The sequence below is a fragment of the Chelon labrosus genome, assembly GCF_963514085.1.
Source record: "Chelon labrosus genome assembly, chromosome: 14".
Lineage (NCBI taxonomy): Eukaryota > Metazoa > Chordata > Actinopteri > Mugiliformes > Mugilidae > Chelon > Chelon labrosus.
This window is the reverse complement of record NC_140347.1, coordinates 27,648,599-27,720,687: the sequence shown is the minus strand read 5'-3', so window position 1 is coordinate 27,720,687 and position 72,089 is coordinate 27,648,599. Positions and strand designations below refer to the sequence as shown.

At 42.0% G+C, this 72,089-nt stretch overlaps 2 protein-coding genes across 6 annotated transcripts in view; both read right to left on the bottom strand.

Annotated features, from left to right (window-relative positions):
• slc2a12 (solute carrier family 2 member 12) overlaps nucleotides 1-9,730 on the bottom strand; it is an 11,292-nt gene extending 1,562 nt beyond the window's left edge. Inside the window, exons 1-4 of one of the 2 annotated variants that reach the window (XM_084560844.1) lie at nucleotides 9,618-9,730; nucleotides 8,370-8,484; nucleotides 3,273-4,562; nucleotides 1,011-1,133 (exon numbers count right to left, since the gene is read on the bottom strand). In XM_084560844.1, the coding sequence (XP_084416970.1) occupies nucleotides 1,011-1,133; nucleotides 3,273-4,562; nucleotides 8,370-8,466 (1,510 nt within the window). In that variant the 5' untranslated portion in view covers nucleotides 8,467-8,484; nucleotides 9,618-9,730. Of the gene's footprint in view, nucleotides 1-1,010; nucleotides 1,134-2,843; nucleotides 4,563-8,369; nucleotides 8,485-9,617 lie in introns of those variants that run through there. The other variant, XM_084560843.1, reaches the window with a different exon arrangement.
• Nucleotides 9,731-18,257: 8,527 nt separating this feature from the next.
• Nucleotides 18,258-53,168, bottom strand: sgk1 (serum/glucocorticoid regulated kinase 1; the record flags this gene model as incomplete). 4 transcript variants are annotated; one of them, XM_084560295.1, is made up of 13 exons in its annotated part: nucleotides 18,258-19,747; nucleotides 19,945-20,034; nucleotides 20,139-20,294; nucleotides 20,399-20,494; nucleotides 20,596-20,832; nucleotides 21,595-21,726; nucleotides 21,836-22,024; nucleotides 22,185-22,260; nucleotides 22,433-22,508; nucleotides 31,262-31,325; nucleotides 34,947-35,162; nucleotides 47,165-47,401; nucleotides 53,040-53,168. In XM_084560295.1, the coding sequence occupies 13 exons, from the start codon at nucleotides 53,166-53,168 to the stop codon at nucleotides 19,580-19,582; spliced, it is 1,866 nt and encodes a 621-aa protein (XP_084416421.1). In that variant the 3' UTR covers nucleotides 18,258-19,579. The 4 variants fall into 4 exon arrangements, with proteins under 4 accessions (XP_084416421.1, XP_084416419.1, XP_084416420.1 ...); XM_084560293.1 differs by lacking the exons at nucleotides 31,262-31,325; nucleotides 34,947-35,162; nucleotides 47,165-47,401; nucleotides 53,040-53,168 and adding an exon at nucleotides 24,381-24,539; XM_084560294.1 differs by lacking the exons at nucleotides 31,262-31,325; nucleotides 34,947-35,162; nucleotides 47,165-47,401; nucleotides 53,040-53,168 and adding an exon at nucleotides 24,000-24,070.
• Nucleotides 53,169-72,089: the final 18,921 nt, after the last annotated feature.

The following is a 72,089-nucleotide window of genomic DNA, read 5'->3' as shown; positions in this document are numbered from 1 at the left end:
TTTTCTAGGAAGAAAGTGTGTTTGGCTTAATATTTGATTGTGAAAAGATCAAGTCACAAATGTTACATCTCCTTGAACCGTCACCTTACTGTGGTGGAGGAGTTTGAGTGCCCTAAGGATCCTAGGGGCTATGCTGTCCAGGGCGTTTTGCCCCTGGTAGGGGCAGATTGAAGGGCCAGACAAAGACCAGAAGACCCTCAATGCAGAACGACAGCAAATGTCCATGTACCCAGCCCAGAGGGTTACCGGGGCCCCACCCTGGAGCCAGGCCTGGGGCTGGGGCCCGTGGACGAGGGCCTGGTAGTCGGGCCTTCGCCCATGGGGTACGACTGGGCCCGGCCTGAACTGGAGACATGGGCGCACCTCCCTGTGGGCCCACCACCACCAGGAGGAGCATGAAGGATCCGGTGCAGTGTGGATTGGACAGCATGGGACATGGAATGTCACCTCTCTTGACAGGGAAGGAGCCAGGACCTGTGGAAGAGGTTGAGCGCTATCGACTAGATATAGTCGGCCTCACCTCGATACATAACATCGGCTTCTTGCTTGCTTGGGTAGGCTTCTGGCTTGCCCCTATGGAAGAAGACTATCGACTGGCTCCGAAGAGGTTCTGGCAGACCATCCGGCGACTCAGAAGGCCTGGGCAGCAACTCGCCCACTCTGGTTTCGGTGTTCCCAGTGAGGGTTGGACTCCACCAGGGCTGCCCTCTGGCTCTTGCTGGGGCGGTCTGCAGCCAAGTGTGAAGTGGCTGGGATGAAGATCAGCACCTCCAAGTCTGAGGCCATAGTCCTCAGTCGGAAAAGGGCGGATTGCCCACTCCGGCTCGGGGATATGGTCCTGCTTCAAGTGGAGGAGTTCAAGTATTTCGGGATCTCGCGGAGCGGAGCGGAGCAGCGTCTGCGGGCGCTTAACTGGTCCGTCGTGGTAAAGAGAGGGCTAAGCCGAAAGGCGAAGCTCTCAATTTACTGGTCGATCTATGTTAGTAAATTACAACCAATGACATACACACCTGTAATGGTGAGGAAGGTCATGGAGATGAGAAGGTTCGTGGCCCAGTTTACAGCCGACACCACGGACACGGCCCTCCCTCTAACTCCCATCGGAAAGATCTCGCTGAGAACCACATACACCACTAGTGAGGAAAGAAAACAAAGACACACATACAGGGACATCATTAATATAGTCTAAAAAAGGGGATGCAGAATGGTTTGTGCCATTGTGATAGTTCTGTGTGACAGGTTATAGGCAAAGTTTTAAATGTTTTAACTGTGGGTCCACACTGCTTAAACTGGGGAGCTGAAATGTTTCAATCTACACATTACCTACGCCTAGAAAGTGTGCGATAGAAGCTGTTGTACTTTGTACATTATAAGACAATGTGTTCCTAGCTGTACCCATTAGGAGCCAGTACATGAGAAAACTTATCTGGCTTTGAGTACATATGGATCATATATGGCCTGGTGTTGGATGGAAAGAAAAAATGTATCCTTTCCCTCCCTCTTGGTCAATAGCCCGAAATCCAAGTTTGTCAAACTTGCCAAAATGCCAAAGTGCGTGGTCAAATGTGGAAACACTGAAATGTAGATATGCAAGACCTGAATGGTCCGAGTGTGTCCAGAAAATGTAAATGTATGCGTTTAGCCTTTGTCATGGATGTTTTCAGTCCAACACAATTTTCAGTCCTACAAAATTCCTAGTGAAATGTTCATTCAATTTTAGATAAGATTAGATTCAACTTTATTGTCATTACACATGTACAGGTACAGAGCAACGAAATGCAGTTTAGCATCTAACCAGAAGTGCAATAGGCAGTACACAAGCTACACAAGCAAAATGGCTAACTGTTGGCCAGTAACTAGTTTTACACTGTCATAATTTATCCAGTTTTCACAGCTAACTTTAGATGTCTAAACAACAGCACGTTGATAAATCAAATTGGTTAAATTGGGTACTAGCTAACACTAAGGTGAGTCATTCCCACATTTCCAGTGTCCCCAGATCTACAGATGGGCTCGCACAGGTTACCACATTCAATGGAGATTGATTTTGTTGAAGCCCTTTTCCAATAAATAAATGGATAATATGTACGAAGTAGTTCAACATTAAAAGTGTCCAATGTGACTCGAAACACATTAGGACAGTTAATGTTTCAGGACTGAATATTGACCATGCAACCCTAGGAAGCTAAGAACCTGGAACTGACAGTAGGACCCTAAAAACATGCTCTTCTACATTTCACCTTTTGTTTGGATCATGTGTTTCTATGGATAAGACTGACACGTTTGTTAGCTTATTTTACTTGCAAATGTTTCAGGTTTGTAATGTGAATTGTGTGTGTGCGCAAGGTGTTTAATGAATGTGAACTGTGTTTAAGCAGTAGTCTTTATAGTATTGTGGTTTAATACCTGAAAATGCAATTGAACTACATTCACAACATTGCGTTAGCATAAGTATTGCCTTGTTATACTATTAGCCCGTTTACTGATCTACTGATTGTGTAAAGGCTGTTAAACTTTAGACTGCTTCAAAATCAAGTTTACAAAACATTTAGTTCATTCATGAAAGCAAAGAAGTTACAAAAACTATAAAAGTACTTTTTACCGCCTATATTTATACATTTTTTTTATACCTGCTATTTTGTATAATACATGGAAAGCTAATTTTTATTCTATATTCTATATTTATACTTTTGTTTTTTTTGTTTCTTTACTTATGGCTTGATTCGGGACCAGAGTAACCAATTTCGTTCCTTCCCATGTACCAACATGTGTCGTAATGACAATAAAGAATCCTTGAATCCTTGAATAAAATAAACTTACTTGAACTATTCTGATAATCAAGTAACTGGGTAAATTTCTCTTTATTTTGGCATTTGGTGTCTGTTGCGACATCCTGCAATGCAATTAGTAAAGTATTGCTTTGCCAGAGCTGAAAAATAAAGTCACAGCAGGGATGGATGCAAAATAAATTCTGCATTCAGAGGAAGTGTCTGGCAAGGACAAACACAGATACCTCTGGTGTTGCTTTTCCTTTCTGGAAATTGCTGAAATGAAAAGAAGGGACTGAGGGTGTGGACTGTGGTCATATGTCATCCAAATGCGTGTTTGTGTAATGACTCTCACCGTCACATGGGGAAACAAAAGTGTAGTGCAACTATAGCTTTGCTGCAGTGACAGAAAAAGCCTAAAGAAGTTTAAATCAGTCCTGTAATGAGCACTTGCGTGTATGTGTGTGCAAAAGTTGCTGTTAAAAAGAATGAACAGGTGCTTACTTGGTCCGAGGCTAATGGAGAAGGCTGCCACATACACCAACAGGCTGATCAGTGATGCCCACTTCAATGAGGAAGACACTTCTACATGAGTCCTTTCTCCTATTGATCCCCAGTCCTCCTCTGTTTTAGTCCCCTGTCCCTCCTCACTGTTCCACTGACTGGGGAGGTCAGTAGAGAAAATGTCACTGTCGTCCAAGTCTATGGAGGTGCTGTTTAAGTCCCACGGTGTATATGTGTGGTTTAGTATAGTATGGCTTTTACAAAGGCTTGTGAGGTGAGTTTGGCTTTGCAGTGTCAGTGCACCGAGTGTACCTAGCGACAATCCCATTGCAACAGCACCCACACACAAAAAGCTCTTAGGTCCCATGCGGTCGACCAGCAACACGGCAGGGATGGTGCCGACCACTTTGACCACTCCGAATCCCGTGGAGGCCAATGTCGCTGCAGCGTCGCTGTTGAAGCCTACACTGCGGAGAAGTGGTGAAGCATAGGAAAGGATGTTGGGCTGTCCAGTAGCCTGCTGGAGGAAGACTAAGGCCACACCTGTTAGCAGCCGTGCGCGCAGGTTAGACTTGTCACTGAAAAGTTCCAGGAAACTATGCTCAGATTCCTCTTTCAGTCCAGCCTGGATGTCCCTTAGCTCTAGATCCACATGCTCCCCAACCCCACCTCTCATTTTGGCCAGCACTAACCTTGCCTGCTCCACTTTGCCCTGAGCAACAAGAAAGCGTGGACTATGCGGAAGGAACACAAGTGCAACTATTTGCAACAGTGCTGGGGGAATTACTAGTCCAAACGTATATGCCCAACCATGAGGCAAAGTAGCAAAGGCGTAACTACAGCCGAATCCCAGCATTACACCCACAACCAACATCAGTTCGTACAGCGTCACCAGCAGACCCCTCCTCTCTCTTGGTGAGATCTCTGCTATGTACAGACATGCCGCTGTCCCTGACAGAGATGTTCCCATGCCGACTATCAGACGGCCCAGCGTGAGTGCAACGAGTGAGGTCACGGCAACAAGCACGACGGTTCCTCCGATCACCAGGCCAGCACTCAAGAGCAGTGAGCAGCGGCGACCGTAGCGATCTAGAACAGGACCTCCAGCCAGGCAGATGAGGAGTGCACCAAGCAGGTGGGAGCTGACCAGCAGTTCCTGTTCCCTGCAGGAGAGGGAGAGGAGGCCCCGCAGCTGCAGCAGGACCCCAGAGGTCAGGCCCATTTCATAGCCCAGCATCAGGCCACTCAGAGAGGCAACTACAGCCGCAACAACCACCAGCCGGACACAGCCTGGAATAGAGAGAGCAGAAATACAGAGAGAATGTCAGAGAATAACCCTTTAAGATATCCACAGAAAAGTCATGGTGCCAGTGTCCATTCTCCAGCCTTCAAATATTTTGTCACAATTTACAATAAGAGCAATAGAGAACAACTTGGCAGGTTCACACTGAAACCAGTTTTACGCCACTCGAATTCACAGACCAAGAGGAAATGCTCAGGTTTATCAATGAAGCATGTATTCCACTTAGGGGAGAACCAGCTCTTGTAAACGACAGTTCTCTGGTATGTCTTAGTAGGACACTAAAAGGAATTCACTTGTTCATTTCCTGCTTTGGCAATTCAAAATGTCCGCGGTAGAAAATACCTATTGGGTCACCATACATCTATACTCAGGTTTATGCTGATCATGTCAGTGCGCTTGTAAGGGTTCAGGGTAGACACTTGTATAAGTCAAAGACAGACACTTCTACTCAACACTCCACAGAATAAAAGGATTCAACTTTTGGTTTTCGCTTTACAATTTCAACTGAGGTAAAACGGGGTGATCAGGTTGACGCATGTCACCTCAGTGAGCGTGATTTTTTTAACCTTGTTCATTTTTGTCTGTTTTAACAGTGTTTTGTTACATCTGTAAATGCCTTGGCATTTAATTGGAACTGTGTAAAAAGCAGACACTTAACATTTTTCCTTAGACTATGCTATGACCTAGTGAGACTAGGAACAACCAGTCAACTATTTGTTCATTCTGGCAATCAAACCACCACTGTGTACTTGTTTTCAACTTTTTTAAGATGTAAGGCAGCAAGTTGCTCAGGTGAAGACACTGTAATGAGGTTAAATGTATAAAATACATAAGAGAAGAGCCAGTGGCAAATGATAATGAAAATGTATGTTGCCCATTTATTGTCCACAGCAAAAACAAGTAAAATGTATGATATTTCGTCTTCACAGAACTCTGTACCATAACTTTGGGCAGAGCTATAGCTTTTCTCCGTTTTGCCCCCAACCACAAAGTCATCTTAATAGTGCTGACTGTGTGGAATTAGAGGTCGGAAGTTCACAGGAAGAATGCTGAAGCAGTCATGTAAGTCATTGTGTATGTGTATCTGTGTGCATGTGAGTAGGGTTAAGGCGTACATGTTTCTCTGTGACTAATAGGTGATTGTTCAAATAGTGAAGCAACAAATAGAAAACTGATGAGGTTAGCATGTAGACACAGATATGCTATCTGTGTCTACATGCTAACCTTATCCATTATGACTCCATTATTACTGTAATATTCACAATTTTACTGATTCTTTCGATTCTTTGCTATACTGCTTTAACTGTCATAGCTGAACACGTGCAGTTTTTTCTTCAGCTGCTTGAATAAAGGTCACTGCATTTTATTTTCTATCATTTAAACCTGCAGAGAGAGTTTATCCTGCAAATACTCTCTCAGTGTTTGACTGTAAAGATTTTACTTGTGAATTATTTTGATCAGTTTTAGTTATCATGGCACAGCATTCAAGAAGAACAGACACAAGTGCAAACTGCAGGATCTTAGTTATGTTCTTTTCCAAATATTGTCTTTAATGAGTTGTAATTAGTCGCTCAGTTACTATAGAATTAAGTTATATTTCTTTGTTGCATTGAAAATGTGATTTTAATAAATATATTCAGATATAATGTAATATTTTTTATAACATGATCTGGGTGAGTACTCATTTCTGATTGGTAAAGGGTGACCATTCATTTCTGATATTGGACACCTATTAAATAGTTTCAATGAAACTGTCTGTCTGTTAAAAAACAGTAACCAGAACTGTACAGTGTGATTAGCACTGAATCTTGCTAGCATAACATTAGCTTGCCGGCGCATGCAGTAACTAAGCCAAGACCGTGAAGAATTCATAGTTCATTTTATTTACAGGAGTAGTGCTTTGCATTCAAACTTAGTAGGATGACCTTCTGTCTTGTGCATTACTTTATGGCCCCATCGTTGGGCAATATCAGAATCAGAATCAGAATCAGAATCAGAAAAGACTTTATTGCCAAGCATGATCGTACATACAAGGAATTTGCTTTGGTGTTGTTACGCCTAAAATAAAATAAAATAAAATATAGAAACTATATTATAGAATAAATATAGAAACTTCCTCTATCCATTTCGTAATACTACTTGTTCACTTTGAACTCCTATTAGTATATACACCGATCGGGCATAATATTGTCTGATATTGTGCAGGTCTCCCTTGTGCTTCCAAAGCAGTTGTGACTCATCAGAGAATGGACATGGGCCTTCTGAGGGTGTCCTGTGGTGTCTGGCAACACATTGTTGTTATTGGGGGCCTTTGAGGGGAGGGGTCTCTGTGGATCATCCCACAGATACTTGATCAGTTTGGGATCTAGTGAATTTGGAGGCCAGGTCAACACCTTGTGCTGTTCTTCATGTTTTTTGAGTTGTTCCTAAAGTGTTTTTGTGTGTGTGTCTGTGTCAGGCTGCATCCTGCTGGGGATGGCTGCTGCCATCAAGGTGTGTCATTGCTATGGGGTGGGGGTGCCTGGTCTGGTCTAGGTGGGTGCTACATGTCTAAGTAACATCCACATGAATGCCAGGTCCAAACATTTCCCAACAGAACATTGTATTGTCACAAGATAGTCACAGTGTTATTTACTTCATGGTGAATGTCACAGTGACAGGAACAATAGCATAAAAACAGCCATGAACAACTTTTGGCTTCATCATCAATCAGTGATAAAGAAACCATCAATGCGAAGAATTTGCACATGCAGCACACCACCTTCCTGCTTCGTTTGAATGGTCACCGTTTTCTTGCTCTAGGAATTCATACACCACTTCCAAGGAGCATGTTTTCTGAGTTGCGTGACTGATTAGTTCCACATTTACAGGGGGTGATATTTGAAAAGTCATCAAGAATCTAGATCACTTGCTTCTTTGAACAGGTCCCTATATTTATATTTATCAAATACTGATTTTCAGAATAATTTTTATTTCAGACTCAATCTCAGTGATGGAAGTTTTTTGGTTTGTATCTGATTTACCCAAGAGGTAAACCCTTCCTGACATCTAATTTGAATATTATATAGGCTCCAAAATGTCTGTGAAGGTTCTCAGTCATCCAGGTCACGATATATCCAAAAACGGTTTAAAAAAGGCAAGTGAACTTGTAGAGTTTTTTTGACAAAACGTTTCAAACCATCGGCCTTCTCTGGCTAGGACCGCTGAATCATTTCCTGATGAGCTGGCTCTCCTGTGTTGGTACATGCGTTTGTGGATGGGTTGTTTGGTTTCCCCAATGTATAAGTCTGTATACTCCTGTTCAGTGTAGTGAGGAGTGAGGAAATGATTCAGCGGTCCACCTACATCTGAGGGACAAAGGACACTCCTTTGAAGATAACAACGTCCCGATCTAGGCCAGAGAAGGCCGATGGTTTAAAAGAGGAGTAAAGGAAGCCATCTATGTCAGACTGGAAAAACCTTCTCTGAACAGAGGAGGTGGATTGAGATTTAATCTGCCATCTATTTACAAGACCCCCACCCACTTAACAACAGGTAAGTACCCAACCATTAATGGAAATTAGCTGCACCGGTTTCTGGTTGTTTACACAACGAGTAGGTTTCAGTAGGAGTTCCTATTTAAACCTCAAACTTCCCACCAGTCCCCTAGAACTGAAGAAGGTACTCGGATGAGTGGTGAAATGTGTTCCCTTTTTTAAACCTTTTTTGGGTATATCGACTCCAAACTAAATACTGACACACCTTTAGACCTGTGACAACATGCTGTTTTAAGGGTGTCATTGGTCTGAGTGTACCTGGTCCTCTTGGTGGAGTAAGTCTCTGGGTCTCACAGGTAGCGTTCCCTGGGAGGTAGGAGGTCGTCATCTTGGTCTCACTATTGGGGTCCATCATCAACCACTAACAGTAGGCCTAGGAAAAACAGACACAAACCAACACATTCAAGAGAGCAAACATAATTCATTTTGCAAAATAAACATAAAAGAACAAAACATTCCGAATGCAGAGAAGAACGATTCCCTCTGAACAAAAAGTTCAGCTCTCCTTGAAACGCTGCCACACCACTCCTGAGCTTTGTGTCGACCGGTGAGTCTGAATATTGATAGTACCTTTTCTGTTCTTGTACCAGAGCGGCACATCAGCTTTCTCACACTTTGGCCAGGCATACTTTGGGAAATGCATTCCTGTTATGTATCCATTTCATTTAATGAAAAGAACTTCTCAATTATCTTAACTTAAAATAGCCTAAACCTTAAACCACCTCACTGATAAAAACAAGTAAACAAGATTACATATCTGACCAAACATTTGATTTTATGTCGGACACTCAATATGAGACCATGTACATTCGATACCCAGCCCGACTCATGGATCATAAAATAGAAGGAGCCGTCTGTGTATTGCATATCCAAGACCCTAGGAAGATCTTGAGAACATTGTGCTCAATAAACCAGAAAATTAGATCTTGCATAGCTAAGCTAAGCACTTCAAACTAAGTTGCACGCCTTTTACTTCCACTAAAACTCAGTATGAACTAATTCTGACACATAGAAAATACTAGCATGTTTGCAGATAAAGGCCCTGGGTATGAAGCTTCTGTGCTCTGTGAAGCTCCCAATGATCTGCAGCTGATACTGTTAGTTGCTGAGTGTATTTGGACGTATTTTCTAAGACTGTAGCTGTTGCATGCGTTTGACACCTATGGAAATGCTTCTGGAGACCCCAGCTGTCATTCCAGGTGCATTTACCTACACCTGATACAGCATAGGAAATGATCTATAGGACACAAACTGCAGACAACTTACTTTATCGAGTCTGTTCCTTCTCTTGCAAATCCAACGCTTGAGCTAAAAAGCTGCAAGGTCATTTAGCAGAGGCCAGGAAACAGCTGACTAGCAGGACACATAAGATTTTGGAGCAAAAGCCAGGACTCTAATCAAGTATGGGCTTGTCCATTACATTTGCGTGCAAACTCGGAGTTGTAAGTCTCACTAAACCCCTGCTGAAGTTGTAATGAGAGCAGTATGTGGTGCCAGTGTTCCTACCTGGGGCCCCGGCTGCGATCCTGCTGTCGGCTTAGACTCGTGTTTGTCGGTCCATTCGCTTTCTTTTCCTCACTTTCTCCCTGGTCTGACTTTTCCTCAGCTTTCCTCTCCCGTGTCAGTGCACGCAACTCGGCTTGTTTTGGTAAGGGGACTTGCTTAGCTCCGCCCCTATCGGTACACACAACCAATCAGAAACGCAGATTTGGCTCAGAACTCCTGACGTGGATTCCTATTGGTCCAAAAGTGTATGTTTGTTATTGCCCATGCAATACTGTCATTTTAACAAATCACTGGAAGCACGTGTCGTTATAGTCCACCAAAAGAGTATCTGTAGAGAGGTCTTTGTGCTTTTTGAAAATCCTTAAACTTTTGTATTTTTTCTTTTTATTATTATTATTATTTTTCTTTATTTATTTTGCTGACACCTTCATTATAAAGCAACCAGCAAAAAAAACCAAAAACACACCTGTATAAATAACTCCCTTTCACTCACGCTGTTAGTTAAAACAAACAGATGAGTCACCTGCTGCTTCGAGAGGTTCACACACTGGTTCACATGCCGCTCTTCTGCGAATGCTGCAGGACCAAGCTGTCACACCTGCCCCCGCCGCTTCACAGATGACAGAATGTAGCCTGGAGTGACTGCAAAGCTGGGCTTGAGCTCGGCCTTCTTTCCCAGAGATGTATTTAGGGGTTCCGACCTGCAGGATCCAGAATTTGACCTGTTTTCAACCACTGTCATTTGACCCTCACTTAAGTTCTCCGAAAGGGTGTGTGCTCTGATCTGTGCTTGTGTGTTTGTGTTATGTAATGTCTCGGTAACTAAGATAACCATGGGTGACCTGCTTGTTGCGGACTGGCCTTCACTTTGTCAGCAAATTGTCACCTTGCCAAATCCCACCTGGAAATATAACACTGATTTCTTATCAAAGTTTAACCCTGTGACTTAAATAATAAATCGAATGCAGTGTCACAACTGTATCCACCAATTATTTGCTTGGCGGTATCCTATTTTGACAAACCCATGTGAAAAGGCACTGTTTTATTTATTTACTGTATTCAAATAATGAAGCAGAGAAACAGAGACGTTATAATCGCTATTACCCAGCAAGTAAACATTAACTACATAAGCAATAGACACACCTATTGGTAGTCTAACCTGCACACGGTGCCAGTGCTAGTGAAATGAATGCATTCTAATATAACAGTCCTGCACTAAATCTTGGTTTCATGAATGTTATGACATTCAGCATTTGCTTAAAATACCTGAGTTGTAGTACTATTGAATCTGTCCCAAAGCTTCGAAGAGCTGTCGCCCTTTCTCCTTAGCATAGATCTTAGGACAGACATCAGCAACTGGTCTGAGGAGCTCAGACAGGAATTGGGGCAACAGAACATCTAAAGTTTACAAACTCATAAAAGTACTTTAAGACTTAACAATGTACTTGACTGATAACCAGCGCAGGGACACCACTAGAGGTGTGAAGCTCTCTGTCTTCCTGGTTCTAGTCAAAAGTTTAGCAGCTGCAGGTATCAAAGGTTCACACTGAGTAGTAGAATGACCTTTGTGTACTTGTGCGTGAATGCAAAAGTTGCGTCAATGCTGTCGGTTAAGACAAAGTTAATGCTGACCATAGTGCTTGAGTTTAATCAGTAGCTATGCATCATCTTTAGGAAATGTTTTTCACCCTACCATGTCCTGTCAGCTGTCCTAAACTGAGCACCAAGCATAGCGTTTCAGAACGTTCTTGTGTTTTACAGTATCCGAGTCAAGAGCATGTCTGGCAGTATCACACTTCGGCATCGGTGCTACTGTCCAGGTTTTGCAACTGCTGATTGATAAAAAACGTGCAGAAAGTTTCAGATGCAAGTCGGAGCACAGTTATCAATACCGTGACAATCAGCAGCCAATTAGTCTCAGTTCTGTTGTCAGCAAGAAGAAACTGCAATCTGACTAATAAGTGTACTATTTGTACCATTTAGTTAATGAATAAAAAGATGATTATATAAATGTATTTAGTGTTTAAAATATTACAGATAGAGGTCACATTTTTGGTACTTTGTCACTAAGGTCAAAGTGACTAGAATAAAAGAATAAATAGTGTCATAAACAACTTTTGGCTAGTCATCAATTAATGATTGAGAAACTGTCAATGATCACCGTTTTCATGCTCTTAGAATTCATACAACACTTCCAAGAGGTGAGATGTCTGGTTAACTTTTCTGAGGAGCCTGCTACATCGATTTAAGTTCCACATTTGTGGGTGGCGTTACTTGAACGGCTATCTCAATCACACAGTTTAGCTGCTTCTTTGAATAGGCTCCAGACACACTGATTACTCACTGCTTTTAACTCTCATAGCATTATATCAGCAGACGCCTGATTGTAGCTGATTTAATCAACAGGTACACCTAAACAGATTACATGACACGTAAGCTCCGAACAAAACACGTGAAACAACAAAAATGTCGAGGAGCGTATGTGCTAAATGTGTGGCATGTTTAAATGTTGTACTCATAACTCATTATGCAATCTGGAAAAAGAGTAATAAATATGACGCAACCCGATATTCACCGTGACAGATAATATTAGGTATAAGTGGAATTATTCCAGGATAAACATTTCCTGGAACTTCTGGGGGCAGGGCTGTGTTGAACCTTGAAGATTGTTACATCAGTAAGGGTAAAGGTAAAACTTATATATACTGATATTTTGACTTTTGTAAACTTGTCAGTTACTGGTTAGCAAATGGTTGGCAAATTAACCAAAGCAGAGACATAGTCTGATAAGAAAAACAGGACGGAGAGGCTTCTGCTAAACTAAAATTTAACATGGCATAGAAATCGTCCAATTCACAGAAATGTACAGATAAAACAAAATTACTTACGGTGGCAACCAGCACCCCTACTTCTAGTGAATCCTGCAACTGATGCTGATGAGGAGTGTGCAGGTGTACAATGGTAACACAGATGGCGAGAGTCTCCAGGTGGTTTCAAAAAAGTACTAGTACTAGTCTAAGTACTAGATGAACATCTATTTAATTACAGCCCCTTTTAAATCAAAGTAGGGATCCTTTAATCTTGAACATTGGTGCATGGAGTGGGCAGCAGTCCAATCAGTTATGGTGGCCGGCAGTATGAGAGACAGACTCGGGCAGCGAACTGATCAGGAGCACAAACACACTTAACAAAGTCCAAAAGTGATAATACCCACTTTTCAACTGTTCAGCTGGACATTTCATAAATGAAATATCAATTAGTCACATGACAGGGGGTGCAGCTCTGATACTGACAAATGTTTATCACACTTTCTGCCTAAAAGAGTGATAAATACCACCACTGTCAGCCAAGCCTTCAGTGCTGAACACTAACATGAGCCAGGTATACTTTAATAGAAGGAACATAGTGACACCTAGTGGAATTTCTGTGGCTTTGCAGAGGCGTTCAGGAACCCAACGTAACCCTTAAAATTAGTTCCAAAAATATTTCATCAACATTCAGGAGGACCAACCTTGTGCATAGTTTTTATACTTTATTTATTCAAAGGTAATGTTTATGCAAATAGCAACCGATGATCGTTGAATGTTGTCTTCAGGTTCCGCTGTAAAGACAGAGTCAACCTCAGAGTCAGACAACATTTAGGAGCTTTTCTTCACACGCTTATATTGGAATTTCTTATGCTGATTTATTTAACAGGTTTGTAAAGGTTGATGTACAACTACAAGCTCCACAAGCTCAAAACAATATTGACCCCAGTTTGAGGCCTGCATCTGCTAATCCACCCCAGGGTCCCTGGTAAACTTTTCTTTATCCTAATAGTAGTTTTGAAAGTCAGATCATTTTTAAAGTAATATTTTCTTATCAAGTATCTGATTTTAGATAACTTTGATGCATGTTCTTCACTGCTTTTCACCTGCTTTTATACCATAAACTTCAGAATTAATTTACAAGTATTAGCGATTTGGCATCAGCCAATCTGACTCTTTTGTTGCAGAATGTAAAATGTTTCGTAACTGCATGCCTGCTCATGAGAAAGGCCACATTTTAGACTTTGTAGTAACCCACGGTCTGCCCACTGATATGTCTTTACAGTCAATGGTTGATAGGATGTTCCAGAACAAAGGAAACGTGTTCTTACTGCTGAAGTGGCGAATGTAGTCAATCATGAGACCCGACACACTATAGTCATGCAAACATACTGCCTCTATTTTGTGATTTTATTGTGGAAAGTTTTAACAGTAAATTAATGTCAACTCTTGACACAGTGACTTCACTAAAACTGAAAAGGATTATGCCAACACTCACATGGAGAAACACCTAAAGAGAATAGAAAAGGAATAATTGAACTGTTGTTATTTTTCTGTGGACAGCTGAGTATTTACTATAAGGCAATTTAACACAAGAGAAATAAACAACTTTACTCAACTATAGTCTACAAATGTGTCTATTAACTCCAAATGTGAAGATTTGAAGATGTAAAATGAACCACTTGATTAAATTAGACACAGTGCCATCTTAGTACGTAAATGTCTTAATTTTTTTATTAAAAATACCATGAACCTATACCATAAACTGAAGCTACAGTCCTCACAGCAGTGGTGTGGGTTTTTCCGGCCTGTGCACTCTGCTTCATGCCGCTTCTCCTCTCTCACCCCATTACTTCCCATTTCTCTCCACTACTGTCACCACTACAAACCAGACAAGTTTACGTTAACATTGAATTTGTTCTCTGCTTTCAATCCATTCATATGTACACACCGAGTAGCGAGCATAAAAGGCGCCAGAGGTCAGTTTTAGTAAACAAAAAAAAAAAGTGTGAAATAACTCTAAATATGATTCATATTTTAGATTCTTCAAAATGGCCACTCTTTGCTTTGATTACTGCTTTGCACACTCTTGGCATTCTCTTGATGAGCTTCATGAGGTAGTCACCTGACATGGTTTTCCAACCGTCTTGAAGGGGTTCTCAGAGAGGCTGAGCACTTGCTAGCCCTTTTACCTTCACTCTGTGGTACATCTCATCCCAAACCATCTCGACTGGGTTTAGGTCAAGTGACTGTGGAGGCCAGGTCATCTGGTGCAGCACTCCATCACTCTCCTTCTTGGTCAAATAGCCCTTACACAGCCTGGAGGTGTATTTGGGATCTGTTGAAAAGTAAATGATGGTCCAACTAAACGCACGGTTGGAACCATGCATGTGGAGACCATCCGTTCACCTTTTCTGCGTCGCACAAAGACACGGTGTTGGAACCAAAGATCTCAAATTTGGATTCATCAGACCAAGGTACAGATTTCCATTGGTCTAATGTCCATTCCTTGTGTTTCTTGATCCAAACAAATCTCTTCTGCTTGTTTTTCCTTAGTAGTGGTTTTCTAGCAGCTATTTGACCATAAAGGCCTGATTGGTGCAGTCTCCTCTGAACAGCTGATGTAGAGATGTGTCTGCTACTAGAACTCTGTGAGGCATTGATCTGGGCTCTAATCTGAGGTGCTGTTAACTTGTGATTTCTGATGCTGGTGACTCGGATGAACTTATCCTCAGCAGCAGAGGTGACTCTTGGTCTTCCTTTCCTGGGGTGGTCCTCATGTGAGCCAGTTTATTCATGGTGCTTGATGGTTTTTGCAACTGCACTTGGGGACACATTCAAAGTTTTTGCAGTTTTCCAGACTGACTGACCTTCAGTTCTTAAAGTAATGATGGACTGTCGTTGCTCTTTACTTAGCTGATTGGTTCTTGCCATAATATGAACTTTGAGGACTCTAAAATATGATTCATATTTGGAGTTATTTCACACGTTTTGTTTACTTACATAATTGATTCATTTTTCACCAAGATCTTGTATTGATGATGGGAGACTCTGACCTCTGTACAAAGCCTTCTCCAGCACATACCAAAGATTCTCAATGGGGTTAAGGTCTGGACTCTGTGGTGGCCAATCCATGTGAAAATAATGTCTCATGCTCCCTGAACCACACTTTCACAATTTGAGCCCAATGAATCCTGAAATAACCCGGGGCCTCCTGTTCAAAGACTTGCGTGGATTTCCTACCGAAACGTGGCCGATCCAGAAGCACATTTCTTTTGTACATCCCAATCAACGTGGAATTGAGCGCACACGTTGTACCCGACCCCTCCCTATCAACGCCCCTTTTTAAATATGCAAATAAAAACATAAGAATGGGTAAAAACGGGAAAAAAGAAGAACTTCACAGAAAGTGAATTGGAGACGCTACTCACTAGAGTGGAAGCACGCAAAAATGTACTCTTTGGCACACTGTCCTCCAGCATAAACAATAAAGCAAGAGGAATGAGTGGGAGAGTGTGTGTGTGGGGCGACGCTACCTCGCCACAATGTTGGTTAATTGCATTTGCGTATCACATATGATCTGTACACGAAAATGTTTCCTGTTGACATTTACAAATTCATCATGTGATAGCGCTTTCATAGCAATGTGTGTGCAGTCGATCGCTCCATTCATAACCCCGTCCCTCGCTGCAAACTGCTCTTTAATGTTGACCTGTTCAGATGCATTATATGGGAATTTGATATAGGCTACCTGACTGACATGCGGATAATTCTGTCCCACAAGGCTGGCATGGCTCTGCTCAGTGTCGACCAGCACAGTCCCGATCGGTCGGACTAATTGTTTTCACATTTATTTAATATAACAGTTTCCCAGCATCACCACTAAATGTCGCCAAAGGATCAACAGCTGTTGAAGACAGCGTAGGCCAGCCATGGGGTTGGCGTGAGGCTCGTACATGTTCACGATCATTTCACTCTTGATACATCTGAACATTTTTGTGGGCACGCATCCTTCATACATGAGGCCCCAGGTCATTCAGTATATTCAGGTAGTCAGCTGACCTCATTCTTTGGACACATGTTGCTGAACCTAGACCTGAGCAACTGCAGCAACCCCAGATCATAGCACTGCCCCCACAGGCTTGTACAGCAGACACTAGGCATGATGGGTGCATCACTTCATCTGCCTCTCTTCTTACCCTGATGCCCCCATCACTCTGGGACAGGGTAAATCTGGACTCATCAGACCACATGACCTTCTTCCATTGCTCCAGAGTCCAATTTTTATGCTCCCTAGCAAATTGAAGCCTTTTTTCCAGTTAGCCTCACTGATTAGTGGTTTTCTTAAGGCTACACAGCTGTTCAGTCCCAATCCCTTGAGTTCCCTTCACATTGTACGTGTGGAAATGCTCTTACTTTCACTATTAAACAGGAGTTCTACTGCTGTTTTTCTTCCATTTGATTTCACCAAATGTTTAAGTGATCACCGATCACAATCAATCAGTATTTTTTTCCGACCACATTTCTTCCTTGAAGACAATGGTTCCCCACTATCTTTGCAGTTTTTAATAATGTGTTGGACAGTTCTTAACCAAATTTTAGTAGTTTCTGCTTGATACATGCCAATGATGTGACTTCTCAAACAGACTAACATCTTTTCCATGACCACAGGATGTGTCTTTTGACATGGTGTGTTTAAGAAATGAGAAACTACTCATTACATCAGTTGGGGTTAAATAACTTGTTGCCAGCTGAAAGATAATCACTCATGTCATGCAGTAATTATCCAACAGGAGGCTCATACCTATTTGTTTAGTTAAATCCAGGTGGTGACTTTTTTTTGGCCAGGCAGTGTATATATATAATGAAGTCTACCTGATTAACTCAGCCAACAGATGTCAGTGCAGGACTATGGCTGCCTAGGAGATGCAGAAATATTGTATTACATCTTAAGCTGAACACAGTTTTGAAGCCAGATGTGACAGAGACTAGTAGAAGGTAGAAAATCAGTCATACTGTCTAGTGGTAGTCTCCCAAAATACTCCACATAATGTTGTAACAATGTTTGGTGGCATGGTATGGTCTGTGTTTAGCAGAGCATATTATGGAAGAAGCACCAGCACAACATGTTATCAGGATTTTGTAGTTTAGCACAAACAACTGACGTTCTGAATTATTTATTTAACTCACCATTACATTCATAAACCCTTTTGTTCAGTGTTGGACACTGTTGGCCAAACAACTGCTCAAAAATGTTTATGGGTCCCCACCAGGACTCATTCTTCACACCCCTCTTATTGTATAAATCTCTGTGGGCGAACCATTTTCTCACTTTCTGCTCCTCTAGGAGGTTAGAGGTCACTACCTTGAACTCCAGCAGAAGGACATTCTAGTGGATCACCACACCAACCTAACGCTGAAGATAGGAGGTATTATTTACATTAATCCTCCCCATGCGACTGTATCCATGTTACTCTAGTTTAAAGTAAAGCTCCTGGGTGCATTGCGATCATTTGACCTGGACTAGCCTTATCGGTCAATTATTTGACCGGCCACACACACACATTCAACACACTTGGACGTCACAATCACTGTTATGTAAGGCTGCTGACGCATGAAGGGGGGTAAAGTCTACACCAATGTGGGACATTAGTCAGTAACTCAACTCCCTTTCAACCAGGAGTTGTAAATGTTTACCATCTGATCCCCATTCTTCACATTTTTTAGCTTAATCTCTAAAGAAACCTCTTATCTTAAACAAATTCCCTGTGAGATTCAATAAAAAGTAAATAGTGTCTGCATTTTTCAGACGGAAAGAAACTCGAGAAGACAGTTTAAGGTGTAATAAAGTTAAACTTTTATTTTCAAACCAAACATGGTCACATAAATCTTAAACAATTTTACAATTTACAGTACATTTAACATGAATTGTTACATATACATATTTAAGCATACCTTAAGTCATTGTTTGTTCAATATACATTAAAACTAGTACACGTAACTCCAAATATACAAACAAACTTAAATACCGTCAAACTGCATTACAGCAATATTAAAATGGAATGTTCAGTTTCAATGCTGGGCAGCCTGTCTGCCAGCCGCCGTTACATTACCGTGAGGCAAATGGAAGACTATATGAGGGGGACGCTGTTGGCAAGCGGAACTACGGAAACACTCCTCAACACATCCCCTCCCCACTTTCTCACCTAGCAGCAGTGCTCTCTCTTTTTCCACCTCCCTATCAGAAGTATTGTTTTATGTGCAAATGAAGATATGAAACATCATTTGAGTTCCTCACGTGTTAAAGTCAGAACAAGTGTACTAATGTAGTGCTACATCGTCCCTCTCTAAAAGGAAAGTCCTGCCACCCGCAGTCAAGTGCTGAGTGGATGAAACTTTGCGACACTAACAAAACTCAAATGATGCGTGAGTTCTGATGGAGAGAAAAAAATAAAGGCACCGTTGAGAGAAATAAAACGCCCCTTTGTAACATTCGGCTTCAGATAGGTCCTTTGTCAAACACACAAACAGTAAATGAGAAGAAACTAAAGCACCAAAAATGAATGTCAGCTCCAAGCTATTCATTCAGACTCAACAGGTAGGTCCCCACGGGTGGTAGAAGGAATCTCATGTGGGAAGATGTTTCGCTACGTGGATGAAAATGGAAATCCTTTTCAGGGCTGGTACAGTACAGTCCAGCCTTCCTCGTTTGAGGAATGGTGGAAGTTGTATGTGTGTGTGCTTGTCAGTTGTGGCTTCAGGATCGAAGGGAGCTTTTAAGCTGCCTGAGCTATGTGCAAAAGACCTCCACTGTCGGGTGAAAGATGGACAATCGAAAGTCTAAAAAGGGATCTAGGCTGTGGACGTGGACTCGGGGTAAGATGGAGGATAACAACCAAAACGAGTCATTTAACAATGGCAGACAATCTCTCGTAGCAAGTATTTTAAATGCATTCAAGAGTTGGAGAGATTGCAGCCAAGTACAAATGCTTAAATTCTTTGTGGATGCAGAGTTGTTGCAGGGTTTGGTTTAGAAACGTCCATCTCTCCGATGGGCAACGTTGGGTGGGGTCAAGATGCAATCCAAGGACATGGATGTGTTCCATGTCCAGTAAGTCTAAACATTTGTCCGTATTGAGTGCCTGCGTTGAAATCCTATAGGTAGGAGTCCATAGACGGGGCGTAAGAGAAGCCCACGAAGGCCTCGGCTGCCTCTTTGATGCTGGCTGTGATGAGTGCACTGTCTGGGGAACAGCCGATGGAGCTGGGTACTGGCTCATCTGTGAACTCTGGATCAAAGTGCCGCAGGTCGTTGGGTCCCGTCTGCAGGAGGGAAGAAGAGGGGCGACAAGGAGGGATTAGTCAAGCTTTGCCATAATTGGAAATGTTTTAATTCACGGTGACGATGTTCCCTGCTCTTGATAGTTATGTAAATGCAAATACTTAGACAAGTACATGGGATCGTGAAGTATACAAAATCATAAATCTGCCTTTAATGGAGTATTGAAAAGGGAACCTACCACGTTGGGGTTGAAGGGAGGGGTGATCTTCTTGGCATTGAGGTCATCCCAGTTGATGGGGGAGAAGAATATGTGGTTCTTAATTTCAATCTGGAAAAGGCACAAAGGACAAATGATTAAATGAAGCCCTTCAACGTGCATAGTAGAGTAAATAAGCACACTGACATACAGTCGCATCAATAGACACTACTTACAAAGTCTTCTGTGCAACCAAGTCTCTTGGTGCGGTCTTTCTGCAGCAGACCCTCCAGCAGGTGTCTGGCTGCGTTGGAAATGTTGGGCTTCAGCTGCAGCGGCTTGTTCAGGATGTTGTCGTACATCTCTGCTGTGTTGCGGCTGTAGAACGGAGGCTGGGGAGGAACAAAAAGAAGCATGAAACAAAGGAAGGAGGTGTGACGATAAAAACTTTAGCTAACTCTAAACTCATGGAAATGTTAATGCGAATTTTACACACCAGGCCATACAGCATCTCATAGAGAACAGCTCCTAAGCACCACCAGTCTACCGTCCTGTCATATGGCTGCTTGTGTAACACCTCAGGAGCCAAATACTGCAGAGGGGAAAAGACAGAGAGAAGGGGTAAGTTGCGCCGCTGATATTACATAGTGGTATTACAAAGCACATATGAACCACCGGATATTTTCTGCTTACCTCTGGCGTACCGCAGAAAGTCGATGTGGTCCCGTTAGGTTCAATGTTCTCCTTGCAGAGACCGAAATCTGTGAGAATGATGTGTCCCTGGGAGTCCAGCAGGATGTTCTCTGGCTTCAGGTCTCTGTAGACAATGTTGAGTGAGTGGAGGTATCCCAGGGCACTGGCGATCTCTGCTGCGTAGAACCGGGCTCTGGGCTCGAGGAAGCAGCGCTCTCTCTGCAGGTGGTAGAACAACTGCAATAAAAGGACAAAAAAGGGGGAGCATGTTACTAAAGCAAAGTCCAGCTTTGTGGGTAGTAACAAAAATAAATTGCATAGTCTGTCCTGAAATAACAATGCATTAAAGACACGAGCAGAGTTTGCAGAAAGAAAGCCCAGCAGTAAAAAGACAGATACAGAGACAGAAAGGAAACCGGATGGGAGGAAATAAAACGACAGGAAGGCGACTGCTTAAAACGTTTGACAAGGGAAGACGGATGAAACCAGGGCCAAAGGTGGAGTGAGAGACCAGCAGGATGGAGGGGAAGAAAAGAGAAAGGAGAGAAAGAGAGTACAAGCCTCCTGCTTCCTGATGAGGAACATATTTAATCAGCACTGTCTTTGCTCGTCCAACAATCACAGGAAATTAGCTCGATTAGACACACACAGGGTTTGAATGGCGCTGCTAATTTTGGCCCAGAGTTTCTCCCCTCTGTCCCAGCCTGCCCCATGATTTCCTGAGAGGTGTTTCCTTTAGTAAAACTTTAAAAAACTAAATAAATAAAAAAGACAGAGCTTCTATTCTGCGTCTCATGACAGGATATCCCCTCTGTCTGTCTCTGTCTCATCTTTGTGTCTGATTCTGGGGCAATATTTCTGCTCTGAAAACTTTGCCTTCCACCTCAAACTTTGAGATGACACATTAATTCAGCTTTAGCTCCTTCTTTAAATAGCTCTCTGATCTCCCCTATCATCTCTCTTCTTACTTTTCTGGCAGCGGTTCAGCAAGTAACTCACCTCTCCACCATTGATGTAGTCCAAGATGAAATAGAGTTTGTCCGCTGTTTGGAACGAGTAGTGCAGGCCCACCAAGAACGGGTGCTTGACATTCTTTAGCAGCACATTCCTCTCTGACATGATGTGTTTCTCCTGAGGAAAACAAAGAGCAGGGGGTTAGACAGGCTGACAAAGACACACCTTGTGCTGTAATGTGTATTTAAGTATTTCAAGTCGAAGGCAGGTCTGCATGTGCACATACCTCCTTCTTCTTGAGAATGGCCTTTTTCTGTAAGACTTTGACTGCGTAAAACTGGTCATCTGCGCGGTGGCGTGCAAGCAGCACCTTCCCGAAGCTGCCCTTGCCGATCACCTTGAGGAAGTGAAAATCGCTGGGTTTGGCTGAAGGATTAGATGATGGGCCGAGGTTGATCTGTTGGGATGGACTGGGCTGTGAGAGGAGGAGGAGGATGAGGAGGAGGAGAAGTGAAGGACAAACAGATAAAAGTTAGAGCCATAACATGAACGACAGCATGTTTGGTAAACACATAAACAGAAGATGTGCCCGTGGAAGAGGCTCACAATTCACTGTTCAGTCCAAATATACTCACAGGGGGAGAGGGGTTTGCGTTCATGAGCTCGGCATCCTGAGGAGGACTCAGGTTTAGAATAGACTGCACCTCTGGGCTGAAAAGACAAAGAGTTCAAACTTAGTTCGTCTGCTAACAAAGGATCAAAGCATCATTTTGAATGTGAACCGGCTAATCCGGGAGTTAAAAGAAGACAGATATTTGGCATTTCTGGAGGCAATGTTTTGTTCTCGAATGCAGAACAATAAAATGAGTCAGATGGTACTCACTGCTTGCAGGCGTAGGAGTTTGTGGCGAGCCGCTGAATGAAGTCGTTCAGGCCCATCTTCCTTTGTTTCATGAAAGCTGCACGGAAAAAGAGAAAAACAGAAAGAATGTTTAGACATTTCCATTAAAATACAAAAAGACGGCTGGAAGAATGTTTGTAAAAATATCCAGTTGTGGTCCATACCAGTGACTAATGCCACTAGTCCTCTAGATTTTGAATAAGTCAGGACTGGCTTCTCTGTTTCTGTTTTGATTGTCATGATGAGTATCGCAGCAGCTCCGCGCTCATCAACTATCCAAGGCCAAAATATAACCCAACTAGTTCTGGCTCCTGTTTTATAAGAGGCCAAGAGGTGGGAGGAGCTGCTGCGCACTCCCACACTCCCTGTTGGGCGTCATCCTCTCCAAACATTAAAGTGATCGATCCCCTGCTACTCCAATCAGCGCCCGTTGCGCTTCCAACGCGTCATAGCCGCACCTCAAGTGTGATTGCGTCAAAAAACATAGGAAAAAAGGGAAAAAAAACTTCACCACTCACTGAAGTGAAACATCTGTACTATTTGCACATATGTTTGTGCAATACCGTGCCAACTTTGCCTAACACCCCATGTGTCACACGGCCTGAAACTCTCACCAATATAAAGTGCATTTTTAGTCTACACGAAGCTGCAAACGCAAACCCTATAGCAAATGAAATCCAGATGTTTCCGCTAAGTGGCATATGGTGTCTGTTACTGTTCGGAATAGAACTGAAATGAGTGCACATGAAGGGACACTGAAGATGGTTCTTTAGGTTTGCGATTATTGTCGAAAGTTCTGATTATTTTTGGCGCACGGCGCCCATGCTCTAACCACACTGAGTTGCAAATAGGTCCCGTACAAATAATTTGATAGCCTCCTGGTGAGACCTATCAGCTTCACCCGTTTGGCTGCTTGTCAACTTGAACGGCCGGGAGTGACTCAGGCCCCCCCGGTAGACAAAGAGAGAGAGGGAGAGTCTTTGCCGAGGGAGGCCACATGCCAAGAAAAGCCGCTGGTAGCGGAAAAGTACAGAGTGCAGAGACTCCTGAACGCACCAAGTTCAAAAATAAAAAAAGACAAGAGGAATCAGATCCGCGATCTGTTGTTACCTACATTAAACCCATCAAAAGCAGCCGAAGCACGGGTGCTGTGATAATCAATTTGCGGGCAAAATAACACTCTTGCGTTGAGTTTCATGCAGTGTACACCAGACAGACTCTGTTATACACGGTTACGTAAAGCACCTGGTTCAGGTTTTACCTTCACCCCCCAACAGAATGAGAGAAACCACTGTAATGCAAGACGATCTCACCTGTAAATGCCAAATTCATTTACTGATCATCGTGCGTAAAAAGCAAGTACATTTATCGTGCCTTTGCAAAGGCGCTGCGTAATTCTCCAAACACTTACAATAGAAAAGGACACAATTTGAACAAGAAAACATATGTACGGTACGCTAGCGTGTGCGTAAAGTGTTGCACAACAAAAACGGGCAGTTTACATAAATATATGAAATACCATCTCCAATAGTTTCCACACAAAACCAACCTTTCAGCTCGGAAGGGGTTCTCATTTCGGACCGCCCGCAGCTCCAAAGTTCAACAAGTTGCCAAGAGAGCTGCCCAGCTTTTTGTGGCACTTTTAACAGACACCCCCCAGCCCCCCTCCTCTATCAGCGAGGCATTTCCATAGATAAGTGCATCATAAATCCAGGTCATGGGGTGAACGGAGCGCCCCACAAGTATGTGTGCCAACGCTTTCTGTCTTCCACCAGACACCCCAGGCACCAAAAGTGGGTTAACAGCTATTGCTTCATCTTCACCAGAGAAACTATTAAAAAATCACAGCAGGCCCCAGAAACACGGCTTCCTTTTCTTAACTGGACTAATCCTTAGCCGCAGTTCTCCAAAGAAAATGCGCTCTACTTACATGTCAGCGATGTCGTTTTGTCTTTCATAAGGATGGTTTAATTCCTGGATCACAAGGAGAGACGGTTTAAGCTCCTCGGCAGAGAAGTAATCAAACTACACTGCATTCTTCGTCTTGGAGAGTTTCATCAAGTGCATTTTTTTTCCTTCTTTTCGGGGCGGAGACGTCCCGCCTCTATTTCCTTCCACTCCACAGTTTTGTGTTTCATGCATGCTTGCAAGACTTTTCCGAAGGGCGGGGTTTATGCTGCTCAAAGGCTTACAGAGTTCAAGTTCAGTCATTGACACAACTGCTCTTAAACTGACCAAAATATTAAATGTGTGAAGCTTTCCCCTGACAAGGATTCTACAAAGGTAGAAGGAAAATGTAAAAGCCACATATGTGTGTGAACTAAAAGAACTAGTACTTCAAGCCGAGTCAGTGTGTGATGCTGTTTGTTCACACAAATAATCTTAGTTCAACCTCTTTCTCATCCATCTGTATTTCACTTGGATCTTGAACATGATATTTCAGCATCACACAAACTATTGATAAAAAAAAAAGTCTAGACACAAAAACTTGGATACAGAAAGTTTCATTCGCTGTGCCGTTTTTTTCCACTCCAGCCAGCTGAGGTCATTCACACACTCCGCTTGGAATTAAAAAGTAACCCAGATTTGGCAACTCGCTGTGTTCACATTAATTCAAAGTTCAGCTGCCAAGAAGTTGAAGCCATACTAATTAACTCTGTCTCTGGATGAATTGCTTTCCCACTATTTTGAGCGCTTGTATTCAACCAGGAATTTTGATGTTTTGCATATTTGTTTGAGAGAAAAGAGGGAACAAAGAGAATGCACTGATGAATGAATCAGTGACAATGTGACGGGCAGGTAAAACTTTACCGCAGCGATGCGTGAACTTGACAAACAGAACATAGAAAGCAAGAATGGGAAGATATGGGTCATGATGTGGACGTATTGTTGGCCTCTTTAAACACACCTGACAACAGCCAGACAGGGCGACCTGACCTCCTCCAGTTTTATAGTTTTATGTTGTTTTAATCTAGATTTATGTTGCAGATATTTATCTGTGTATTGGTTACCAGTGTTGTGACGATGGGAGCACTGTCCTCGTCATAGATTAATAAAGTGAACCTTGGGCTCATGTTGTATACAGCTGCCTATAACAAAATACAACATTTTCAACTGCAGGGAGACTCTTTACCTTTAAAACTCTCCTTTTTTTAGTCATGCATACATGTTGACACATTTTCAGTTGCCCACCATTACAAACTCAGTCTGACATGTTAGCCAATGAGTAGATGGAGTATTAAGAGCCTCTGCTCATGTGCGCTTCAGATAATGATTAAAGAGCAACTTTTTTACTTTCTCCATCCAATTTATAGTGTCAGTCCTGAGATGAAAGCAGCAACTTTTCTTTTCACAAATTGAAAGATGAGCATGGGGCTAGCGTGTGCAAATGAATGCTTTTGTTACTCAGCAGCATCCAATGCAATTGTTATTAGGCTGTGGAAACGCACAGCCGAAGGCAAGCAGCAATTATGGACCACCCACAGGGTGTGCATGTGTGACTCTGCAGTTTTTAAACAGAGCCTCAACTTTTCTGTCGCTGTCTCTGTTTCTCCCTTAACTCGGGTCAAATCTATTATTAATCCGTCCACTGCAGCCACCTGATGCGCGCTCACACATACGCCAGAGCCGGAGGGCAAAACAAACCTGCAGGGAGACTTTCAAAACACACACACTTGCTAAAACAGAAGCGAGGGAGAGCGAACGAGAGAGAGAAAGGGCACGTCAGGTTCTCCTTAAATTCCCCTGAGGTGTCCAACATGCCCCGTCCTCACTGCACCACCAGGAGCTCAGTGCAGCCTGTTAGGAAAAGACAGTTCTCCTTGAGACAGGACAGGCTGCAGCAGCATCCTTCAACTGGCATTTCATCTACAATATCTCATCTACACTAGCGTAGCAGAAGAATACAAACTGACGTCTCTTATCAGCATCTGAAGGCATCACGTGCCAAACAGGTGACACCTCAGAGGAAAGCATATACCAGCAGGATTGAACAACTTTAATAACAGTTATTTCGAAGGAAATGCTCCAAATGTAGTCATGAAGAAGAAAAGATGATGAAGAAGAAGACACTACGTTACCTCGGCTGGCGTGTAAGCACTGCTCTTGTGTCTGCATCTGTTGCTCATAGTCAAGAGTTGAATGAAACGGGAGAGAGGTGCTGAGAGAAGATCAGGAGAGAGGAAGAACTCGAGAGAGGGAGCTTTACTAACAAAAGGTCCACTCAGTGTTTTTCCTATCTGGCCCTCGTTCGTCTCTGGATTTACAGGCTGCTCGAGGCTCAGGGCCCCGAACAAAAGGAGGCACCACAGCACACAAGCTCCATTTGTGTGTGTGTGTGTGTTGCCTTTCTATATGTGTGTAAGGCACAAGTATGTTACGCAACCTACGAGTGGCACTGTCATCGACGCCAAAGAAAGCATTGACTCACGCGCACTGTCTCTGTGGGCCATTTCGTGGAAGGGGTTGACTTGGTGCAGGATATTAGAGTGCAAACACAAACACGCTCCCTCATCCCACACCCACCCACGGTGCACCCACACATACACAAAGACCAGCATATGCCCATATTCACGCTGTCTCCGGCAGATGACATCCATTAAATCTGCTCGTCTCTTTTCAGCGTCCCGTCCCTCTGTGCTGTGATGTCCACTCCTTGCGTCGTCCGGAGATGATGAGGGTGTTTGAGGCTACGCTTGATCCGGCGATGAATATGAATGAGCCTCGGTGGTGAGGAACCAAATGACACTGTTACATAAAGGCCTCAGCTATTCACTGAGGACAGTCAGGCTTTTATTTTGTCACTGGACACGGTGGACTGCCAGTGTGTGTGTATGTATGTGACCTGGTTGGCTAGCTGGGTTCCCCAAAACCTCACTGTTACATCAGCTACTTCTACATATGGTCATGTGACTATCTTCGTAGCAGTGTTTTCCTTCCTGGTTTGATTTTGGATATTGTTATGTTATGGAGAGTTTTAACATCATAGAAACTGGGAGGACTCAGACAAAGACACCAGACCAACTTAACAAGAATCTGTTATAGGACTGTAAGAAGGGGGCCCCTAGGGAGTATATTGATGATGCACTGTAGGTGTCCATACAACTAAGGGGGTTTATGGTTTTCCTTGCAAAATAGTCTGAAAGGTAGCCATCTGGGGCCTCCTTTCTCATTTTATTCATGGGATCCCAAACAATTACTTGGTTCCTTCCCTGATGGTGGGCCCCTGTGTTTTATGGTGTGCCCTTAATTCTATAGATCCCAGTCTTCACTGCATTTTCAAAAGAATGAATTCCATTTGACCGCCAGACTGCCTTTAACATGCAGTCTATCTGTGCACGTTCTCAGTCATCCAGAACATCTTCATTAGTGGCGAAACGTCTTCAAGAAAACCCAACAAGATGGCCAGCAGCTGCGTCCTGCTAGGGATGGCTGCTGCCATCAAGGAGTGTCATTGCTATGAGGTGGGGGTGCCTGGTCTGGTCTAGGTGGGTGCTACATGTCTAAGTAACATCCACATGAATTCCAGGTCCAAAAGTTTCCCAGCAGAACATTGAAATGTCACAAGATGGTCACAAGGAAATGTGACAGTTGAAGTGAATAAACTTCAACTGTCAGGGGTTTTAATGTTGTGGCAGATCAGTGTGCGTTTGTGTAGCATTTGTGAGTATGCACATGTTGTGTGTTTAGGTGTGATTGTTTGCCCATTCCACTGCAGGTTGACACAGGTGAGCTGTGCGTCATGAACGGTGGGAGAAAAGACTATATGACAACTTCAGAAAAGACCTGTTGATATTAATCACGTCACACAGGACAAAAGAGTAATGCCTGAGAACAAAGACACACACACACACACACACAAATCCAGGATTAGTAATTGCACGTTATATAAACCTGTTGCCATCTGGTAAAGAAGAGAACCATAAATCAGTGTGTAAACGCTGCTTTGCTGCACTGCTGCAGGTTGATGAACACACTAATGTTTTTAATAAGGGTTTCTTTAACAGATGCTCTTTGTTACATAAGAACGTTCTGTACTTTATTTGAGAGGAGTGAAAATACAGACCCAGTTTGCTGTGTGAAATTAGCCGGTCAGGATTCTCCGCCCTGTAATTATTATTACTGCTTCTATCTCTTGCTCTTCGCTGCTCTTCGGTCGCACACATCGCCGCTTCACTGTAAATGACTCGTAAATGACACTCTTCAATGTATAAGTGCTCCTGGAGCCACTAATTGCTGAACCTGCATTGACAGGGTGTAGCAGTGTGACAGCGGAGGCCACAGGAACAGCTTGTCACCAGCTCAGCTAATTGCTCGGATTTCTCTCCATACGCCGAGAAGTCCCATTTACTAAGAGGCTACAGACTACAGCCAGTGAAAAAACATTCTCATCAGAGCGTGGTTCTTGACACATTTTCTTTCCTGGAGATGTGCCAGCAGCCAGCAGGTAATGTTGGATCTGCTGCAAAGTTACTGCATTGCATCCACAGTAATAACACAGTGTGCTCAGTACTGTACTTAAGCAAATGCACAAAGTGTATATTTACTCAGTACTGTACTTACTGTACTGATTAGATGTACTGTAACACAAACAGACGCTCCTTTGAGTATTTTCAATTTTCTTGTAACAGCTTTAAGTAGAGCTACATTACAGGCAAGAGATTTTACATAAAAAAGAAAATGTGTACAGTAGGGTATAAAGTAGTTTAGGTGAGCTTAATCTCAATCCAGGCCTGAAGGCTCTGCTGCAACAGCCAGTGGTAAATAGAAACCAGAAAGGTTCCAGTACCCAGTTGGAGCCTTCAAATGGAACTTGTGATTACAACATGGAAAGTCATGTATGCAAAATCCTTGGCACGCTCAGGAACAGGAACACGGACCGGACGTGGTGAGAACACCATTGCTACGCGACTGTCACCGTCTACAAGCCACACAGGGTGACAATTTAAGAGCAAGCTAACAAATGTAATGTTCAAAATGAAAAGGTCTGATGAAAAGTTGAAGCAGATATATTATAATATTGTGAACATATCACAAATGGCTAATCTTTAGTAAGTTCATTGTAATTAACTTAGCATTCACTGAAAAATGAACTTCCTTGGCCTGCACCTCACAACTCGAGAACTCATTTCCACTTTCAAGATCATCAATAACAAAAAGCATGTAAGTAACAAGACCTCATGTCAAGCTATTTATTTCCTATGTTCACCTATAAAGGTGTGCCCAACCCATGTTTCTCAGTTTGTCCTAGTTTTCAACCACCATTCTCGCCATCTCTCTGTTTTCTTCACATCCTCTTCCCTTTTCATTACAGGAACCAGGGGGACAAGGAGCCAAAGCTTCTTGAGATGTGCCTACACCCTGACTCTCAGTCCCTGCTTTTCTCCACATCTGGAGACCATCTTCCATCTCAACATGTGAGCCTTCTCGTCCCTTTCATCCATCTCCTAAAAATCCTCTCATCCCTCCACCTATTTCACTCAGGTCCTGTCAACCAACACATTTACTCACATAAGTTAAGGTGTGGTATTTGCTAGTGAAACAGCTGTAAATGCTACAAATACATTACTGCCTCAATAATGTAACACTCATGGAGTGGGAGGATTCTTTGTAGAAAGGGCAAGAAAGCAGAGATGGGCATTTTCTGTCTTTGACCACACAAGATGAATGCAGTTTAATCCTTCTGAGTACAACAACAACACAACCATGCTAGCTTAGCAAACCTTAACAGGGTCATATCCCATCAACACAGACAGACAGAACACATAACAGTATTTAGAGCATACACCAAACCAAACCAAACCAAACCACCACTTACGATGAATCATGTCCCAAGGATACATTGCAGCCTTTACTTTTGACACTTTAAGTGCATTTTACCAATGACACTTACCTACTAGCATTACTTTTACTCAAGTAAACTAATCTGAATACTTCCTCCACTGTCCATCAGAAATTCGCATGCTAGAAGTTATCTATCCTCTGCTAATTATGACACTTAAAAATACACAGAATTCAGTAATTGAAAATAAAATGAAAGCTGTGCGGTGTGTTCACAGACTATACTGTGCACACAGATGAACACACGTGTACAGGAGAGTCCAGGTCTCTTGTAACTTGCGAGACTGACACGAACAATAAAAAGGTAGATTGTCTTCTGTGCCAGAAACGTGACACTCACACGCAGCTTGCGTACGTTGGACTGGACTCTGATTTCTAGCACAGATCTGGGGCATGATAGAAAATTTAAAGTAGGCCTACGGTCACTTACAGTAAAATTGCCTATAAACTCATCTGGACTTTCACCCACTGGCACACAACCAACGTACAGTCAAGTTTTAGAGAAGGTCACTGTGTCATGTGCATGAGGCGATCGGCCTGTAACTACTGTTTTGCCAGTTTCTACAAAACAAATAGCAGTCTCGGTTTGTGGAGAACAGTTATTATCCTAGGATTTTAGAGGTTGGATCAGAGGACCAAGGGTTGTGGTAAGGCAAAGTTACAAAATATTTGTGGAGGGGTGAATCACTTTACTCCCACAACCATCAGGTTCAGACAGAAACGGCAACAACATGCAAGAGTGAACGGTAGAGGAGCTTCTTGAAAATAAAAACATTAAGTGGCGATAATAAAGTACTAGTAAACTATTTAAGACAGACAGAGAGGGAAGTTGGACATGAATAGCAGAGGAATAAAAGTGTTGTTCTTTGGAGTCACGAAGTCCCAGCGTGACACGACATGGAAAGAAGAAGGAAGGAGGGAGGGAGAAAGAGGAAGAATACAAAACAACAGGCTTAGTTGCCGGTTACTTACTGTTGTCGCCAGGGCAACAGTAGTTGTCTGGGTCTGACTCATTGTGGTAGTACAGATCCATCGCCTGCGGAAGAAATATGGCATCACTTAGTAAATCCAAACCAAATAGTCCAATAAAAGTATAAAAGAGCAAAAGTAAAAAGAGTTTATAGTATACATCATAAATACCATACATGAATCTCATAGTGATGCATTCACGGTGAGATTACAGAAAACTCCATAGCGCTAGAGAACTAAGTCCTATAAGCATTGCATGCAGATTGAAAACCAGACTGACTTGTTGTTGTTTGGCAGTTTCCTTGTTTGAATTCAGTTGAAAGATTATTTAACATTCTGTAGAGACTGTGCAGCCTCAGCCAATAAGATTTTTTTTTGTCTACAAGCAGAGGTTCACAAACTGAGGGTCGGTATCCATACTAAAGGGCCCAGGATTAATCTGAAAGGTCGCTAGATGATTCGTGAAAAGGTCAGGAAATAATTTTAAAAAACACAGTTTTTCTGCAACTGATTTCTCAGTATTCACTAGATCAATTTACCTCTAATGTTTATATAGTATTCAAAAGGTTTGGGCGCCACTCTTTTGTTTTGTTTTTCTTAGCTCTTTCTTCAAGAGTTTTAGGGACTGGTGGCGATAAAAGATGTGACGTCATTGAACGGTAGCATTTCTAAAACCCTTGGCCCTGGCCCAGACTGGTTCATGTGGTCCATGCCCCAGTTCCAGCAGTTTCCCTGTGACATGTTTTACTGAGGTTTGGTTTCCAGGGCAATAGGGCAGTGAATCACTCGGTTTCCTGAGCCGAAAGTGGTGAGAAACCTCTGCTCTAACAACAAGTATTATAGTGCTTCAGCTAGAGAGAAAGCCAAAAGTGAAACTGATCTCACTCACTTGTGCCAAAGCATTAACAGAACATCTGCTCCAGGAACATTACAGTATGACTATTCAGCTCCTGATTTACGCATGGACGTGTAATCAAAAAAGCTATCCCAAACAAAATACCGGCTTAAGTAAAAGTACAAAAGTAGTATCCACTAAATATACTTATGGTAGCTAATTCTGCAGGAAAACAACACCTCAATTTGTCCTCACCAAAATACTGTTAACACTAATCCATCAGTGTAAAAGTAGCATTCTGTTGGGTGAGGTAATTTCATTCACTAGTTGCCAAACTAAAGGTCACAAGATCATTCAGATTTGTCAAGAGAAAATAAATGACACAAGAATAAAGATATTGCAAGTTCTGCTACACCGACCCTTGCTCTAAATATTTGTTTCCATCAAAACCCTCTGAGAAGTGTAACTGAGAAAGCAACAAGCCAGAAATGCTGGTTTTGATTTTTAATAGCCTATTTTACTGTAAAATCTTAACTTCAGAAGTCACTGCAGCTGTATCTTCCTGTGGCATGTAGTAGCGTGATATTAGTAGTAATTGATCAAATATACTGTAAACACTATATTAAAGTACCTCAAAACCTTTTGATTAATACAAGTAAGCAAGCCAAGTGGCTCATCTCAAATTTAGATGTAAACACCCATGCACAAATGTCTCAATAGTAGCTACTCAAGCATGCCCCACTTTCTCTTTTCATAAGGAAACAGCTTAATTGGCAGCTGTCATGCGACCGGCAGCATTTGCATCTCAGGAGGTTCCCATGAAAGCGTGCTGCCATGTCAGATATTAGTTTTCCGTAATGTCGCTGTCAGTCATCGACCTTTCAAAGTGGCTCGTGTCTCTGTCAGATACAGTCTTAGCCTAGTTTGCTATTCAGTGCTGCAGCTCTGAAAACTTATCTCTGTATTCTCCCATGGGTGTTTTCCAAGAATGAGACAAGCTGAGCCATGCGTGCGCGTGAGTGAGTCGTTTCCATCTCGTCTTGCTTGTTCACTCGTTCAGAGAGCGATGCTTTCAACAGTCTTCCTCTCACACCAGTCATTTCATCTCCATCCCAAGTCCTCATGTCTGACAGTAGCCCCGTCTATCCGCCTCCATATTCATAAAGACTTATGGCCTCACATTCCCTTTTACTGTCAGCATCTCGTTGCAGTCAATAATCACTTTAGCATTCATGCCTTTATTCTTTCTGCTTGAATTTGCCTCAGTCGTAACTGTCATCCTGCTCTCTGCTCCCGTTTTCTCTTATGCCCTTTCTCCGAGTTGTTTATTGATTCAGCAGAAGTCCGATGGAGTAGTATCCATAGTGATGGTGTATTCTATTCATTAATATTTCATGGCAGATTTATTTTCCCCAAAAGAAGACAGAATGTTTGGCGTGTTGGAGCAGCACCCGTGAGACAGAGTGTATATAAGGGTCAAGGAGAGGTAGAGGTCTTCATAACTAGGCTGTGAGTCAGAAGATGAAGCACATTCAACAGTAAAAAGGATAAAGAAATATTCACAGGCTTACTGTGAAATGACTAAATGGGTTTGGTACTTTTTCCTGGATTTTATATATACAAACCCATACTTTACTTAAGCCTAAGTAGTTAGTAGTTGCCTAATAATTTGACCTATTTTAGGAGGTTATAAAATACAAATGAAAACTGTTAATGATTTGTTAAGCTGTGTCATAAATACTCAAAGGAGACAGATAATTATTAAACATTAGCTTGTTTGTTAATTTGCCTCAGTGGAAACTTTCCTGACAGTTAATCATCTGTTAAAGGCAACATGGACAATATTGCACTGTCTGCACTTTACCTATGCACTTCCCTGAAAGTTGATAACGTATGTTGTATGGCATTTTGTGATCTTAGTTTATTTAGTTTTATTTCTATGTTGTTTTGCTTTTTAATATTCTAGATTTTTAACTTAATCTGTTGACTACCACTGTCTGTCACTTATGAGAAACAGTATTTCGTTCTTCTCTGGGTGCACAGGTACTCAGTGAAAAATGACAATAAATAAATCTTGAATCCTGAATCTTGAATCTTTTGAAGAAGGTGAATAAATCTCATCACCTTAAAGCCCCTTCAGTTTGACACTAAAAAGAAAAGAAAGATGAAAAGGTGGAAAGCTACAAGAAAGTTGTCGAAACTCTATAAAGTTATATAATGACAATTACAAGTACGGCCTGGAAAGCAATAGAGACGGTGAGGCCATCAGCACTTTGCACTGCAGCGAACAGAGCCAAATGATCCACAGCCAAAACTGTAGGTGCCCTAATGAGAAAAAAATTTGCATACAGGGTCTCAGATCCTAAAATGATGCCAACAGAGGCTGGAGACAGCCTGCACCACTGAAGAAGACTATAACCTGAAATGACCAGCCAGAGACAGACAGGGGGTATTAAAATGTCACACAACCTGTCATGGGCCAACTTTGTTTTTAGAATTTATCCAGGTCGTAAGATTGCAGGACCCTCAGTTCACCACCCGAGGATGATCCTAACAAAAACCTAAACTCCCCACCAGTCACTTAGAATTGAAGAAACGTACTTGGATGAGTGTAGAAATGTCCTCAAGAATACAAATCCAATTGTCTTTGTTCCAGATTAATGACTGAGAAACCAGAGGATATTGCTCAGTTGCTAGGTCTACAAAATATCACCAAGGTGTAAACAAGCCATCATTTCCCTGAGGATTTCCTTAATTCTCATATCAAGGACACCTGGAAGTCCCCTCCTTTGTGACTCACTGTTTAAGTTGGTGTTTGCTATGGTAATTTAATGAGCTGTGGGTTGAACTTGCCTGTGTGCGCTGACGTGGCTGCCAGGTATCCTCCAGTGTGTAGCTGATGTAGGGCCCACTGCAGATGGAGCACTCCAGCATGACCGGGCTGGCCAGGAGGGGCGAAGCGTGGATCCCCCAGGACTGACAGCCGCACAGGTGGACGTCAGACTCGATGTCCTTGTGCTTGCCTGTGCCATCGATGTGGTGGCGAGCCAGCATCTTCCACTTCCTGACCTGTAAGTGAGGGTCATTTTCCAATGAAATTTTCACAGACTAGGGCCATTCATGTCTGCAGCATCTAAATGAACAAACAAGTGACGTAATTCCTCTGTTCCTAATTGGGCTTTACTTCCACATCAAACCGTGAGTGACTGATAAAACCTTAATTATGTTGTAGTTTGGACAGTTTAGGTAAGGCTTCTATTAAGCTGAGTACACCGTTTGATATCATGCTTTGTACAGTAAAGCCTTAATAATGACAGATACCAAGTTACAGGAAATTAAACGTGTACTATACATCCTTGAGCACACTCATAAAGACACGCTTATGATCCTTCAAAAGGGTAACTGTCACATAAAGCTGCAACTTGAGCCCATCTAACACACGACTGCAGCGAGAGTCAACATTGTGACTTCATGAGTAAAATATTTGATGGTCACATTAGCTTTGCACAGGAGGCAGCGAGTGAGTCAGCCTCAGCTTTATCGGTAATATCCTGTCGCGAGGCAGCTGCACATTCTCAAGAGGAACATTTTACCACAAACCTCCCATTCTCAATTACCATTTAGCATGTGGCTGGCATCACCGACAGAATACATATCATCATGGGCAGAGACACAAAAACCGTTCAAGCACACACGCTTATGTGAGCGATACATGGGTCAGTGGAAGCTAAGGTCAGGGTGCAAATAGTTCCTTGAGGAAATTGCATAGTTGGCTGTGTCAGTGACCCAGAATGGCTCTTATGTAATGGCGTCCTTGGCACACAGAGCACACAAGTCACTGACTGCAGCCATTTCATATGAGTCTTATCAAGGCCTCTGTCACTGGCTGCTGATCTCTTGGCCCTCTACATTACCACAACTTGGAATGAGCAAATACAATATGTATGACTGAGATTGTGTTTGTGTGAGCCCAAACTTGCAACTTAGCCAAAAACTTTCCCTGTGTGTGTGGCTGGTCGTTCCCTCGACTCTAACAATAGCCAGAGCTGTGAGGACAGAGAAGCTCATTTATTAATGAAGGCGTCAAACACAGTATGATATCATCTGTCATTACAGAGTGTGTGTGTGTGTGTGTGTGTGTGTGTGTATCTGTGCCCGCAGTGAATATTAAATTGTTACCCATTTCTTCACTACCATTTAGTCGAGGGTCAAATCAGTACATATCATCAGTACATACCTGCTATTAAAGGAATACAGGAATGTTCTGTTAAATTTGAAGTTATGGCCAGCAGGCAGTAAGCTTAGCTTAGTCATATCTGGAACATGTGAAAACAACTACCCTGACCCTTTTAACATAATAAAATCTGCCGAACAACACCTCCAAAGTCTCACTACTTCATATGATTTATGTGTCACTTGTTTAATCCAAGCAAAAATGTCAAAGCGTCCTACTTTTTGGCTCTAAACTGTTGCCGGGCAACCTGTGCTATTTTGAAAAATAAACCCCAATAAAATAGTCTTTTTCTGCACATTTATTTATTACTGTTATTATTTTTTTTTTGTATGAGTTTGTGTGACACAAGTGCTGTTGGTTGTTACTTTCACATAAAGCCAGGCTAGCTATTCCCTGTCTTTATGCTATGCTAGGCTAACCGGCTATGCTGGCTGACGAGGGACCTGATGCACTACAGGTCAAAGCCTGGCTGCCATCAACTTTTATCATCTCCCAAATGATACAGTGATCATACGTCATGGCTTTGTTATAACAGTTTTCAGATGACGGCATAACTTTATGAGCACTTGATCGCAATGACTCACCGAAATGTAGCTTGGTCACTTTGTAACTTTTGTCTCTTTTAGTGCATACACGGCATAACTCTCCTGTCAGTGAGTCCCTGAATAGGTCATAAATCATGTTTCTCTCTGTAACATTTCATTGTAGTTATGTGTCTACAGACCCATGGTCTACCTTTATTTGTATGTTTACCATGCAAACTTTTTTTTTTTTAATTGTTCTTCCAGATAAGGTGCATACATTCCTTCAGGGGGTATGAAAATAAGAAAACGCATAGCACACATTTATGTAAGTATGCCCTTTGCACACTCTCCTTCCTTTTAACCCCTTCCCCTGCCCTTTGACCTTGCTTTGTGGTACGACCCACTAAGACAACACTGGTTAGGTTACATAAGGCTTCTCCTTCTTTTACCTCATAAACTCAGGATGTAATATATTCCGGAGAAATTCTCATACTATGGCCAGGATGTACAGATCGGACGCAAAGCTCCATAAATCAAGAAATAAAAACATCACTATGTCCAGACTTCAACAGACTCCTTCACTCAGCCTACTAACCTCTTCAACTGTGACTCCCTATGTTCTACACCTCCTTATCTCTGCAAAACAAGAATGTTTTAACAGCTACGTTATGTAAAATGAAATCTTCTCCTGAAGCTCTCCTCTTTGCTCCTATACAGTAAGCCCAGTCATTGCCATAAGAAACTAAACCATTACAGCTATTTGGTACACAATGTGCCTCTTTAAAACTCTGTGATTTACTAGAAAAATATGACTGTTTTATGTCTTTTTCTTCTGATCTAGACCAGTTCATCAGAGTCCCAGATATAACCACTGAGTAGAATCAATGACAGTCACAAACACATTATTATAAGCTTCAGTGAACTACTTCAGTATTTTCAGCTGTTTAATTGTACCATAAGAGTTTTCTTTTATTTTTATCCATTTCATGCAAGCTGTGCTTTTTCCGAAGGCTCCTATACAACACACAAAAAAAAAATGTCATTAGCCAGCTCGCAGCCCTCTTTCTTGGTAACCCCCTTTCAGCCTTGTCCTGCTTATTCATTCGTGTCCTCCACCAGTTCCACTCAGTGCATTAGTCTCCCTCGAACAGGCTTTAGGTGCAAGACGAGATACGGAGACAAAGAAAAATATGTCTGACAGACAAAAAGATAACCAGAGAAAGAGAGTGTGAGACAGTGTTACATAAGCTATCCCATTCTCTGTCAGAGATAAGACTACCTCATCAAGGCCAAGTCAGTGCTCCCTCTTCGTCTTTTTTTTGCCCCCTCCTCTTTGTAGATCACAAACACAGGTTTTAAAATGAATGAGGGGAGGGAGAAAATGAAAATACAAATGGATTAGGAATGCCAAGTGCACAGCGTGTCCCATGGGAGATTAAGACTCAGAGATACTGTGCAGAGCCAGACAAAAAAAAGAAGAGAGAGATGATGTGCAAAACAAGAGCATGTATCTGAGACACAAGACGGTGAAAACTGTAATGTTGAACAGGGAACTGGACCAGGAGTAAGTGATTTGTGATTTCAAAGTTGTAATATTGGCTCCAAGCTGCTTCCAAGTGTGCACCCTCATGGTCATTCAGTGGGCCCAAGCCCATGTAGGTTTTCCTGGAAATAATAATACAACAACTGCATTCTCCCTTACTTTCTCGTGTACCTTCTCCTGTATTTCTCTAATTTCTCTTAAGAGAAAGGGGATATATCTATGTGGCACAGAGTCTATTTACCCACTGCAGGGGCCATCATGAGATTGGTTTTGTTCTCCTTTGTTTGACATTAAGCCTCCCCCCTTGTCTCCCTGAGATAGCCCCTAACTGGCCAAACATTTGTTCAAGAGTTTAAGTAAAATTGGAGGAAAAGGTGAAAGCATTGGATAGCTGACTTAAAAACACTGCAGATCATATTCAAATGTTTCACATGTTTCTGAATGAATACTAATAAACAAGACTCTTCGAAGAGTCTACTGCCGGTCGAGCCCTTGATGAGCCTGCACTTATAGACACAGTGGCTCTTTGACTGAAATGTCAGCAAGCTAAGGGGTGATTCGCACAGACAACAGTCCTGTGTTGAAACGGCTCTTGAGGCTCAAAACCACAAATATCATTCTCACGGTGTAGCTACGGAAAAGTAAGTTAGTCACCAAAATGTGCTCAACGTCCCGTCAGAAAATTAGTTTCTCAAAAGCAACAACTTCCAGGGACAACAAATGAAGTCACTGAGTTCCTCAAATGGCCACTAGTGAGTCAACCCCCATAGACCTTACGTCAGAAAAAAACATGTTTACAGCCGGGTACAAAAAACAGTTTTAGTCTGCATAGTTAACTCCTACATTCATGACAAATGCATGGGGATAAACTATAATAATATAATGCACCTGTTTAAATTGTATTGTGTAGTGCGTGCTTAAAAGCTTGGCAGTCTAGCCATGCTTCATCTCTTTGTCCATTTTTGGACTGGTCAAGAGTTAGTCAGGCATTGCCAAGATGGCCACGGGCAGAGCCACCCCATTGAGCTTCAAATCTGCTCTTCAGGAAACCTATAGATGACGTCACAGTGGGGGCATCTTTATAATACAGTCACTGGTTTTTCAGCACAGTCAAGATAGATATTTAGCTGTTTAAAATTAAATGTATCCATTTAGGCAGAGACACAGAGGCTACTGGATAATCAATGTGCTTCTAAATACATTGTACTAAGAATCTATGGCGACAGTACTGTTGCGCTCTAAATCCGACCAGATCAGGTCAAGTTTTAGCTCCGTTGTCAAGTGTGTGCTATAAAACCAAACCTCAGTGCGCAGAGCAGTTTCAGCAGAGCCGAGTATGTGGCTGAGAGAAACAAGTTGCACTGCTTAGTCAGGGTGCCGCTGAGCCTCTGTGGCCTCAGTTTTGGCATTAGCTCTGGAACATTGAGATGGAAGATGGGATTAGCCGGGTTCTCAGGGTAGATTAGAACAACAATAATTCCCAAATTCCCTCACAATGTGACTCGCAGGAGAGGGTGCTTAATTTTTTCATTCAAGCGGGTCAAGGTCAGTGAAGAGAAAAGATGTAGGAGGCTGAAAGGGAGGGTACTGCTCTCCCTTTCAGCCTCCTACAAAAATAGGAAAAATATAGTCATAATATTAAGGCGGGCAATGGATGATGACTGAAATATATAAAGGTTGTAAAAGATATGAAGCAAAATTTTAATGGGGATTTTCAACAGCCAAACCAGCCGACTCCTTCAGGTATTGCCATCCAGGAGGGAGAGCAGGAGCTGGAAGCCGGCCAGAATAGCACAGACAGAATTTGGGAATGAGAGACATTTCTCTGTGGTGTTCGCACAGTGTGCCTGACAAGCCAACAACTTGGAGAGGGATTTCGGCTCCCACTGGTCTCTGTGTAACTTTTTTGTATCAAATATAATTGGACCTTGAGGGTTGTTCCTCTTAATTCCTTCTTATTCCCAGCGCAAGCTCAAACCTTTTTGACTGTAATGCAATTCATGGCAAATGCAACTGAAGCTGGAATTCATCTGAGGTTTTTGAGAGGCTGTGATTGGTAGAAGAGAGGACCAAGTGTTGGTCAGCAGAGACGACCACAGCGCAACAACGTTTGACAATTCATTAAGTAGACCTAACCGCATTTTATCTGCTCCAGAATCCTTGTAATAAATCATTTTGCTGAGACTGTACAGTCATAGTGTGGACAGCATTCATGTGCTTCACTGGGCTGTATTATACTGGAATAAGCTGAGAGAAATTATAATGAATCAGCAGCAACTCAAGATCTTTCATCCAGTCTTCACAGTTGAGACACAGGGAGATGTCCGGAGTCCGGGGTTCATGTCTTGGCCTTAAAAACGTCAGTGGAGTGCCAGTGAAAGGTCACCAGTAAAGCTGTGTCTTCTCTAGATGTGACATTAACCATTAGCTCAATCAAGAAGTGAACTTCAGCTTCTTAGAACGCACAGCCCAGGCACTTCTCAGATAGGACTACGTCAAGAGCCAAAGTCTGCAGTGCAATGTTCAGCAGAAATGTGTAATGCACAATCAAAGTAAGTGTAAACACCCAATGTGTGGGACTAAAATAGGGGCATTTCTGCTTCTGAAATCCTCCCAGCATGTCATCAGATTTAACACCTGAACTGTGTTTGTACTTGTCATCGACCCACGATCTCACTTGACAGGATCTTTGGATGAATGAATTCAGACCATCATTATCGCCTCCTCCCTCTCATTCATTGACTCAGATGCAATGCATTAGCATTCGTGGAACAGAGCGCTAGTCTGCAGGGCCTTGTCATCGCTAAGGGTGAACAGAACAGGTGGATTTGTCATAGGTCGTCTCCTTCTGTTTTCTCTCTGTGGAGAATGAAACGTCCCCGCCAACTTGCCCATGAGACGCCTGATTTGAAATGACCCACTGATCATCTGGGCTGGGCGTTTTTGACTGTGAGGATAAAGGTACACCACAATCGTGCTGATTCTAAGAAAACATTAACAAGATGAGCTCACATCACTGACAAAATACTTTTTATTCTGCGTTCAAGCACATTTTTTATTTTTTTTTTTGTCCTCTGTGTTGTACAACTATCTTTAGATTAGATCAATAGTCACATCTCACAGGGATACACGGGAATAGATAAAAATCACTGTTCTTCTTGGACACACTTGACTTCTCTCATCTCCTTGGATTTCTTCACCTCTTCTCCGCTTCACTTCCCTCCTTCCTGCTCTCCTACTCTTTCTCCTGCATGGCTGAGTTTTGGACAGTAAACACCAGTGAGTCCAGAGCGGATCAGGCCTTTCTTGGTAAAGTTGGTGCTTAAACTATACTGAATGCACTGACTGATTAACACAATCACCTGATCTTTACCCAGGACAGGCCATAAATAACCAGCTATATAGCAACTTAGGCAATAGCTATATTTGTATTGGCTATATGTTGTCTTGTCAAAACTCCAGTTGTTGGCTGTCCTTAAATGAGGAGTTCCACTGAGGCTTTAGATTAAAAAAACGGCAATGTGATTATTTTGTGCAGTATAAAAGGGTGTGGTTTAAATACTTGGAACCTGCCAAGACATGTTAGAACAAAGAAAGAAGAGCTTAGGAAATACAACTGCACTACTAAAAACATGTACTGACACACAGTTCATGGAAGTGAGGTATTTCAGATATTTTAAAACCCTTAGCACCATGTTGCTTCAATCTGAGAGCAAATGAGCACTTTCTAGGAGTCATAACTCAGTCAGATCTGAACACACGGCCTAGACGCTCGTATTTTTAGACTCTATCATTATCTTAAATGTCAGTTGTGGATAATCGTCCATTAAATCCACATAGAAAAAGCACAGAAAAAGACCCTCATTACAACTCCCAGAAAGAAATCATCACATTGAAATGTTTTCATCAAAGTAATCCACCGATAGTTGTCTGAACACCCACATGGGCATGTTGCAAACAGGAACAGCTTATAGCTATGTCGGCATACCTTTAATAGTGCAAGGGTGCCAACATATAAGTGAAATGTTTTCCGTCCTCAGCTGCAATATTGTACTTCCTGTTTACATCGTACCAAACTCCCACACTGAACTGTAATTCCGAAACTTACAGCATGACTACTCCCCAAACTGAGCTATGATTAAAAGGGAATTACACAATCTTCATGTTACACAATTAGGTTTTGTTTGGACATTACAAACATTACAAATGTTGTAATTTATGTCAATGTTGTCTTGGTTTCAACTGAGGGTGTGACCACAATGTCAAAACCGACATTTACTGTTAAATTATAATAATCATAGAGAATATTTTCTTTCTGAAACAGAGGTTTTTAAGTATTTTTAACCAGGAAAAATATACTTTCATAACTCTAACAAAATGTTGCCTGTATTCTATGCGTTACATTTATATATGAATATTGTTTGAATGTTGTTTGAGCGATATTATAATAAGAGGGGGAACCATGACTAAACCCAGCCAGGATAATGTCTGTTGAAGGTTGTGAAGCGTTACTGAGCCTATAGACTCTAGCAAAATACTGGAATTGTGTGACAGGGCTAATAACATATTAGGACAAGTAGCAGTCAGCAAAAGTTCATGTTGTCTTCATTTTGATTAAGTCTTGATTAAAAACAGTACGGGCTTGATGTAAGAGATTAGTGGATAGGCTGTGGTTGCATCGAGTGCAGCTTTATGTGTGATTGTGGGGTGGCGGGGTATCTAGCAGAGCTGGTGTGTTTATAGGACACTACAGGACGTCCTTATCAGGAGGATTTATATGCCTTTGATTTCTGTTCATGCTCAGGCACTGGGGCAGATGCCCTGACCTCATATTTTATCATCTAATAAAACTGTCCTCTCAGCTCTTATCATCTCTCTCTCTCTCTCTAACGCTGTTGTTCCCTCTGTTTATATCTCTCCCCACAGCTCCCCCAATCCCTCATTTTTTCCCACTTCATCCGTTAAGCCATGTTTACTCTTTTTAATGTTTTATATATACATAGTATATACACCACAGTTCATATCCTTCCTCCTACTTACTGTAAACCTCTCCGCCTCCATACCTTTATTATCCCCGCATGGAAAATATGCACTGTCATAAATTTAATACACTGATTTCATAATATAATCAGCATATTTATCTTTAGCTCTGATAGACTTGTCAAAGGTAGCAGGGGGGTGAAGGCTTTGCAGAGCGCCGGGTCAAGGCTAAGCTAAGCTACCTGCATTTTAATGGCGCTGCTGCTTTGCAAGTACAGAAAAAAGGGTGCTGTGATGGATTTTTAATGAGGAGAAAGAGGAGGTGGAAGTGGGCGATGTGTCAGGGAGGATTTTTTTAGGAAGAAGAATAACTCCTAAGTGTAAGTGGGTTTGGTAAATGTCCTTACATTAAATTGGAGTTCATGTTTTATTTATTTTTGACCTCGCATGGGTTAGTGAAAACTTTAATTTCAGTTCAGAAGCGGCAGTATTTTGCAGCCAAGTGCAGATTAACCGTTTCAAAAGCCTCCTCTCACAATGAGAGAAGCTGCAGTAAGCGGGATTAAAGTTTAACATTCAACAATACGGGCAAATTAATATACTTCCAGATTTACAAGAGCAAAAAAAATGAGGAATGAAGATTGATGTATCAGACTATGACAAATGTCCCAAAAGCTTTCCCTCTTGTCTCTGCAGTCTTGAGAGCAATCTGACACTGTTGTCATCTATTTTTTTTTTTCATCTCCACCCCCATATAAACGTGACAGCCGCCCGTTAGCGTCACTGCCCTGGTATCTAAAGTCCGAGTCTGAGGGAGTTTGACGTCGGCGACTGATAGCAATTGACTTTGATGAGGTGATAAAATTCAGCGTGGAGCTTTGCTCATTACTTGAGTCAGGCTTTTGAGTAGCCTCCTCAGGAGCAGAGCAATGTGTGTTTGGCAAGTGGGGAAATGTTTCTGTTGCTGCTCTGTTTGCTGAACAAGCATCATGCTCTGCAAGTGTTTGGCAAACCAACTTTTGTGACTGGAGTTGTGAAGTGTTTGGACAGAGTGTGCAAAGACAGAGTATCTAGAGAACAGTACAGAACATGTTGTCTGCAAGCTAAAATCTGGTGTAAAGTATTTGGCATTGCCACTCTCAGTCCATACTGGAAAGAGTATGTACACCGATCAGGGATAACATTATGACCACCTTCCTAATATTGTGTCGGCCTCCCTTGTGCCTCCAAAACAGTTGTGCCTCATCAGAGAATGGACATGGACATGGCAACAGAATGTTGTTAGTGGCTGTCTTTGGGTCCTATGGGTTGAGGGGAGGGGCCTCTGTGGATCATCCCACAGATACTTGATCAGTTTGGGATCTAGTGAATTTGGAGGCCAGGTCAACACCTTGTGCTGTTCTTCATGTTTTTTTTAGTTGTTCCTAAACTGTTTTTGTGTGTGTGTCTGTGTCAGGCTGCATCCTGCTGGGGATGGCTGCTGCCATCAAGGAGTGTCATTGATATGGGGTGGGGATGCCTGGTCTGGTTTAGATGAGTAGTGCATGTCAAAGTAACATCCACATGAATGTGAGGTCCAAAAGTTTCCCACCAGAACATCGTATTGTCACAAGATGGTCAATGTTATTTACTTCTTGTGTCAGTGGTCATAATGTTATGCCTGATCGTTGTATTTAGGCATCTAACAGCGAATCAGGGTCTCTTGACAATCATTTATTAAACCTTGGTTAAAAAAACAAACAAAAAAACGCTTATGAGATGTGAGCAGCTACTGTAGGTCAACCTTGTACACTTTGTACTGACTTCATACACATGCACACACTGACACACTGAAAACTAGCTATGACTCACCACCGAGCATCCTCCTCTTTAACCCAGCAGCCTGATCTCACCTCACTCCAACACCTATTAATTACACACACACACACACACACACACATACACCAGTTATCTCCACAGAGACAGATCAGCGAGGCTACTGACAGATCTATTGGTTTTGAGGGCAAGAGGTGGAATTGATGGAGAGCAAGCCGGACAGAGGGGCTCGCAAGAAAACCTCAACAAAATGAAACTAAACGGGAAAAAAGTGAAGAGAAGAGAATGGGGTGATGGACAACAATGTGCCACTGTTTTTTATCCTCACACACTGAAATTCAAACAAAGGGAGCGTGGTTTCAGTCGAATTCGGATGACTCATTTTTTCCCATGAGGCTGGTTAAACACATAGACACACAGGCGGGGAACCCACTGATGGCCGTAATGATTGATAAGCAGTGGGATGGCTATTGTGGTTGCCGTTGTATAATCAAGGACAACCTGGACGCCTGCAGCAGCATCAGCGTTAGCAAACTGGTGTGTGTGTGTGTTTTGCCAAGGCGTTTGTTGAAAGTAGCACTTCCTTCCATGCAGTGGTGTTCAATTTTCTTTTGTTGCATTTTTAATACAGTGCTTGCTAATTTCAGTAACACCCGCCCATGGTGAGCAACAACGAGGGGAACGTTGAAACACGCCTAAGTGTTTGTGTTACATAACGAAGCTCATGATGGGAGATTAAAGGGAGAACACAGAGAAATGTAACAATGTTAAGAGTCCTGTTAACACCTAATTTGACTCCATTCAATGAGCCCTAATGGGCAAACAGAGGGAGGTCTGTGATATCAGTCAAGTAACGTTGTCGAGTGTGTTAATGGATGCACTTCCACCTCCAGGCCAGAGGAGGAGATCTGAGAGGACAGCAGGTGAGTGGGTGGCCTCTCCCTTTGTTTGGCACACATTATAGAATAGGTCACTAGGAGCAGACACTAGGAGACTGGAAGTGTTCCACAACTCATGCCTCAGGCAAATATGCCAGATCTTTTGGCCAAACAAAATCTCCAACAATGAGCTGTACAAAAAAAACAAGGAGCCAGACCATCACCAAGGAGATTACACGCAAACGTCTGAGATGGCTAGGTCATGTGCTGAGGACGGAGCAAAACCGTATCCCAAAGGTCACCCTAAAATGGACACCACCAGGGAAGAGAAAACCTGGGAGACCCAAAACCACCTGGCGCAGAACTGTGACGCAAGAGCTGAATCAGATGAATCTGTCATGGGGAGAGGCCCAACTCTCTCGCTGCCAAGGACCGAATCCAGTGGAGAGAGCTCGCTGAAGCCTTATGTCCCATTGGGTGCGAAGAGGAGTTAGTAAGTAAGTAATAGAATAGGTCACGTTCTCCACATTAACTCCTCATTTATATGTGTGTATTAGTATGTGTGTTCTTTCTACAAAATTTTCACATATCCAGCTTTTGGCATTAAGTTAATTTGTCAGTTTTGTATTTCTTTTAATGATGGGATTTCCTATAGAACAGGATGGTTCAGAAGGACTTAAAAGAAATAAAAGATATTTCCATTTTATTAAATATTGGGTCTTTTTGACAAAGTATCTCCATTACAGGAACTGAGTAACAACAATGATGTCAATTTCCCTGTGGGAACCTCCCAAAGGGATCAATAAAGTTGTCTATCTATCTAACAGGAACTATAAGTGTGCAGTGATTGGTCGAACCAATGAATTCAGCACAGGCTATGGGCATTTAAAAAACAAAACAAAAAAAACATGTCAGCATGTGTAAAATGTCAGCCATACAAACAGCCTTTAATTTTAGCTTGAAAAATTGGGACAAAACAAGGAGTCAGTTAAAAAATGCAGAAAGAAGAACAGCCTGAAGATATGTAGTTTTGGGGGTTTTGGTCTGCTCCCCAATGAGTAGTTACCCTCAGGGAGTCCACAGACATGTTGCTTTACCTTGCAGCCTTTGCTCTTCTCATGGCCACTGGTCTGTCCATTGGCTGGGCAAGGCGAGCACGGCTCCTGGTGGTAATACTGGCAGCCCTGCAGGCCCGCATAGTGGCAGCAGCCATAAGGTGAGGGGAAGTGCGTGTACCACAGATCCTCAGCCAGCGGGCACTTGGGGCAAGGGTAGAGGCCTTTACCCTGGGCTTTCTCCACGCTCACCTTGGGGTTCCTCATCCACCTTCGCACCTGCACAGAAAAGAGGTAACACTTCTTCAGAGGCAAATCATCGGTTTGATCTCTCTGTTTCTCTTCTTCTCTGTTTCATGATTGTTTGAAAGCGCTCGCACAGGTGCTCTACAAACACACGCACATGCAAGAAGCACACATACACACTGTCAACACCGCCAGCTGCATCATTTGATCAGAGAAAGAGGAGTTTGTCATGTTATCTCTGATTGCATGTCAGCTCAAGTGGCACACACTCACACAAAAAGGCACTTCAGAGAGGCACAGATTGCGCCCGTGCTATGCCTCACGAGGGGGACACTCAGAATGACATATTTGCATTGCATACACACCTGCTGCGTCCTGACGCAAAGCACAATCTTGATGGCGCTTTCAAGTATGCTCAACAACGAAACAAAAAGTCTGATCTGTCTACACGAGTCAGCAATACTGCACAGAAAGTTGGGAAACACTGGATCCACATGTGTTTGCTAAAGCAATGAATGATCCCTGATTAAACCCTTCTACACCGTTGTCACTAACGGACAGCCATATGGTGTCAACAGTCATAGTCCTGTGTCACCACGACAGGGACAAGTTGGTTCATGCAAGCATATCTCATACTATCTACACAGCACTCCTGCAGTGACTTTTGTGGAAAGAAGATTTTCCAGAAAGGCAAAGTCATTAACTGAAAAAACCCAGTGTGTGTGTGTGTGTGTGTGTGCGTGTTTGTAGATGAACGAGCCACAGAAAGAAAAAGATGTGGTAAAAACAGAAAACACACAGGAGACAGAAGGAGACTGACAGCGAGAGAGAAGCATCAACACGAGCACGAGAGGCCGTGTGAAAACCCGTCCTGCTGCGTGAGTGCAACATTTAGCAAACACACACCGCAGGGCTGCAGGCCGTGTGACCGAGAAGCACAAAGTCCAGGCAGCTGCGCCACACGCTCACACACACACGCGAACACTGACATTGAATGCCTAAGTCGAAGGGTAGCCAGACAGCGTGTCAAGGCATGTCGAGTCTGAAAGAAAACAGACTTGGAAAAACACTGCAGCAGGTCAACACAAAAAAAAACAAGCCAGCCAAGCCCCACCTATAATACAGCGCAAGCTTCTTCCCACAGAATTGATCGTACTTGCAGCTGATATTACATCCGATGAGACGGCTTTTTCATCAGATTCAAAGCAGTGTGAGAAATGTTTTGGCAGTATCTCACAGATCACAGATGATAGGTATCATCAGACACATGGTCGCAGCAGCATCAGCATCGACAGATTTCCTTCCGTCTATAGATCTATACATTATGTCACCTTTTTGACATATTTCTTTGCTCAGGTCGTGTTTGTTTTAATGTACAATCCCAGAAAACATACACGGAGCCATCGATTTTGTATTCAGCTACACCATTTCGATACCTAATTTGTATGATACAGAGCTCCGTCTGAACTCTCCTCATTATATGATTAGACTTATTTAGATGCCAATAGAGAAACAAATAAACTCTGAACAGGCAGCAGGCATTAATTCGGATTTGGGGCCGTGTGCTGATGCATATATTTTTTTCCTTGCTTGTTCGCCAAAATTATAGAGAAATATACATAGGAATGGTAAATGATAGATAGATAGATAGATAGATAGATAGATAGATAGATAGATAGATAGATAGATAGATAGATAGAATCATGGGAGTTTTACTGCAGCAGACTGCCAGTGGGAGTACATGTGTGTTAGTGCGGGGGAGTTAACACAACACAATCTGGCCATGTTCACCAGGCGAGTCATCAGTGATCCACACCATACTGTACACCATCTGAGGCCAACACACACACACACACACACACACACACACACATTTTGCAAAACCCATATTGTGAAAAAACATGACATAGTAGAAAAGTATGCAAGTCTATCCAGCGATCTGAAGCAAACTAATGTTTGTAACCGTTCATTGATTGTTAGCAGTTTGTTGTCCTGTTGAACATTCTCGCTGCCCGAGGCTCCAAACGTGTCCAACTTAACTAACCTGTGCAATAAACCTCAATTTAATATTTGAGGGATAGAAAAAAATAAATGTTCTTCTGTATTCCCAGAGCCATACGGAGATTATGGAGTGAATTTATCAAATGCAGATCCTCTCCTCCACGAGGTGGTAGTTATGTTAGTCATTTCCTTCCTGCTACGGCCTGCAGTCACATCGCCCTGTGATTTCTTTTGATCTCATGTAAATCGGCTGCAAATTATTCAGATTTAAGGAAGCAGAAGTGAAGTTGTTTGTCAAGCTCGGCATGTTTTAGCCTGATTGCAGCTTACACAGAAGCTCACCGGACTGACAATCCTCCAGTCATGTAAACTCGTTTCGCAGCCGTTCACTTTTTAGTTTATCAGCACTCTGGCATTAGTTGCATGTATGTCTGCTCCGTGTCTGTCTGGTCAAAATAAATCCTGCATCTGTTGTTTTTTTTTCCTTTTGGATTGTTTCTGATTAGTGCTACAACAATTGATTGTTTTGACTATTAGTTTGTCTGCCACCTAATTTCTTCATCATAAATGAATCAATTTTGTAAAGGTCAGAAAAGAGTGAAAAGAAATTATGATAAATCTATTCATTCATTCACTCATCTTCTGTAACCGCTTGTCCTGTGAGGGGTCATGGGGGCTAGATCCTATCCCAGCTGTCATTGGGCGAGAGGCGGGGTTGTCGGCCTGGATTCAAACCCAGAACCTTCTTGCTGTGAGGCATCAGTGCTAAGCACCACAGCACTCTGCCGCCGCTAAGCAAATTATCATTGTCATAATTAGTATTTTGATCACCAACAACATGCAACAGTTGTGTAAGAAGGGTTGGCAGGAATGGAAGTTAATGATTTCTGTCTTGTTCAGTTACCAGAACAAAGACTGACCAATAAGAAATGGGACAGACTTGTATTTTCTCTTTCTGACCTTAAATTTCATTTTCAGGAACAATTTGCAGTGGAGAGAGGGGAGTTAAGCTAAAACTTTGAAATCACATTTAAATCAAAGTCATCTTTTACATGGAACATAATCTAATTTTATTGCTGGTGAATGAGTTTTCAGCAGCTTTAAAGACAATGAAGATTTAAGGATTTACGTGTTTTTGTGATCTTTTATTTGTTGCTGGAGATGACGCCCCGTTCAGACAGGTAGAGAGGAGGAGGAAGAGGAGGGGGAGGAAGAAGTAGCCTAGTAGCGGAAGTGACCAGGTAGGCAGGTATGCATGTTATGGTTTTGAGTAACGTTATAGAGCCGGGGAAGTTGTTCATAAAACCGTTCCCAGACTATTACTAATGCTGAGGTGTGAATGGTTGCATCAATTCCTGGCAATGCAGCTGGTTAAATAATTCAAATAACCAGTGAGTAACGGCCACAGTCCGTCTGTAGCCTAAACAGTACCCCAAAGTTAGCTAACATAAACACAGCATAATAAACGTCAGTGCTAACTTCTATTCCTTATATTGTTGTTCAAACAACACATTTCCTACTAAACTAGCTTAAACAGTTTTAGTGACGCGCGGTTCAGCTCTAGTCTGGCATGTTTAGACTCATTTAAATGAGTCTAAATATAATGTGAGTTTACCGCCGTAAAAACTTAGTGACTGGGTGACGCCGGGCCGGCTTCGAAGCTAGCTCAGCACAACCAAACGAAGCTAATTTAATTTGGCCTTTCACTGTGCGGATGGTACTGGTAAGTCACTGACTAGCTAATGGATTGTATTTTATTTTGAACACAAGCCAAAGTCAAAAAAAGTGGGCCACATTACAGGCAAAGTCCACCAATATTACACTGCCTGGTCAAAAAAAGTCGCCACCTGGATTTAATTAGGCAAATAGGTACGAGCCTCCTATTGGATAATTACTGCATGGGTGATTATCTTTCAGCTGGCAACAAGTTATTTAACCCCAACTGATGCAATGAGTAGCTTCTCATTTATTAAACATGTTGAAAGACACATCCCGACCATGGTTGTGAAAAAGATGTGTGAGAAGGGTCAAATCATTGGCATGCATGAAGCAGAAAAAACATCTAAGGAGATTGCAGGAACTACTAAAACTGGGTTAAGAACTGTCCAATACCTTATTAAAAACTGGAAGGACAGTGGGGAACCATCGTCTTCCAGGAAGAAATGTGGTCGGAAAAAAGAAGAGAGGCAGATGAAGTGATACACCCAGGCTTGCCTACTGTACAAGCCTGTGGGGGCAGTGCTATGATCTGGGGTTGCTGCAGTTGCTCAGGTCTAGGTTCTGCAACATTATGTGTCCAAAGAATGAGGTCAGCTGACTACCTGAATATACTGAATGACCAGGTTATTCCATCAATGGATTTTTTTCTTCCCTGATGTTCACGGGCATATTCCAAGATGACAATGCCAGGATTCATGGGCTCAAATTGTGAAAGAGTGGTTCAGGGAGCATGAGACATCATTTCCACACATGGATTGGCCACCACAGAGTCCAGACCTTAACCCCATTGAGAATCTTTGGGATGTACTGGACAAGGCTTTGTGCAGTGGTCAGACTCTCCCATCAATGGGGGTCTTGGATCTTTTTCACAAGATCTTGGTGAAAAATGAATGCAACACTGGATGGAAATAAATCTGGTGACATTGCTGAAGCTTAGTGAAACAATGCCACAGTGAATCCGTGCTGTAATCAAAGCTAAAGGTGGTCCAACGAAATATTAGAGTGTGTGACCTTTTTTTTGTTTTGTTTTGTTTTTGGTGCCCAGGCAGTATAGTATACTTTGATTCTTACACATCTGCAAAAACCTAGAAGGGTAAGCTTTGTTGTACACACATTTTTTCTGCATCAGTCTGAGAAAGAGGCTACATTCTAAGGGGTTAAGACAAATCAGATTTTTCTTTGTTTTTCAAAATGTATCTCTGCATCCCCGACACCTTTCTGTTTTTAAGAGTGGCCCTAGCACCCTGTGACCCACGACACAAATCAGCCACATCTGAATGAGATTATACTTCTACTGCTGATGTTAAATAAGTAAAATAGCAGTTGTAGAACTCTGTAATATTTGATTTATTAACCTCTATTAAAGCTGTGAAGACGTCCCTAATCGAAAGTAACCCTCCAAAGTACAGTTTTGTAGCACACTAAGTCCCTGAGCTGTACTTTTAGAAAAGTTAGCACACAAATTCATTACACAAACACAACAACCAAAGAAAAAAATTTAATGCAAACCATTAACATCACACAGGAAATGAGCCTTGCGACGGTGCTGCATCTTTATGCAGGATTTGCTGAGTAGAGCTTAACTATAGGACCTTGTCTTCTGAGTGATGCATAGGTGCTTACACAACACACACTTGTGGGCACTTTAATGCAACAGTGTTTTTGTTTTTGTGCACACAAGCAAGGAGAGATCCTCTCACGCACAAACACACACACACACACCCACACAAATACCAACACACACAGGCTGTAAACATAAATTCACAGGGACTCTTGCGCCTGATTAGAGTGGCTTAGCCTCCACAATGACATCATCTCTGGTGTGAACGCACAAAGACAGAGGGAACACTCAGGCTGTGACACCTCCGCTCTCAGCCGACGTACCCCTCGCTCTGGTTGTGTGGGTGCATGTGTGCCCCCATCCCAAAACGCGTGTGTCACCCAAACTCACCTTTCTCTTGACAAACTGGAAGGCAGAGCACTTTTTAAAGGAGAAGGCAGTCTTTTCTCCCCCTCCTCCTCCACTTCCCCCGCCACCTCCTCCTCCTCCTCCTCCTCCTCCCCCGTTCACCAGCTTCATGGCCGACGCCGGCACTCCGCTTGCCTCCGTAGATCCCAGGATGACGGACAGGCTGGCAGGGAGTGGACAACAAACAAAAAAATCTTTGGCTAGTGCAGAGACAAGTGCGGGACGTGAAAATGAGAGAGACGCTTCTGTGCCGTGAGGGAGAGGTGGCAAGAGGAGGATGCGGGAGGAGAGTGAGAGCCAGAGGAGGTGGAGAGGCAGATGGACCAGAATGTTAGGGAGGAGAGAGGTGGGATGCTGAGATGAGAGTTAACGGAACACCAGTGTGTCAGGACAGAGATAAAGAAAAGGCTGAAGTAAGAGAGAAAGTAAGAGAGAAAAGGATGGAGAGAGGAGGAGAGCGATACCTGCTCCTGTTGCTGTGAGGATGAAACAGCTTTGTTTACAGCGCAGGAGTCTGAAAGCATCTCACTGAAGTGTCAGATGTGTGTGAAGTTTATGCATGTGTGAGTGTGTCTAGATGTGCAGTGTGTTTATGTATCCCCTTTGTGTGTGGATTTACGCGTGGACTGTATGCACACATGCCTGCATCCATCTGTACCTTTATGCTGTTACACTGGCTGGTTCTGCTGGTCCCGCTGCAGCCTGCTTTTATCCTCCAAAGCCTGGTCCCGGATCAGATGCACCAAGAAGTCCCACTCCTCAGTTACAGGTGTTCCTTCCTCAGTCTCTGTGAACTAAGCCCACATTCCCAGAAACGGTGAAGAGAAGAGAAGGGAGAATCTGTGGTGGTGTTGTTGTTGTTGTTCAGTAAGAGCATGTCACTGACTGTGTGATTAGTGAGTGTGAGTCCTCAGCGCTGCAAGTGTCTGAGGTGCACTGTGGGTGAATGCACTGAAGAAGATTCGGGAAGTGAGTGTGCGAGAGCATGATGTTTGTGTGATCCAGCTGCAGTCCTCTGGCTCACACCGGTGCTACTTTATCAATGAAAGGCTCTGCAGTGAGATGCCGTCTCCCCTCCGCTTTTCTCTCTTTCCCTCTCTCTCTCGCTCTCCCAGCCTTCCTCACCGCTCCTCATCGCCACTCTGCCCTCCCCCCTTTTCATCCGCTCGCTCATTTTTTTTCTGCTGCAGTCGGCAGTGGCTCCTCCTCCGCCCTCTCCCTCCTTCGGTTTGCCTCACCTCATCCCTCTCATGTTTTTCCTTCTTTTTTTTTTAATTTTATTTTTTTTTTTAATTCTCCGAAATTGTTGCAATGACGACTGAAGAAGACAGTGATACCAAACATATGCATGAGGGCTTGCACTTCCTTTGGCCCACATACAAACACTCACCTCATCAGCTCTGTGACCATGCTCAGGATTAGATTCCTTTTCTGATGTGACACCCTTGTACTTTTAAGCGTTGATAAATCCATGCACTTGGTTATATTACTGTAAAAACGAATGTTAAATAAAATAAGCCAATTATTTAAATTAGCCCAAACTTTTATAACCCTTTACATATAATATTTAGATTTTACTCTCACAGAGAAATGTTTTTTGTATGAAATGTTTTCTTCTGTTGGTTTGTGTTTTATATATCAGTTAGAAGTTGATGTTCACTGACTTTATTTCAGTTATTAGTTTATGCTGACCTTCGTCTACCTTATCTAACAAGCTCAAATGCTCCGAGGCATTTCTAGCAGCTACTGTCAAATTGTGACTTGAATTATAAATGAGCATAAATCCAAGGCATTGTTTTATTTTTGCTGGAACAAACTTTTTCTATCTGATCAGATGTTATATGCCTGTAGACGTATGGACATGATCAAGTGTTGCTGTTGCTAAATTTGTCAAGTACTGTACTTGGATTTAGTTCAGTTAGCTTTTAAAAGAAGTTGTTTGACATTTAGAGAAATAGATTTTGTCATATTCTTACCAAGCATAGTCTGAATACTTAATTAAAGCTCAAGCCTTCTCAGCGGCGGTTTTATTTATTTGCGAACAGGAGTTCAACAGAAGCAATTAGAAAGCAAAGGTTAAGAATCTGAGATTTCATTGGGGACAAACAACGCCTCCATTCTGTGTAAATTAAGATGCATTTCTTAATAGCACTGCTGCGTATGTGGTAAGCATTCGGCGGAAATGGAACTCTGATTACGCAGCAAGCGAATCACTTTGCCCTCAGCTTCTTATTGAGACGGATATAGTTCTTCCAGGGGGAAACAATGACTGTGCAGTATTCACTGTAATCAGGAGCAGTCAGGGGCCCAATCAACAGTGACTCAGAGGTAATGACACACATCAGCGATTGGTGAAATCTGCTGCAAACCTCGATGCACAAAAACTTTTTTTCCCCCCCCAGTAGATAACAATGTATTTTTTTTCCCCATGTTTACCTCCTAAAATCTCTGTTAATGAGTACAAATATTCAATTACTATGAAAATGAACGTCACACAGGTCTGTTAAACAGGAGCTTCCATATTAAGTATTTTATTGAATGTGATACTTTCAGATTAAGACTTGTGGGATATGTTGACATCAGTCAGGCCATGACCGAACATTGGGAAAGTGTGTCTCATCTGGGATTTTTACAGCAGTTTGAGACACTCGGCCTATTGCCTATTAACGGTAAGGGGTCTGTAGTCATAGGTAAAAAGGATTTAAATTGCACAAATTTTTTTTTTTTTTTGTTCTACTTCTAAGAGCATTTTTAATACTTGCCTCACTGCTTTTAGTCAACAGAATATAGGAAGAAAAAGCCAAGCTGATTCTTAGCATTTAAGCACCAGTGGTTTGCTTCACTGGATCCAGTCAGGGGAGTAAAGACTAAAACCTAGTTTGCCAAAATATCTCCTCAAAGAGCTGTAAGGGCCCCAGGGTGCTGTTACATAGTCTAACAGCAACAACAGTCTTACGTAACCGCAACAGATTCTCACTCAAATATATTGCTCTATAGCACATAAATAATTCTGTGATCTCCCAAAACATTCGGTGCTGCTCTTGTGAATTCAAATACAGCCGATGAATAATTAACAACAAGGTTTCTTAAATGGTTCAGAGAATTGCCAAAATGATTGCAAACTCAATAAATTATGAATCTTCCTCAGTGAGGCAGCAAAGCATCCTATATAACCAGCCCCTCCTCAAAAAATAAAAAATAAATAAATAAAAAAGCCTGGAAATGAGACAACCACATAATACTGTATGTCAGTGTTGGCTTTCAAATGCATTTCCATCCTTATTAATTACCCAGAATAATAATCAGACAGCCACAATCAGACTGGGAACTTTCAACACAAAGCCAAGTGAGGCTGTTTTAAGCCCATGTGATGGGAAGGGATGATGTACACTTCCTGTGTCGGACTGCTAATGAGGTCCTCTGGGCATGTGTTTTGATAGTATATGAACAAGGCCTGGTTAAAAAAAAAAATAAGAAAATAAATAAAAAAAAAAATCTCTGTTAATCCTTTTTAGTCTTTTTGAGAGAAAAAAAATCCCCCAGCTTGACTGAACTCTTGGATGAAACCATTAAATTGGAGAGATCGCACAAACAGAGCTAATGAACTAGAACATTTTTGTACTGTGTGTCTACTTTTCAGCAGGCATTAGTACAACACCATGAAGGTGAAAATTCATCAATGGAAACTGATTTTTATTGTGTTTGTACTTGCTCTACATTGATGAAACAAATGGTGAACATGTCTTTCTTTCCCTTTCTCTCTGTTTGTACCTTTGACCTTTGACCTGTCGCCACTGCATCAAGCACAATTGATTTTTCCACTTCCTCCTCAGCTCTGCTTATCCACCCGGATAGGCAGGTTCAAGGGCTGCTGTCGTGCCAAGGGTGATTCTTTACTGTGCAGCGACAGACTGACCACTGGTGAGCTCATCCCTGGGAACGATGCCCAAACCACATGACCCTGACTGCATGCATCTTATTCTCCGAAACGCTCTCGGTCTCTTCTCCCAGTCTCCCACTTTAAAGAAGACACTCTTGACTCCGAGTCACTTTCATAAATTAACCATGTTCCTGCTCCACTCCCGCAGGCTGCAGCAGTGAGCATCTATAGGGAAAAGTGCTTCGCTTTTACAGCAACTTCTCTCCCACGCTGAAAATAGTAACCCCGGCTTTGCGCATATGTTGCGACGAAGCACACGTTTTATTCTAATGTGACTCACTGGGTGAAATAATATGTATCCATCTTTATGGGAGTGTGTCAGTAGTGTCTGCACGTGAGATTGTTAGCACAGATGCAAACCAGCAGAATTTGTTTAGCGTGAATTATCTCAGGAAGCAAAGGTGATGGGTTAACAGGGGATTATTAAGCAGGGCATATGTTTGTCGGGATAAATGTGTGAGTGTGTATTCGTGTGTGATGGTATCAGAGCGAGGGAGTATCAGCAAGCACATGCAGATCTTTGAGAGCGAATTGAGCAAACAACATTTATTCACTTTGACACCAGCATTTGACTAACTAATAGGGTGATGAACATTATTTTTGGTGTGTTGGTGTGTGTGCATCAGTCTCTGTCACGCTTTCTTATTAGGTGTAGTTTACCTCAAGGATTTCCCAGGGCCTGAAGTCAAGCTTACTGAATCTATCATTGCCTAATGAGCACCACATACCACCACCACGTGCCTACTGTTGCTGCCAGTGTGGGTATGTGTGTGTGTGTGTGTGTGTGTGTGTGTGTGTGTTTGTGTGTGAGCTGCGTGGGCGTTGGAGGGAGAGGTCGTGAGGATGTAATGGGGTGCATACATACCCTCACGTGCCAGTGATTCTGTGCACTTGTATTAGCGTGTTGTTTGTTCGCCACAGCACAGCCTTGTGTAGGTGTGTGTGTGTGTGTGTGTGTGTGATGGTGTGAGTGGGAGGAAGTGAGCCAGGAAACTCCCCGTGGGACTGACAACACTGCAGTGCTGAGCAAAGGAGACATAGGGAAACAACCGGAGAGGAGAGAGCCAATTACAAAGGGCCTCATCGCTAAGCTCAGTCAGCTAAAACATTAGCAGCAGCTGCAACGCTAAGAGAGAGAGAGCTCCGAAATCCTGACTCACTTTTCATAATGTTTTGTTCGGTTTTGCTTCAGGCCTTACTTGCAGAGGTGTGGAGTCTAGTCACGTGACCTGGACTGGAGCTTTTGTTATTGCCAGGAAATCCCATGCAATAGGCGGTTTAGGCTTCTGCATCAATTTGACGCCGTAGCTACGTCGACAGCCCAGACCATATGCAGACCCTAGCCCAACATGCACTTTCCCAGAAATGTAACTACGTGCCGCAGACCACAAGAGCTGTGATTGGTCCGCTTGGTAGTAGTATCTTTCCACTTTAGTATTTTTGGCTGCTTCTACATTTCCTCAATTTTCAAATTGATTGTTTTGGATCAATAGTGGAACACATTACTGGAAAGGTTAAATGACTTCTGTGAAATTTTGTCGGCCTTGTTGAAAGTGAAGCAGGAAGTGCAAAGTGAAGCAGGAAGTAGAAACAAAAATTAACCTGACCAGCAAGAAACGACACAGCACAGACTGGCATGGGTAGTGTTTTTACAGAGCGGGCCAGACTGAAACCTGATTCAGAACTGGCCTGACTGGAAGAAATTTTCAATGCCGTTGAGAGGGTTTGGTATAAACATCAGGTGACGAGTTCAAGGAAATACTGTGGTAGCTAAACAACGAGTTGTTCAAAAGAGTTTGAAAAGATGAACACAGCCTCAAATGGTGTGGGCAACACCGTCAGAAACATGGGTCCGTTTTGGTTATCTGTTTCTTTTAAAGTTCAATATTAGAACTATATTATTTCTGGTAGATTAGACGCTGCATAGCAGGCAGAACCACTTTACGTATGTCAAAAAATGGATATTCTGATTGATGTCTTGTATATAAACACATTTATGTTATCAAATAATTTTATTTAGTGACCATGTAAACCATTAAGTTGGAACCTCTAATCTAAGTGTAGTGGACTGACCATGTAAACGTACCCAATAAACCAATCTGGTCCACCATGGGACATGTTAGCTCATCATGATGAACATAGTCACTATGGTCTATTCTGATGTCAATCCCACGTGCACTCTCACCCAGTACCCAACAAATACACTATTTAGATTTATTCATGTGACTTTTGATAAAAAAAAAAAACTACCAGCTGTTTTGTGAGCTAAATGTGAGTGTTTTTAAAGATTTTTCAGATATTTGTGCTGAGTCCTGCAGGCTTGTTGAGGCAGTTAGAAAGTATTTGGAAACGGGTGAATTCTCACCACACCTTTGAACTTCTTTTAAAGTTCACAGCGTTCTACCATGTGTTATGCCACACCTAACAATTAGTCTGATCAATAACTGGTGACACTTCCTCGTTTACCAGCTCTTTAAAAAAGAATAATAATATAAAAGAATAAGAGCTGCAGGTTTGGCTCGCTTTGTCCCGACCAAGTTGTTGATTTTAGACAGATTAATGTAAGACCAAGGCGTTGGTTACAGTAAGACCAGGTGATGGTAAATGGCATTGTTTTTATATCTTTGAATAGATACATCTACCCATTCGCTCACACACATTCACAGAACTGGGGCTTGGACAAGGACACTCCAGCATGTGGGATCGAACTGCTAACCTTCTGGTTCACAGACAACCCCTGAGCCACAGCCGCCCTATTTATGACAAAGTGATGGTGGTAGTGGTGAAGCAGCCTGCTCCCTTCACTACCCTCCTCATGTGGGCTTCCCTTTATTGCCCTCCACTGCACTGGAGAGCAATAAAGTAGTAAACCAAGAGTTGCATTTCTGCTGCAACTTCACCTACTTCCAAGTTGCATGGAGGCTTATTCTATATACTACAATGCAGCATATAATAGTTCTATATGGTCTAGCTGGAGTTTCAGAACTGTTTGTCCTTGTGGATTTAAAAATTTTTAAACTTTTTATTTTAGAACAGCAAAGTTGGGGTAATATTTAAATAGAGCTACAGAAACACTAGATAATATAACTAAAACTAAAGAACTATGGTTAAAAAAACAAAATTAAAAAAACATGTTTGTAACTCGTTACCTAAAGGACTCACTACTTCCTGCACTGGCATTGAACCTCAGCATTAGATGTACTGGGACCTACCTACTGTGGACTTTATCCCTGGAGAAATCCTTGCTGTTTCATTAATTTAACTTATCAATAATTTATTAGTGCCCGGTTGTTCTTAACATGTTCAGAATAACATCACATTTGGTAATAAATGCAGTATGGAATTAATAGAAACTCAAGTAGCATCATTCAGGCCTGGCCTTGTTAATAGTCACAACGACTTGGTACATACCTGGGTAGAGTTACATAAACTGTCCCCGGGACAAATAAGCTCAACAAAGCAACAATTCACGTACCATTTTTGTTTGTCATGTGAAAAATGATGTGATTGCTGATTGCTGTTTCCTAAATGTCAGCAGATGTTCTGTACTTGAACTGGGTCATCATAACTCATGGTTTATGTGGCAGGTAGACGCAGCAACCGCACGACGTCCTTAAATCATCAGAGAACTGGGTCAGCACCAGCCTAAGTCTATGCTGGATGGATGCTAAAAACTTCCGGACAAGTGCGTTGCATAACTGATTACTCTACCTAAATATGTCACCTTCACATGATCTCCTCAGAGCACACTTAGCACATATTTCCATTTTAAGCCTGGGTATTTGTTTCACATAATTTCAGGAGACAAGGCTCAGGTATCTCACTCTGTAAAACACTATTTAGTTCAAGTCGCCTACAGCAGCAGTGAGGGTTAGTGGGACACAAAAATTCTTCCTCTGACAGCAAGGTGAGAGTAAATGGCAGACTTTATCACATCTGTGCGCAACAGCAATCAGCAGGTTTTCTGTCTGACTGGAGGGGACCTGTGAAAACACACACATCTCTGTGTGTTTCATAAGATGTCTTTTTTCCTTTTTCTTTTAAATTCAAATTTATTCCAAGATACATAGAGACAATTATTTTATTTTTTTTTAATAATGGATGAGTTGCACTTTTTGCATTGCTTTTGAAACATTTTATTTGTGTTCAAAGTCCAGTAGTTCGAGTTAACTCCTGACCTGGGAAACACCAGCTGCCCAAATAATCTCAGCTCATAGTCGAGCATATGACATGGCTCTCATTGGTGGATTGAATTTGCTCGGCTGTTTGAAAAATGCGTGTGTTTCCATGATTTTGGCCAAGTTTAGGGCTCCTCAACCATACTGACTTGAGAACTGAGACTGATAACTAATTGCTGAACTCATGAAAACATGGAGAACCCAGTAAGTGGTACCTGAGTCAACATAAAATTTGATTTTTGTATGTATTCATGCAGACGACTGTGTATGCACAATAAGAGCTTATCAGAGGATATAATGACACTTACCAGACTGGAATATTTTAATTAATGTGCACCTGTGTGTGTACCTGCACAGTCTGTATCTATTCAATCTCACCACAAATAGATAGAACTGGACTAGCAAGATAAAAAGTTGAAAAGCATGTGACATGAGGTGTGAAGGTGATTTCTCGGTTGAGTCCTATGACTTTCACATGCCGGATGTTCACCATCTGATGACTGCAAGTGATATGAGATTCAGTATGCCATTCATCGCGTGACACATGCATAGAAGATGAGGTGTTCTACTTAGCTAAGCAAAGTGTTCACAGAGGGGATGGCGTTATATGTGGAGAGCATGACTCACATGTTCTGCCTTTCATTTTGCACGTGTGAAAAAGTTGTTGTTGTTAGGAACCTAATACCGAGACTAGATTGTGTTTTTAGGTGGACATTTCTAACTCCTGCTTCTCATGCCTCTGTAAGGCTGAAGTCATGTCATGTGATTTTCACCACAAGATTTTTGTCTGGCTCCAATTTTGAACACATCGCCCTCTCAGCATTTTCACTTTCGTCCAATCACCTGCAGGTTGAAGATGCAGGAAGAACAGTGTCGGCAAGAATTTGTCGATCATGTGACGTGAAGTCATGGGTTCTGTGGTTTTCACTTATATTTTGCTAAATATATCATAAACTGTGTTCTATATACTGTATCTTACAGAGATAAGAACTAGAATCAATTGCAGAAGTATCTGAGCCATAGCCAATATTAATATGGCCTGCAGAATTTATTTGGTGAATATTTCCTAGTTTCAGTCATCATACATAATTATATACTTGGCAATCTATTGATTACAGGAAGTAATTGAGCATTCTTTTGTCAGGGTGTAATATACAGTATCTGGAGGCCTAGAATCAAATGACACTTCAATAAAAAATATTGTAGACATGCAGAATTATTCATATTAGTTTTGTGAAGTTGCACATTAAACACTGAGTTATACAGTGAGCCTATACACAGTTTCCTATCCCAATGAAAACAAAAAGCCATACATAGACAGAGATAAATAGTGTTACAGCTTTATTTCAGCTCCATGCAGGTCCTCTGCACTATATTTGACCTGGTGTTATTTCACTCCACCATGTGATTTGGCTGGAGGAACAGAGATGTTAGTTATTGTTTGCTTGTACATACCTGAGCAGGTGATTCACATGATGCGCTGACAGAGCAGCATGGTAGGAATCCGAAAGAAACATTCTGTTGCAGTCAAAGTTAACTTTGGACAAACCAAGAATGTAGAGCAGCAGGCTGTCATGTGGTTACCAAACAGAGCGATGCTCCAGATATAAGCTACTGGAAGAAAGGAACATTCATCCATGAAACTAGGTGAGATATATCAATCAGGCATAACATTATGACCACCTTCCTAATGTTGTGTAGGTCTTCCTTGTGCCTCCAAAACAGTTGTGACTCATCAGGGAATGGACATGGGCCTTCTGAGGGTGTCCTGTGGTGTCTGGTAACAGAATGTTGTTAGTGGGGGCCTTTGGGTCCTATGGGTTGAGGGGAGGGGCCTCTGTGTATCATCCCACAGATACTTAATCAGTTTGGGATCTAGTGAATTTGGAGGCCAGGTCAACACCTTGTGCTGTTTTTTTAGTTGTTCCTAAACTGTTTTTGTGTGTGTGTCTGTGTCAGGCTGCATCCTGCTGGGGATGGCTGCTGCTATCAAGGAGTGTCATTGCTATGGGGTGGGGGTGCCTGGTCTGGTCTAGGTGGGTGCTACATGTCTAAGTAACATCCACACAGTGGCAGGCCATCAGGGCCAGCAAAGCCTTTCTGCTGGTCTAAACTTTATCAAAATCACTGACATTTAAAGAATTTCTCATTAATCTTATTAAATTATTGCCAGTAGCCTATTGTTTTCATTTTATGTCTTGCCTGTCTTTCAGCTGCGGTGCTTCTGGCAGTGTAACTTAGAATTAGAGCTTTTATCCAGTCATATTTCAGCCATCACATGTTGCCAGAGTCAAAGAAATCTGCCTGGGCCTTCACAGTTAAAACTGCAAGCGGCTGAAGCTTGAAACACAGTGTAATGATGCTGTTCCTTTAACCAATCACATTTCAAGTTCTTATTCTTAGGCCTTCTCTGTGGCTTATGGGAGTGTCAGCGTTATTATGTCCTCTTATTGGAGGGTCAGTGAGCCACTCTGTTTAAGCCAAGCTAGTGGCTTAAGGTCATCTGTTGAGAGTTGACAGCACAACCAAATCATCCCGTTAACGTTTTGGTAGCTATTTTTTGAACTCATAATGGTGGAAGGAGGAGAGACTATTGATTTGGTTGCAGATCTTCTTAGAAAGTCGTTTTCACTGTGAACTTTGAAAGAAAAGCTGGATATTGTGAGGAAAGGTCACTGGAGCTAGCTAGGCTGATCTAGCCAAGAAAACTTTCAGGACAGCAACTATGAGCGCTACTCTTGGTTGACAGACTCAGAGGAGAACTCAAATAGTTACGTAAGTTATGGTGAGCAAAATGAATTACACTGTAAGCAATTGCTGTAAATTTACAGCCAATTTTCAACATTAAAATACTGTTTTCGTGTTAAACAGCTTAGTACTGTAGTTAGCAATGCATTGTGGGCTGCTTAACTTGGAGCAACAGGACAGAGGCCCCAAACAGTATGGTGATGTTTTAAATTACAGGACACTACAGTATTTTTCGATTAAGCATGATTTGCACATGCGCATTGTTGAGTTTGAGATCCCGCTCTCTGACCTGTTTACGTCCAAATAAAGGAATTAAAAAAAAAAAAAAAAAAAAAGCGTCCGTCACTGAACAATCAGTGGGCGGCGGTCGGTTCACTCCAACAGACCCTCGATCCAGGCTGCGACATAGAAGAACACAACGAGCAACAATGATACTGGTAAGATAAAAACATTAAACTTTGTCTACCGTTAACGTTGTTTCCAAGTATACCTGACTGGCCTTGACTCTGGCCGTAATCTCAGCACTCCCGCTTGATAGTTTATAAATGCTAACGTTAAGATAGCGCTAACGTTAGCATTCTTCATTCAAACTATAAAGTTAACTTACACTAGCCGTTCTCTGGTCGTGGGTGGGTTATGTTATCACAGTTCGCTAGCTAACTAAGAAATTCAAGCAATAATTTGTAAACGTAATGTTATTATGTGGCGGCATTGATGGTAGTTACCACGTTTAAGTTAGTTAATGTTACAGCTAATGTTATGTTCGTACCTTAAAATGCGTTTGCTCTGCTTAGTGTTTTTAATTGTTAACAGTGGCGCGAAGAGCCGACATTACTGTCTTAAAGTGCTCTGTGTTAAAGCTATTGAAGATAGTACCAACCATGGCATGCTAGCTTGTCAGGAAGGGGGTTAACCCTCCAAAGTTTTTTGTTGTTGTTGCGTTTTTGACACTTGACATGTGGTAACGTTAGTTAATCCCCAGGTTCAAGCTGCAAACTTGACTGATGGTTATTTCTGCTGTCAATAGCATAAGGGCATCTGTGACCTTTTATTCACCCTCCTAATTATCTTGTGTTCAGTATTTATCAGCCATAATATTAGGCCCAGCTAGTTCTTGCTGGTAATGTTCATTTGCTACACTGTTAACAGAACTTACATGTGGTAGAAAAGTACCAAAATGTTAGCCAGCTTCCCTAAAATCATAAAATAAAGTATATCTGTTTATGTTAAAAGTTGGGTAATTTGTGCATCATGTTAGTAGCTAACACACTTGATGGCTAACTTAAAAACTAAATAATGTATTCTCTTTCAACTTAAGGGAAGCAGCCACCAATCAGTCGTGTTTCTGCTGTGCAACCATGTGCATTTGGAAGCTCCTGCCAGTGATCATTGCTTGTGGTAAGTTATATTTACAATGTCATAAGGATATTATGATCTAACATGAAATCTGGAGACTTCTGAAACAATAACATGTCTTTTTTTTCTTCTTCTTTCTTTTTAATGCAGGAAAATGAAGTTGAAGAGCTGGAGCAAACAATGGCGATCTTTATCACTGAGAAAGAGGATCCTCTCTATCCACACAAAGACATTAAGACTGTCATCGAAGGAACAGAGGTCCTGAATGAGTTGCCCTCAGTTGCAACAGCTTTTGTGTTTAGTTGATAATAAGGCTTACATCTGAATAAGAACATGTATGTCTTGGCATGATGTCTTAGGAGTTGAGCTACTATTGCAGCTTCATGATTTGTCTTCTGATGACATCAATAGTCTCGTTTCTGGTGTTCAGCTGAAGAAGATTTTAAACACATGTTCAGTGTTGTCAATTTATGGAACAATAAATATGAATGTGTTCTTAAGGAAAGTGTTCTGAGTAGTCACTGATCAAAATGTATTAAAAGCAATTTTTTTAAATTTGATTTACTATACATTTCAAATAATGACAACTGTTACTTTTTTATTTGAGACAACCTAAAATAGTTATGCTCCAACCTAAAATAATTAGTTTGCTCCAACCTAAAGCTTCAACCTAAAATAATTAGTTTGCTCCAACCTAAAAACAATTAGATTGCCCCAACCTTTAATTAGTGGTTGCATGGAGTTAAACTTTTCAGGTTAAACGAAATAAAATTATTTGCTTTGAGTTAATGTCAGATATTTCGTGTGATCGATTACCTCAATTTTTTTAAGTTGATCCAAGTTTTTTATTTTTTCAGTGGAGAGACACTTGAATCCAGGCTTAGGGTCAGGTTGAAATTGTTTGTTTACTGTAGACAGGCACTGTCTACAAAGTAACAACCTAAACAAAATATTATTTTAATTTCCAAATAATCACAGAAATATGCAGCATTTATTTTTTACTGTAATAGACTGTATAATAACAGTATGAATACAGAAATATACTGTATGTCTGGTTTACACACTACTACTGTAAAATTACAGTATATTGCTGGCGTCTTTGCTGCCAGCTCTTTACTGTAAATTATAGAAATACAGGAATATACTGTTTTTATGGTTTACAGACTAATACCGTAAAGTAGTTTACGTTTAAATACCGTTAAAATAACGGTATACTGCTGGCGTCTGTGCTGCCAGCTCTTTACTGTTATTTTACAGGAAAATTGTTTACAGTGTACATCTTTTGTGTATATTGATGCTTCTGCTGGATTTGATGTATGTGGCACTGGTGTGCAGCTGCAGCGAAGCGGTGAGTGAGAGGAGAACTTTTGAATTGTTCTAAGTGAGTTTCTTGCTTTAGTAATGGCAATCATTTCGCTATGAGATGCTTGTCTACAATGCAGCGTTCTGTTTTTTTTGCTTATCCTTATGTTGTTGATGGTCTCTATAGCAGTGGCGTCGTAATGATCGTATTAAGAGGTGTTTTAAAAGAGGTTGGAGGTCATTGAAGGCCTAGGTGGAAAATGCACGGCCCGCCACTTCATCCACATGAATGCCAGGTCCAAAGGTTTCCCAGCAGAACATTGCATTGTCACAAGATGGTCAATGTTATTTACTTCTCCTGTCAGTGGTCATAATGCTGTGGCTGACTGGTGTATAGTTCTCTTATTTTAAGTTGCACAACCATCCCATTCCCTTTCTTTTGTGTGTGGTGTGTGTGTGTCTGTGTTTTTTTTTTTTTTTTTTATCTCAGTAACTGTTTAAAATATTCATCTCTGCCTGTCTACCTGTTTAGCAGACGTCTTGTGACCTTTTCAGTAATGCAGTCTTCACCTGAATGATTGACTGGATAAAGCCAGGGGACTTATTCACCTGCTCACACACACACACACACACACACACATGCACATGGACAGACAGTTGAGTCATGTGTCTCCAAGGACACAGATCGAAGGGCATTTTATCATATCATTTCATCTTGATGTTGATCTCATTCTGTCTGAAAGGCAAGAGTAAAGCCACATGCACACACATGTTGCTTGCACAGTGAAACCCCAGTTTTAAGCTGACAGACATACATTTTCAATGTAGAAAGCAAGGACATGTACTTATTTTTTTTTATTTCTTTTTCTTACTGGCCAGAGGCACTTTGTGCAATTTGGAATAAGCTTAGAGCAGGGAACTGTTGTCTAGAGGATTCAGTTTCAGCAGGTGGAGTTGGCCTCATTAATGCTTAAACTTTACCTAATGAGTTCAGAGTCCAGTTCTTTCATCCAAAAAGATGCAAATGGTGTATATTCCTCTATTTTTCTTTACAATGGAAAATCCTTCTGAATTGCTTAACAGTGTCTATTGTGATGCCATATACAGAACAGAACAGAGGGTGTTTCTCCAACACTTGGCCACTTGAGGCTGGCTCTAAAATGTCCATGTTAGAATGCCCAACTTTACGGCAGAAATCAATATGTTTACAGCCTCAGCCTGCTTCAACTCTACTCAGTTATTTTGAGTCAAGTAAAAGATAAGGGGTTAATCCATCTTCATATAGAGTCAGTGGTACCACTCCACCCGTCACATGATATATTTGTTTGTATACACGATTGAAGACGCCGCCGATCCCGCTGAATCACCCCTGAATAAACACAGAATGAAACCATTTCACCGTTCACTGTATCTCACTTATTTTTTATTTTTTTGCATGGCAGCCTGATTTTCAATTACTTACTGGAAACTTTTGAGCCTGAAAAGTTGAATAGGCCGTAAAGTTTCTTGCTAGGCATGATTTTTTTATTCATAAGGGATTTATATCTTTTAAAGTTCTGATTCTCCTGAACTCACAGTGAATTTGCAGGGAAGTATATATTCAGCCCGTGGTTTCTTCTCTTTGACAACATGGCAAATCATGAATCAGTTTTCTTTTTGCGAGCAAGAGCTCAGGTGGGACTTTTACATTGTTGTAAAATAAGTTGATTAACAAATAAAGAATTATATCATAGATATATGCGTATTACAGATCCTTTGACTTTGTAAATTACAAAACAAAAAAACAGAAGCTATATATTGTATTATAGATAATAATACATTATATACTGTATTACAGCTAACTCAGTGTTGATGAAAACAAAAAAACAGAGTGCTCAATTCTTTGCCCATTGTCTTCTCTCCTACCATATATGTCCACTACTTCACCCTGTGTCCCTTCTCTGTCACTACCATTGTACCAGCTGCGAAATTCCAGCCTTTCCAGGAACAATGGGAAGCGTCGACTTCAGAGGAGCAATCAAGACCGATGCCTCTCAGATAAGGAAGTCTGCAGGAGCCACGGGGAGCACACACAGACGTACCGCGGCACTATTTACAGACATGCTTTGTTTCTGTCTTTTGTCTCCCGGGGAGCTCATGGCATGCCAATCATTTCCCTTTGTCTGATCTGTGCTATAAAATCACAGTTTATATTTACACAGTGCCCTGGTAAGGTAATCATATGGGCTTGGGCACATTAAAACTATGATCTCATTCTCAGATGTCAGACCAGACAAATCACCGGTGATCAGGTTCAAGCAGGGAGGCAATAATATGATAATAATAATAATACATATAAGGAATTAACCGTAACACTTTGATTCAACCCAAAGACATTTTATAGTGTATGGAGTAGTTGGAGTTGTAATTTCATATTAGTTGTACGACAGCACATTGTTAACAAGAACATCCAAGTGTGTTACATAGCATCTATAAATAAGAGGCAAAACAGCTTTGTTGATTTTATTATCAAGCACTTATTAATCATTTGTACATTTCCTTAGTTTTAGCTTCATAATAACTCTTCATACGTACTGAAGAGAATTATGCCAACAATTAAATGTGTAATTAAATGTGTAATAATCTGTAATATCAGTAAACTGAAGGTGATGATATATATTTAGTCCCCCATTCTGTCTCTATATGGCACCACTGAAAACAATGGTCAGTGCATTTACACACCACGATGTAAACATTGAGTGACACACGTGATGTATACACACACTCGTATACGCCTGTAATTTAGTGTGTCCTTCATTGTCCCCTTCTCGCACCAGAGGTCAGCTGCTTCCTATCTGGCGCCACACCAACCACCAACCTCCGACCCCCCATCGCCGCGGTAACACTCTGAGGGGCCTCGAAAGGACAGGGAGTAAAGATGGGAAATGCCGATAGGACGAAATGAGACATTCCCAGAGTTGAGAAAGTTGCGGAAATTGCTGAGTGATTTCGCAACGCTTCATCGCTGAAAGGTGTAAGATCATGTCACACACTGATACTGGATGTTGAATGAAAAGAGAGAAAACAAAAAAAACAAAAACGGTGTTGTGAGAACTTTCCTTAAAGAGAATGGTCACTGAAAGATTTATCACTCATATTTGCTGTTAGCATTTATTAAAGTTCACAGGTTAGTAACTCATCATCTTATCTTTCAAAACTGCAATTCCGTGTGATGTTCATCTTTGAGGAAGATAAATCGCGGGACTATTTTGGCTGTGAGGCGAGAATTTCAGTTTCATTATGGCTGCCCTCGACATGTGCGGAGAGAGAGGGAGACCAGTTCAAAGTGAAATCCTTATAGATTCTGAGAAGACGATACGGGGAAAGCCAGATAAATGAAATACAGGGGAGTGTGCTGGAGGGGTGAGTAGATGTGAGAGAAAGAAAAAAAGATGAATATAAAGCAGAGGGAGAGATGAAGGCATGGGGAGACGAGAGATGGAGGGATCTGACAGGGGGGACAGCTTTCTTTCATAAAGAGCATTGGATATGAGCCTCAGTCTGTCTCCCCAGGGGATGTGGCCTGGTTTTTCTTTTCCCAGCACACACACACACACACACACACACTGACTAACATATACAGTGAGCTGTCAGTAGAAACACTTAATCAGGAGCACACAAGCAAAATATTTACTCTGGAGCTCTGATGCGTAAAAGCCATAGAGTAGATATAGAGCTAATTTAACGCACAGTCCAAATTAATTTATCTCAACACATGGATTGACTGATGACTTTGATGCAAACTTAAAACACGACGGCATCAACAGTAAATGTCAGCTTTTGGTGCCAGTCCCTTAACGACTTTCCCACTGACACTAAACTCAAAAGGCTTTAAATCAACACAGTGACATTTTGTGTTTAACAGACATGGTTAAGGGTTGGGTTGCACCTGCTGTTAGTAATATAGTTCCTATGTAAGTTTGTGTAGCAATTTCTTAGTGCGGGCTAGTTCCAAATTTGTGACTGACTGGGTTGCACCAGTGCCATAGAGAGAGAGAGTTGCGACACTCTTTGATGTCGCCGCTATGGCTGTCACGTGGTTCATGTAAACCCAATTAGTTCCAAAACATGCGCTGGCTGTCATGTTCTTCTATGGGACAGACAGCAGTGATTGCATTATTGAACGGTAAATATAAAATAAAACACACACCCAAGTACTTTTTCAGTTGTTATTACATTATTGCATTTTTGTTAATGTCAGTTTTGCATTTGGAGAGGCAGGGTGACAACAAAAAACTTATATTACTTAGATAAGTTTTAGGCTACATGGAGAGAAAAGCTTAGTGTTCATGTTCGCATGGGTAGTAGCACTGGCTTTAGAGGCTCTAACTTAACTTTTCCATATCATTCATCTGATGGTAGACGTCTCACGATATTCATTTGAGCACAACTGGGCTGTATTAGGCTATTGATTCCCGTGATTTTGCTTATAAATTCCGATTCAGCTATTAGCCTACCTTCGTGATAACGCAAAGAGGTCTGCCATGGCGGTCCGTTCAGAATTCGCCTAGAAGCTAGCCCACTTCTTCTGATGAATGGCCACCCCCAGGACCACAACGCCAAACTCGCCAGTCCTAAAATTCCCATCATTCCTAATTAAATAACCCTCGCTCAAATCACGAGTCACGACAATGCCTTGACATACGGGATAGCAATCTATCAGCATCTCATCAAGAATCAGCAAGTAGCGCTAGGCAAATTGTACACTAGCCAAGTGAACATGGAACAGGAACAGTACAACAAATTAAGTACAGCCAACACGTCACATAATTAAAAGTTAGTATATCCCAAAATTCAATTAAATAAAAGTTGCTATAAAGGCGGTAGCGATTCATCACCGAACTACCTTCACAGCACGGGAAGTCGCGCTGGCTAATTAGCTAGCAGGCAATGCTAGAAAATTGTTTGAAACATCCATGATAAAATATAAATAATTACGCTGTGTATACAAATGAAGACCAGTATAAGCATCGCAAAGGGCCTCTGATACAATATAGACAGTTGACAATTCAAAAGAGGTCGATATTTCAGCAACTTAGCTCTGGAACAACTCAATGCGCAGCAATGTAAGTGAATGAGGTCCAACGCCCAAATGACGGTGTTTGGAACTAATCCGATCTTCAAATCCCGGAAGTAGGCGGTTAAAAGCGCCGCCATTTTTTACAACGGAGGTCTATGGGAGTGTCGCAACTCTCTCTCTCGATGGCACTGGGTTGCACCATTAAAACTTAACTTCCAGGGTGTTCCCCGCCTCTCGCCCAATGACAGCTGGGATAGGCTCTAGCCCCCTACAGAAAATGAATGAACGAATGAATGAATGTTGCCATTGCCAGATACAATGTATTTTTTTCAGATTTGGTGTGTTTATCAGTATGTGTTCTTGCTTGTATTTCTTGTAGTTCTTTTGGACTTGTGAGATGTCATCTCTTGCTGTACAAGCGCTATTTCAATTCAAAGTACATATCTGAT